This window comes from Rattus rattus, chromosome 2 (assembly GCF_011064425.1).
Source record: "Rattus rattus isolate New Zealand chromosome 2, Rrattus_CSIRO_v1, whole genome shotgun sequence".
NCBI classification, from domain to species: Eukaryota; Metazoa; Chordata; class Mammalia; order Rodentia; family Muridae; genus Rattus; species Rattus rattus.
Window position 1 is genome coordinate 196,321,720 of NC_046155.1, and position 72,089 is coordinate 196,393,808.

Below are 72,089 nucleotides of genomic sequence, written 5' to 3' on the forward strand. Positions count from 1 at the left end.
GCTTGGTAGACCAGTTGGCCACCCAGCCCTGTTCATATACCTATTTCCCCAGTGTTCAGATCAAAGGAATGCACTAATGTACCCCAGCTTTGTATGTGGGTGCTAGAGAGTCAAACTGAGGTCACCAAGTTTTCACAGCAAGTACTTTATCATTTGAGTCATCTCCTCAGTTTCAACCTTTTGAAGATCTTTGAGTCTATTCTCGAAAGCAAGGTAAAATTGCTTTAAGTAAATTAACCATACCATTCAGTCAGTTATCAATATTTTTAATTAAAATTACAAGGCACATACATTAGGAAATATTGTTGGTTAGGATTTTTATAAATTAAACTGTAAAAAAGCATTTTAAATTTAACAATTAAAGTTATTTAATTACAAAAAGACTTCAGATGTATAGACAGTTCAACAGGATTAAATTCTATAGATTCTGTTTTCTAGAAAATGCTATAGTTAAGACTTGGTTAAGGTACAGGCAGTTGCTGACAGCATGCCTCTCTGCTCTCTCTAATAATCACAAAATCCTCTGATACTCCTGAATGCAATCATTTCCTAAGAGGTTCTGAAGAGGTAGGCCTGAAGTTGGGTATGAATATCACTTTAGTTTGCTATCTCCTGATAGGGAGTATGCTATTGTAATTAGCCTGACCCCCAACTCTCTAATCTATATTCCCCTTGACTATGGGCAATTACAGTCCTAGTTACATGTCTATCATCAGTCAATGTAGAGCACAAGTGTCTCTAGGCTGCTCAGCTGCTGAGGTACTTCAGTGTTGATAACATTTCTTCTCTAAGATATTGATTGTTGACATTTTAAAGTCAAGTGTGCTTATGTGTACCAAGGTCCCAACTGTGGAAAGATAGGTTCCAAGAGCTCTTTATAAAATCTAACATTTGTTAACCCTGTTCAACACAGAGCATCGTCATCTACATGAGAACATTTGCTACTCATTTTTAACTCCTTATGATTGACATTAGTATTCTTCATTTACCCTCAGTCTGTGCTAGCAGATTTCCAGTTGTTGATTTTCATTGTGGCTTGTACATGCATCATAAATTTAGTGACTTAAACCAATGCATTTTTTTGTAGTCCTATAATAGCAGAAGTCATAAAACCAAGATGTTAGCAGGACAGAGTTCCTTCTGGAGGTTCAAAGGAGAATCTAATTCTTTGCTTGATCCAACTTCCAAAGGCCACCAAATCTTTACTCGTGGCCTCTTGGTCCATCTTCGTAGTCAGAAGCAGAGCATCTTCTGATTACTCTGTATTTATTCATTGCTTTGATTCTTCTGACTCTCCTGCTTTGTGAGTCCACTGAACCACTCACACAATACAAAAATATTCATGATTTTCCAAGAATTTTAACCTAATCACTTCTGACAACCCCCTCTTTCCATGCAGAGTAACACATCCCCTGGTACTGGAGATTTACCTGTGGGCAACTTTGGGGGTGGGAATTATTTAACACATAAATCTCATATCATCACACTTGGTCAAATACCAACAATATGGAATCTATATTACTTTCTTTTGTGCTATTATATTAAAATGGCTAACTATCTTATACAAGATTATGAAACATTAGCTAGTAGTGAAATGGCAGTCAGCTTCAAATCTGTCGGCCAAGTTCATGGAGTTTCTTTCTTCCTTAAACCATAAATTCTTAATATGGTTTTCCCAGGGACTGTTCCAGATGGCAATATCACATGGTTCTAAGGAGAAAAATAAAGTTTAGTTAGAATGGGATCAGAGAAACAGAAAGCATTACATTATCTTCTGAGAGATGCTTGTGATACTCGTGATAGTTTGGTGAGCTTAAAAACACCAAAATGACCATGCATAGACACCCTGGTATTAAATTTGGCATGAGATGGCCTTCCTTAAGTTTTCTGCTAAAGAACAAATAATACATTGTTTGGGAAAAACAATGCTGGGAACTCACCTAAAAATTGCCTCTAAACAGAAGCAATTTAGTTTTGACAAGCATTGAGTAGATTCTGTATCCCCTTACTCAAAATTTACACAGGTTGAAAAAGCAACCCTATTTAACAAAGATCTCACTTATGATTTGGCAGATATTCTCTCCATTAAGTATTGCTGTAAGGACCTTTAAACAACAATAACAACAATGGCAACAACAACAATATACAAACACATGTAACTTGAAAGATTTATTTATTTTTTGATAGTTCTGAAGCAATGGCAGACACATTGTGAGTGAGTCATGGAAAATAAAGATTATTATTAAGCTTAAGCATAAATGTAGAAGTCAAAACACAGATGCTTTATCTAATCTGGAAACCCTGCTCTGAACTCTTTCAATATGATTTCATTTCTGTGGAATGGAGAGGTTACAAACCAACCAGATGGCTCTTAATGTTTACCAAGTAATTATCCTGTTGGCTTAAAACTTATAAGGAATAAAGACTATTTCCGCAGCTACTTTTTATTTTAAATAAGTTTTGGGTAAATAATTTGAAAGTCCTGAATTTCCTTTCATGTTTATCCAATGGAAAAAGTCAGTAATTGGATTTATAGGGGGAAAAATCCTTACGATGTGTTGTGTAGCGCTTGCCTCTGAATTGTAACACTACCTTCTGGAGGGAGGATGAAGGAGCATAGCTATGACCCAGAGGCTAAGAAAACTCATATGGTCTAGGAAACCCAGAAAGATAACAAATCATAAGTCCCCTCCCCATAGTTATGAATGCCAAACATTGCTGGGAGTGAATATTGTCAAGGGGGACTTTCTAGATGTTGGCAGGGAAAACCATAGAGAGATACAGCTTCTGTGAGTTACCTCTCATACTTGGGTGGCCTTTTCAATGATATGCTTGCCTTAGAGCCATCACTCAAGAAACCAATAAACTCAGTGGTCAACCAGGCTGCCTTGTGGAAATGAAGAAGGAGGAGGAGGAGGAGGAGGAGGAGGAGGGAGGAGGAGGAGGAGGAGGAGGAGGAGGAGGAGGAGGAAGAGGAAAAGGAGGAGGAGGAGGATCAGTGGCAGTCGCCTCCATGCCATTTTTCAGAAACTGGGGCAGATATAGAAAGGCCCAAACTGTTGTGGTCTGTGACATGTGATTACGTTTCTAATTGAGTTTGGAAACTATAAATCTGATAGATTGTTTTTTAAAATAGAATATATTTGCTTTTCTAGCTATCATGACCCACTTTTTTTCTTTTTGTGCCCTCCATTTCACAGAAATGAAATCATTTTGAAAGAGTTCAGAGAGTTTATCTAGATTAGATAAAGCATCTGTGTTTTGACTTTTACATTTACGCTTCTACAGTTCAGAAATGGAGGGCTCATCTATGATCCAGACCTTGAGGCACAATGGCCACAAAAAGCAAGGCAAGGTAGTACATGCCTTTAACCTCAGGAACCAGAGGTAAGTGGATCTGAGTTGAAGGCCAGCCTGGGACAGAGCAAGTTCCAAATCCAGGCATGATGGTTTGTACATGCTTGGCCCAGAGAGTGGCATTATTAGGTAGCCTTGTTGGAGTAGATGTGTCACTGTGGGTGTGGGCCTTAAGACCCCAGTCCTAGCTTCCTGGAAGCCAGTCTTTTCCTGTTTGTCTTCAGAACAAAGTGTAGAACTCTCAGCTCTTCCTATACTAGGCCTGCCTGGGTGCTGTCATGCTTCTGCATTGATGATAATGGACTGAACCTCTGAACCTGTAAACCAATCCCAATTAAATGTTGTCCTTTATAAGAGTTACTTTGGACATGGTGTCTGTTCACAGCAGTAAAACCCTAAAATAGAAGTTGGTACCAGGGACTAGAGTATTGCTGTGATAGACCTAACCATGTTTTTGTTTAGAAGAATGCAGATTTTGGGACTTTGGATTTAAAAAGCAGTGGAATCCTTTAAGTGTGTATTAAGGGAGTATCCTAGTAGGAATATGGAAGACTCTGTTTCTAAGAGCAATTTGAAGTGTGCAGACACAAACATGGCCCAAGAGGTTTCATTGGGAAAGAATTTCAGTCTATGACATAGAGACTATTTTTGTGTTATTTTGATGAAAAATGTGGCTGCTTTTTGCCATGGTCCAAAGTGTCTGCCTGTGGCTAAGGTAAAGAGATTTAGATTAATTGCTTTGAAAAAGGAAGTCTCAAAAGAGCCTGGCATAAATTCTGTAGTGTAGTTACTAAAGTTGACTCTTGTGAAGAGTGGTTTAATGAAAAGAAAAAGATCTGAGAAAGGAAAAATATAAAATATATGGTTCAAGTATTAAAGGGATACCAGGAAGTAAAATGGCCTGGATCTTATGTTCTAAGAGTTAACAGATTAAGGGAGTAGGACTTTGGAAACAAGGATCCCATTCGGCTAAACTTAAATCTAAGCATGGTGGTATACACATTTAATCCCAGGAGACAGAATCATGCAGATCTCTGAGTTCAAGGTCAATACAGAACAAATTCCAGGATAGCCAAATTTAGGCATTGAAGGAGTTAGAAAACTGAAAGCCAATGGTCATGTAATAGTACAAGGGGCTCCAGTTTTGCAGCTTCAGTTATGTGACTCTGTTTTAGAGTCAACAATAGAAGGGATGACTGGGACAATTGATGCTGGTTAGCTGAAGCTAAGAAATAAGCAGTGATTAAGAAGAGATCAGCATCACTGAGGTGAAATCTTTTGGGAAGTGTTTTCTGAGAGCACAAAGAATCTGTGTTCCAGAGAGAGCCAAGGTTATATCTCATGCTGAATCTGGACTTGGTAATTTGTAAGAGTCACCCATTTATCACTGGTTTTGAAGGCATGAGGGAATCATGGAGAACAGCAGAGGTTTGGCACTGTGAAAGGCTATGGAAGGCCTTTGGTGACAGTGTAGCCTCAGTTGTAGTTGATGGCCCAGGACTGAAGAGGCCGTGCAAAGAAACTGAGGCTTGACACCATGACGAGAGTGTCTGAGGGGTTATTGGTGAAGCCTAGTTGCAGCAGAAGATCCTAGTATATTGGAGAAGGGATACCATGGGATGATCACCAAGAATAGCAGCAGCAGTAAAGTGGAGTCAACCAGAGCCTAAAGTGCTACAGAAGGCAGAACTGGAGATATGACACAAGCCCTTTGGAGGAGCCCAGAAGATTAAGTGCTTAGAAAAAGGAAATCTCAAAATAATAATAGTTGGAATTATTTACACTCTGCAGTCCAACTAACCCAATAATGGGCAGCTGCGAATGGGAAGCCCAAGAGTCTTGCAGTTGCTCAGTGTGGTGGTTTGAATAGGCTTGGCCCGGGGAATGGCACTATTAGGAGTTGTTGCCTTGTTGGAGTAGGTGTGTCACTGTGGGGATGGTCAATGAGGCCCTCCTCCTAACCACTTAGAAGCCAATCTCTGTCTGTCTTTGGATGAAGATGTACAACTCTCAGCTCCTCCATCCCCACATCTGCCTGGATACTGCCATGCTCCCACCTTAGTGACAATAGACTGAAACTTGAAGGTAGGTAGAGATTTTGTTCATCCTCACCAATCTATTGCTATCAGGAGGCACATATCAGGTGGGACCCTGGATGATGTGAAAACGTGATGAGATGTTCTTTCTTTGCCAGGAGACCCTTGAGTGTGTGTGCATTGTCTTTAGCTTTCAAGAACATGGGTGTTGGAAAGATTTTTGCATGAATTCTTGCTTAAAGAATTGTCAGGCCATTTGCATTGCCTAAGAACAAAGAGCTTTTAAGAGACAGTTTCAACCTCAGGTCAATCCAGTACAATTCAGAAAATATATATTTTTCATATTGAATATTTACAATGACTCAATGAATGTCACTTCTTATACAAAGGAAACCTCAAATTCACACTGGATGAGGTCCAAATGAACCACATTTGTGACTGGGTATCTCATCAACAGCTTTACTACTGAAGCATTCATTGAATAATTGCTTTTCTCAAAAAGAAATTAAAAGACTCCATACACAATAGCTAGAACATGTGCCTTGCCAAAAGCATCTTGTATCTTATCTTCATGAGAAAGAAGAGTATGTCTATGTTTTATTATTTCAAGGATATATTTTAAGCTTTAACAAAGTCTGTAGAAAATAATAAAACTAGATACCTATGATCTCATCATGTAAGTTTGCCAAATCTCACTATTTTAAAAATATTTGGTTTACATATTTTTTGTTTCTTTATTTTATAAGAAATAAAATATTAATTTGGAACTCATTGTAATTCCAAAATATGAGGGTTTATATTATACTCAGTTTAATAGCTATTCCACAATTGATCATTAAGTTGTATGTTCCAATTAATTCAGGAAACTCATAGTTTGTGGAGATCTCAGTTCTTACTATTTATGCTATTCCCTGGGACTCATTTTCTTCCTTTGCAAAGGCACTGAAACCTACCTTCCTTATTCATGAAGGGCAACAACATGTTGCCACTCCCAGAATCCCCCTGTTCTCCCATTGACTTGCTGCTGGGTTTTCAATCTTACATTTTTGCTCTTAAATGTATCCATTATTATCTGACAACTGATGAAATCTCTTAACATCATCTTCATTTTTGGAATGAAGTGTGCATGTGTTGTCCCCCGTGATTATTTTCAGTTTGCTTTGTGATATCTACTGTTATGCTTAACTGCCATTATCATAGTATAGGCTTTGTACTTTAACCCCAAAACATCTTATTTCTTTTTTTTTACTAGCATAAAATTCATATTATAATGTAACAAATAGGTAGTTTGTGTGTCTTATAGAGGAAAAGAACCCTGCACCACACTACTCACTTACTTTAGAGGTAGCCAAGATGTGTATGCAATGTTTACTATTCTAGATTATTTTTATATCCATTTGTCCATGAGGAAAATCCATTGGAATTGTTTGTATGCTACATTTAGAGATTTAAACAATGTGACTCATGTATAAGACTTCATGCTTTTGTATGAAGTCGTCTCTACTCGTCTCTGCAGACTGACCTGCACTCCATCCTTTCTGGGAGGCTGGTTTCCCAGGCTCACATCAACTTAAGCAGACTGTTTTTCTGAGTATAAGACTCCTCACAGTCCTTCAGAGATGCTTTGTCTGTTAGCTTAATCCAAACCTAGAAAGAGAGAAGCCCTCCCCCACTGAAGAACATCCCAGAATAGATTGGCTTGTGTCTATATCTATGAGGCATTTTCTTAATTTCTAGTTGATGCAGGAGGGATCAGCCCACTGTGAGTGGAACCATCCCTAGGCAGGCATAAACTATGATACTAAAGCAAACCAGAGGGAGCAAGCCAGTAAGCAGCATTTCTTTGCTGTCTCTACTTCAAGGCCTGCTGTGGCTTCCCTTGATGCTGGGCTGTAACCTGTAAGCTGAAATAAACACTGTTCTCTCTCACATTTCTTTTGGTCTGTGCTGTAGCAAGGAAGAAATAAACTAAAGCATGCATATCCTCCACGTATATGATTAAAAAGAGAAGGTCTTGGAAACCAAGTCAGAGAGGTAGAGGAAGAAGTAAACTTTCAATGGAGTGCAAGCTTTTCTGTCTTTCAGCAAATACATCTTACATGACTCATGTCCCTCCTTCAGGAATGAGGGATGCAATGGAGCTCGACCCTTTCTGTTTCATAATTTTTTCTCCATACTAGTGCTTCTCTTTGGATTCCTCTTTTCACGTTTACGTCCTACCTCCTTTCTCCAATTCTTTCCCATTTAATATATAATGTTAATGGGATGATAGTTTTTGGAACTTTTTTTGTCTCATGGGACTGTTGCTTCCTCCTAATGCACTATGAATTAGAGGAGGTTAGATACATGTGTCTGGAAGGTTCGTGGTACAGTAAATTCAGCAATGGACACAATGGATACCACTGTCACAATTTATTGCAGTCACAGAAAACAAATGTATACTCTAAAGACTTAACTAGGAATTAAAGAAAGGATTGAAGGAGCTGAAGGGGTTTGCAACCCCATAAGAACAACAATACCAACCAACCAGAGCTCCCAGGGACTAAACTGCTACCCAAAGACTACAAACACATGGACTGACCCATGGCTCTAGCTGCACATGTAGCAGAGGATGGCCTGTTGAGCACCAGTCGGAGGAGAAGCACTTGGTCCTGCCAAGGCTGGACCTTCCATTGTAGGGGAATATCAGGATGGGGAGAACGAAAAGGGGGTAGTTGGTGAGGGGAAACATCTTTCTAGAAGAAGGGGAGGGGGAGAGGACAGGGGACTGATAGAAGGGTAAACCAGGAAAGGGAATAACATTTGAAATGTAAATAAAAAAAAATGCCCAATAGAAAAAAAAGAAATGAAAGAAAGAACATGAAAAAAAAAAGACTTAACTATAGCCAGAAAAAGTGAAAGAGCACCCTGGGTATTTGGGAATGGTCTAACTTAGAAAGTGAAGCAGACAGAGTCATTTGGAGTAAGATGTTTATAGATATTCATGAGGTGGGCAGCATGTTCATCAAAGTCATGAAACTTTTCCCCTCCAGAATCATGGTAGACTGGAACTCCTTTTTAGGATATGTGTTTCCATGTTCTTCTTAAAATCTATACATTGTGTGTATGTGTGTATGTGTGTGTGTGTGTGTGTGTGTGTGTGTGTGTTTGAGTGGGAGGGGGAGAGAGAGAGACACAGAGACACAGAGAGAGACAGAGAAGTATAGTGAGAGAGAGACAGAGACAGAAACAGAGACAGAGAGACAGAGAGGTATACTGTGTGTGTTAGAGAGAGGAATACTCTCTCAGCGTATGTTTGTATGTATGTATTTATGTATGTATGTAAATTAATATAACTGGTATTATAATGAAGTCAGTCCTTGGAAGAGTAAGACCTTTCTCTGTTAGTTCCAAATGTATAGAGAAGAACTGAATGATTTATTCAAGGTATTAAACCACAAAGAGCTGAGTTTTGTTTTATTTTGTTTTTCCCTGTGTTGATCTATTAGGTTTCCCCCATCTTACTCCCTGGCAGGCATGCCTTCCCTTCCTTCCCATCCTAGATCCTTGAAGTGGTTTTTAAGGACTTAATAGCCATGGTCTCTCTGACACATCTGTAGAACTACCAAGGATAACTGGAATTTCTCTAGGTTGTAGACTTGAGGGCGTCCATCTCTTAATGCCCATTGTGTGGTTTAGAAAACATTTTTTTCTACTTTGTCATTTAATTGTCTCAGCATCATTATTACCACAGAATTGAAATTTGGTATCTAGCTTTATTTGATGGCTAGAGCTTAGGTAGATGTGTGTGAAGGGCAATTCAAAGAGTCTGGAGCTAGAAGAGTTTTCTCGTGTAAGTCATCATGGAGCACAGAGTTGGTTTTGCATGTTTTAGAGGACAATGTTGAATCCAGAGGCTGTTTGCAGAAGGGGGACAAAAAGGAAGCATGTATAGAAAATTACACTACTAAAAAAATTTAGGTTTGAATGTACAAAAACTGAGAAAGGAGGGAACTAAGGTCTGCCTACCTTCCTTGAACTTTTCTCAAAAGGAGCCCCAGTTGCTCTCCTTCTTGAATGACATGATCCTTGTGCAGGATAGGAGTGTCTCAATTCCTTCAGGCCAACAGAGAAAGATGTATTATACCTAGCAGTATCTGCTTCAGCCTCACCAACCACTGGGTTGCTCTGGGTAGCCCAGAATTGAGGAGCTGTTTAATAGAAGGAGAAATAGCTGAGGACATTGGAGGCCATCATTTTGCTTTTCAGTTTTGTTATCTTTAGGCCAGGAAACAAGAAGTCGTCTTTGCTGTCACAGCTTACCCTTTGGCTCTGTAGCCAGGGTAAAGTGCCACCACTGATGGATCTTTATGCTCAGGATCGTTACCATCAGCCCGCGGATTTTTATCACTTCCTGGAGCTGGTGCAACATAAATGCAGAGTTTGAGAATGAGTTAAAAAGTCCAGTGTGCCCATCTCTGTTGCTGCTGCTGCTGTTGTTGTTATTTATTTCCCTGTCTCCTAGGTTATCATTGACCACTGATCAGAGGGAGCTGGCACACTCACATCTATGTCTACAATGGTGATGGTGCTAGCTGCAAAGGAACCCGCTATTTTCTGTCTTCCTTCAATTCCCATTTCACTTTCTGTTATTTGATGAATTTCACTTAAACCATTGGTCTAGTCAGGTAGTTAATTTTGATTGGGACATTTTTTAATTGTTTTTCCATTTGAATTGTGGGTATTCCACCCAAAGCATCACATTGTTTCAGTTTGTTTCACATCCAAGATGACAGAGTTTAGGGTTTAGTCATGCTGAATATGTGTTGAATGAAGGGTTGAAAAATTAAAGAAAAAATTTCAACTTCTGATTTCAATCTGCAACTTGTGATGAGTATATTTGTTCTGCCTTAGGCTCTGTTGTTTTATGTAGAAATGTTCTCAAACAAGAACAAGTCTTTTAAAAAGTTTTTTTGTGTATTATTCAGGGTTCTGTAGAGTAACAGAACTTATAGAATAAATCTCTCAATGCACACAGAAAAGGGATTTATTAAAATGACTTACTTGCTGTGGTCCAGCTAATCCAACAATGGCTGCCTATATACAGAAGATCCAAGAATCCAGTAGTTGTTCAGTCCACAAAGCTAAATGTCTTAGCTGGTTTAAAGTATACACTGGAATCCTGAAGAAGTGGATTCGAATGCCAGTTAAGGAATGGACTTTTTAGTGAGTTGAGATCAATCAGGCGAAGAGGAAATGTTTCCTTTCTTCTATGCCATTATATAGGCTTCCAGTAAAATACATGGCCCAGATTAGAGATATGTATTCTTTTTTCCCTTTTTGATGGTTTAGAACTTTATTTCAATGTAACTATATGCATAGGAAACACACTCATATCAGTTAATAGGATGCAATCACGTTCAACCTATCCTATACAGTCTTGACCAGAAACTTGGTACATGGTTTACAATTAAAAATAATAATAACAAAAAACAAACTGCAATCTGCTTCATCTCTATCTATTACAAATGTATAAAAAAATCCACCATCAAATGCTGCTGAAGGCAGAAGAACCTTGAGAAATATACCTTTGGTTTGCCTCAGGAAAGTAACACATATTGCACTGTAAAGGTTTATAAAATTGGCTCAAAGCACTGTTGTGATATCACAGTACCAGTTCTGAGAGTCCAGTAACTGATGGAAACCTGTGGGACATACACACAACTGTAGAAGCCCTCGCTCGCCCTCAGCCAGCAGTACACACACTGAATCTACAGTCAGATCATTCTGAACTAAGACATCAGCTCACCTCATGTGCTCAGGCAGCCAGAAAACCTTAGATAGATCTTGATTTTTGCAAAGAAAACGGAGTTTCTTCAGTGTTTCAGTTTATGAGTAACAGGATGCTAACAGGTAGGTCATTCCTTCCATTGTTCACATTCAGAGCGAACCGATGAGGTGAGATTGGACTTTACTTTGCATTTCTACATTTGAAGTAGCCCATAACTTTAAAAGTAAATCTAAAACAGTAAAATGACCCTTCTTGGAAGACTAGAAAAAAAATACAAATGAAATCAAAACCTCATTAAATTAGTCTTTAAAAACATTGTTACCTGAAATTGAGTGGGACTTTTGAGGTCTTTCTTCCAGAAAACAAGGACTTGGTCCTCGGGCCTATATTAGGCCTGACCCTTGGTGCCATGTAAGTGTACTTAAAATCTTTTCAGTGGAAAGTATCTTAGCGATTGAAACTTCTAGTACAGTTGGGAGTTCTTCCATTTGAAAACTGATATTTGCATGGGATTGTTTGAATCTTGTTTTCTAGTCTCTCCCCCACCACTACCCTCATAGTCTGAAGGTAGATTTTTTCTCTTGATAAAGGAACACAAAAATGAACATCTTGTAAATTGATATTTAGTAATTAGTGGTAAAGATGAAATGGTAGAATTCTTTACAGCCTAATCCTAGATAGCCTTAGAGCATTGTATCTTAATTATTTTTGAACCTGTATTCTCCTTGTCTTTTCAAGATATCTTAAGTTATAATTTCTTTTTCAGAGCTGCTTTTTAGTTTGGGGCTACTTTTTTTTAATTGAGGCGTAATTCATAAAAGATTACATTGCTTTAATGAGATATGTATTCTTATCTCAAGAATCCTACTTAAATTTAAGCAAAAATCCCCCACAGGTGTGCTCTCCTATTTTGATTTTAGTTAATTCCAGATGTAGTCAAGTTGACAACTAGGAATAACAGTGTATACTTAATACAATAGTTTAATTTGTGCATATTACTACAATGGGTACCCATAGCATTTTACATTACTTGTTCCTCTGTTCAAAAGCTTTGCAAGTGCATATATATATATATATATATATATATATATATATACATATACACAATATTTACACAGTAATGTTTATATATATGTATATATATGTATATTTCTAAACACATAACACATACATAATATTTACACAATAATGTTTATGTATAGGTAGGTATCTTGAATATTCTAATTCAAGTTTATGTTATACAAAATTTAAGTCAGATAAAATATAGCTATCTCACCAAACATTTATACTTTGTTTCTATCAGTAACATGTAGAAACATTGTGCCTTTCATATTAATGCCATCAGAAATTCAGAGCTGCTTAATGCTATTCATTTCAACCTTGAAGGACAAACAAAGCTAATCAGGTGGTAACATAAATAGAGCCTATGTTATTTTATGAAAGAAATGTGCTACCAGAACTGTATGTATTAGATGTGAGCAATGTGTTCATAATATGGGTGTGATAGGGCAGTCAGAGATTGTTTTCTTGATTACTAGGCACCATTCAACTAAGACTGCAGCTTTATTTGCATACTTATCTCCAGGACAGTGACAGAATAAATGGCATGTTGACATTGTTCATAAAGCAAAATTTCAGTAATTAAGACTATTTGTGGAAAGGTCAAACTGAGTTATACAGGGCTGTTCTGAATATCTATTGTAATTAGCAGGACTACTAGTGAGGAACTTCTGCCAGAGACAGGCAGAGAGATCAGTGGAACAGAATTGAAGACCCAGAAATGAACCCACACACCTATGGTCATTTGGTTTTTGACAAAGGAGCTAAAACCATCCAATGGAAGAAAGATAGCATTTTCAACAAATGGTGCTGGTTCAACTGGAGGTCACCATGTAGAAGAATGCAAATTGATCCATTCTTATCACTTGTACATGGTGTACAAGCTTCAGTCCAAGTGGATCAGGAACCTCCACATCAAGCCAGATACACTCAAACTAATAGAAGAAAAAAGGGGAAGAGTCTCAAACTCGTGGGCACTGGGGAAAATTTCCTGAACAAAACACCAATGGCTCATGCTCTAAGATCAAGAATTGATAAATGGTACCTCATAAAACTGCAAAGCTTCTGTAAGGCAAAGGACACTGTTGTTAGGACAAACAGCAACCAACAGATTGGGAAAAGATCTTTACCAATCCTACACCTGATAGAGGGCTAATACCTGAAATATAAAAAGAACTCAAGAAGTTAGACTCCAGAGAGCCAAATAACACATTAAAAATGGGGTACAGAGCTAAACAAAGAATTCTCAACTGAGGAATATCAAATGGCTGAGAAGCACCTAAAGAAATGTTCAACATCCTTTGTCATCAGGGAAATGCAAATCAAAACAACCCTGAGATTCCACCTCACATTAGTCAGAATGACTAAGATAAAAAACTCAGGTGACAGCAGATGCTGGCGAGGATGTGGAACTTTTGCCAAATAGAGTCTTTTGGAGTCAGTTTCAATAGGTGAACTTGTCATCCATGCATTTTAAATGGTGGTGTTAAAGTCCCCAGAGCATTTTGTCCTCTTCCTTCTTTTTAAGAAAACAACATTTTGTATTATTATTTTAATCTAATTTGCTTTCTACTCACTCTATATGAGTTATATTGTAACTCATACATACGTTTCAACGTCCTTAGTTACAGTATGATAAAGTTTAGTTGGTCTGTGCTGAGTATGTGCTATTCCACCTAAACAGGAACTGCTCATATATAAATAAATGTTACAAAATATAATATAAAAATACTAAGGGGATAATGTGTATGTTGCTTTGTTGGTTAAGTGCTTGCCTTACCCAAACAAACCCAGAGTTTAATCTCCAGTACCTCTAATAGGGTATACTGCAAGCCTGAAGTTCTAGCATTTGAGAGGCAGAGGTTGGAGATCAAGGTTTTGCTACATAGGGAGTTCAAAGACAGCCTACTATCTGTTATCTTACCTCAAGAAATCAGACAAATAAATAAACAAGACCAAAAATCACTTTACACTAGGCATTGCAGGTGAAAGGGACCCAGTGCTTAATGTAATGACATGTCTGACTTGGTGGAGCTTCAAGTCTATAGCAAAGGCCTTTCCTATACCACTGACCCTCACATGTCTTAGATTATGGTATTAAATAAACTATTTTCATATGCTATAAATTCGTCTACTATAACAAAGCGTATGTTAGTACAAGACAAAGCAATGCATATATTTGCTAACAGTGTGGTCTAACAGAGGCTGTGCATTATGTACTTATGTCCAATAGTGCAACTCCTGGGTTTGACACTGCTATTCAACAAAAGGATGGTATCTAGTTCAAGAGGGACTGAGTGTCTAATTAATTTAAGTTTAAATTTAAAGAACTGCATGAGGCTAGTGGGTACCATACTATACGGAACAGCTTTCCAGCTCTAGGTTACTTCAACTCTGGCCTTTTGTGTTGCAACAAAAATCAACAGTGTGTAGACTTCAACGTAGTAACACATATGTAAATAAGGAGTATGAACCTTCCTAGTTCTTCTATATTATTACAAATGTCACAATCCCACTAAAATTGGGGACAAGACAAGGGTGCTCACTCTCCCCATATCTATTCAATATAGTACTCGAAATGCTAGCTAGAACAATAAGACAAGAAAAAGAGATCAAGGGGATACAAATTGGCAAAGAAGAAATAAAGGTATTACTATTTGCAGATGATATGGTAGTATACACAAGGAACCCCAAAAACTCTATCAGAGAACTTCTTCAGCTGATAAACAACTTCAGAAAAGTGGCCAGATATAAATTTAACTCAAATAAATCAGTACTCTTTCTTTATACAAATGATAAACAGGCTAAGAAAGAAATTAGGGAAATGATTCCCTTCACAATAGCCAAAAAATAATATAAAATTTCTTGAGGTAACTCTAGCCAAAAAAGTGAAAGATCTGTACGACAATCACTTCAAGTCTCTCAAGAAAGTAATCAAAGAAGATCTCCGAAAATGGAGAGATCTCCCATGCTCATGGATTGGCAGAATCAACATAGCAAAACTGGGTGTTCTACCAAAGGCAATCTACAGATTCAATGCAGTCCCCATCAAAATCCCAACGTAATTCTTCAATGACATGGGGAAAGCAATACTCAAATTCATCTGGAAAGGCAAAACCCACAGAAGAGCGAAAACAATTCTTAACAATAGAAGAACGGCTGGGGGAATTCACCATTCCTGATTTCAAGCTCTACTACAGAGCAATAGTGATAAAAAAAAAACAAACTGCATGGTATTGGTACAGAGACAGACATGTTGATCAATGAAATAGAATTGAAGATCCAGAAATAAAACCACTTACTTGCACGCACTTGATCTTTGATAAAGAAGCCAAAAATATATAATGGAAAAAGAAAGCATCTTTGCTAAATAGTGCTGGTCTAACTGGCTGTCTGTATGTAGAAAAATGAAAATAGACATGATTTGTCACCTTACACAAAGCTCAAGTCCAAGTGGATCAAGGACCTCAACCAGATATACCGAATCTAATAGAAGAGAAAGTGGGAAAGAGCCTTGAACTCATTGACACAAGGGGGAAAATTCCAAACAGAATCCAACGGCTCATGCTCTAAAAATTGATAGATGGGACCTCATAAACTGGAAAGCTTCTATAAGCCAAAGGACATAGTCAATAAGTCCAATTAGCAACCTACAGATTGGGAAAAAAAACTCCACATCCAATAGAGAGCTAATATACAAAATATATGAAGAACTCAAGAAGCTAACCACCACAAAACCAAATGACCCAATCAAAAAAATAGGGTATAGAACTAAACTGAGAATTCACAACAGAGGAATCTCAATGCAAATCAAGATGACCCTGAGATTCTACCTTACACTAATCAGAATGACTAAGATAAAAACCTCAGGTGACAACACATGTTGTCAAGGATGTGGAGAAAGAGGAACACTCCTCCATTGCTAGTGGGATTGCAAACTGGTACAACCACTCTGGAAATCAATTTGGAGGTTCCTCAGAAACTTGGAAAAAGATCTACATGAACACACAGCAATACCACTTTTGGGAATATACCCAAAAGTTGCCCCACTATGCCACGGGGCACATGCCCCACTATGTTCATAGCAGCCTTATTTGTGAAGCTGGAAATAACCCAGATGTTCCACGACAGAAGAATGGATACAGAGAATGTTCATTTACACAATGGAATACTACTCAGCTGTTAAGAATGAGGTCATTCTGCATTTTGCAGCAAATAAATGGAACTAGAAAATATCATCCTGAGTGAGGCAACTCTGACCCAAAGGACATTCATGGTATGTACTCACTGATAAGTGAACATTAGTCCAAAAAAAGTGCAGAATACCCAAGATACAGTCCACAGAACTCAAAAAGGCCAACAAGCTGAAGGAACCACGTGCGAACGCCTCAGTCCCACTTGGGATGGTTGCTACAAGGAGTGAGGGAAGGAAGAACGGGGAAGGGGAAGGGGAAGGGGATGGAAGTGGGGGACAGAGGGGAACATGATCTAGTATTGAGGTGGGGAAAAGGACTGAAGCCCTAAGGGCCAGCAGAAAGAATAGAAACAGGCGACCTCGGGAGGTAGAAGATTGGGAGGACCCTCCAGAGTGTACCAGAGACCTGGGAGGTGAGAAACTCTCAGGACTCAAAAGGGAGGACCCTAGATGAAATACCCTTCAGTGGGGGGAGGAAACTAGTACAGCCCTCCTCCAGCAGAAAGACAGGGCATCAAGTGAGGGAGGGGGTTGCTATCCCATAGTCAAAACTCTGATCATAATTGTTCCTGTCTGAAAGAACTGCAGGGATGGAAATGGAGAGGAGCCTGAGGAAAAAAGGTTCAATGACAGCCCAAAGGGGGATCCAGCTCAAGGGGAGGCCCCAAGGCCTGAAACCATTACTGAGGCTATGGGGCATTCACCGAAAGGGGCCTATCGTGACTGCCCTCAGAAAGACCCAACAGGCAGCTGAGTCAGATGCAGATATGTGCAGCCAACCAATGAGCAGAAGCTACTCACCCCTCTGGTTGAATTAGGGAAAAGCTGGAGGATCCTGTGGAGGTGGGCAATCTTGTAAGAAGACCAGCAGCCTCAATCAACCTGGACCCCCAAGATCTCAAGCATAGATCACCAACCAGGCAGCAAACACCAGCTGAGATGAGTCCCCAACACATACACAGCAGAGGACTGCTGCCTCTGGGTTCAGTGAGAGAAGATGCACCTAACCCTCAAGAGACTGGAGGCTCCAGGGAGTTTAGATGTTTTGTGGGGGGGGGGATGGGGTGGGGGTGGGGACATCTTTCTGGAGACGGGGCGCAGTGAAGCGTTATGGGATGTGGAACAGTCAGAAAGTGGACAGGGAGGAGAATAAAATCTAGAGTATGAAAATAAATTTTAAAATAGTTAAAAAATTGAAGTTGAAACTATATTTTATCATATAGACACACTACATTTTCCGATTTTGATAATTGGCCATAAGGTTCAGGCTGTGTTTTCACAGTCATGATCTCCATATCCTATAGAGATGTCAGGTCTTCTGGGTTTAATTTGAAGCTGCATTCACAACACTGGAGAGACATAGGATTGCTCTCAATCCCTCGCCCTCGCCCTCGCCCTCGCCCTCGCCCCCGCCCCCGCCCCCGCCCCCGCCCCCGCCCCCGCCCTCTTCTCCTCCCTGTGTGTGTGTGTAAAACTTTTTTCTTTCTTTGTTCTTTATTGTCTGTGTTAGGTATATCAAATCCGGGGTCTGCACATAATAGATAAGCACCGTCTTTGAGCTCTCGCTCTATCCTGTAGATTACTTCTTTATGTAGACAGCTTATTAAATGAGTCTCATCATTAAATGGAATTACATACCAAGTTCTTCCTTTACAGTACATTGCTGGCATTCTGTTGACGATGAGGTCTTTGCTTACCATTTATCCTTTAAATTTTAAACTTACTTTTCCTTGAATCTCTATATTTAAGGTATACTTTGTGATGGCACTGATATATATAGTACATAGAGTAACTTGGCCAAGTCGATTAATATATCCTTCTCTTCCTATACTTTGTGAGTATGTATGTTTCATTAAGATCAAATTTCTACTCCCTCTAGTGAGTTGTGGGCTTGAAGAGAGAGAGGTTGAACCCTTATTAAAGTAGGTTGAAACATTGGCCTACACTCTTGTGAGTTTGGCATATTCTGTGTCTGTCTCATTCTGTCAAACCTTTCTCTGATTTATCAATTTGCCCATTGATTAGATATCACTTTCAAACATGGCTGCTTCCTTCTACAAACTAACCTTACCTTCATTGTTAGGGATTAAATGTATGTACTAAGGGTGTGTGCATATTCCAGGCAGATCATATTGTAATCCAGGGTGTGTGTGCATCCTCGCCAGATCATCTTTGGATGTGATCCCTTGCCAGAGCAGCCATATTGTTGCATTAAAATTGCTCTACATCTGGTCACCACAAGCACATTAGATATTTAAAACTTTTTCAAGCTGTAGTTTTGAAATGTGTGACCCTGTTGAATAATAAATCCTTATTTCCTGCTTTGCCATACCCTTGTCAAGCAACATCCCAATTCTAGATTTTATTTTGTTTTTTTTTTGTTTGTTTGTTTGTTTAACATGGTCTTTATATGTGTGAGAGCGTGCGGTGTGGGACAAAAAAGGTAGCTGGAGAGACAGCCGTGGGTGCTGGGAACCGAACTCTTATATTTTTGGTTGTGAGCCTAGCCTTTAACGGCTGAGCCATCTCTCCAGCCCCAATTCTAGATTTTATGATCCTGTGAATTTGACCTTCTAAATTCTACATATATATGAGTTCATATAATAATTCTTTTTATCCATCAAACCTGACTATAACATTATGATTCCTGTGTGTGGTTTTTAATGGCAAAACATTTTTAAAATTATGGTTTAGTACTATTTCATTATATGTGTGTGCATACATGTCTGTGTATTTGAGTACCATCACCAAAAGTTAACTATCTGTTAATACATCCATACACTTGAGTGGTGCACCTAGCCTGGTCACTGGGTGTGCTGCTACATTGAAGCTGACCATAGAGATAGTTCTTTAAGATATTCTTCATTGCCTTTAGATTACACATGCCAACATGGGAGGTCACACATGCTTGTATACCACCACGTGGATGCCGAGAACATGGGTAATCTGCAAGAGCAGCAAGTACTCTGAAATACTGAATCATCATTCCAGCCTCCAATAGAACCACATTTTTGCACTCTCAAAAACACTTACACTTTTAAACCTTTATTTAACATGAACTGATTTGATCTGATTAGCAATTCTAAAATTTAAGGACACACACACAAACACAAAAACATGTGTGCACACATGTGCACTAGTGCGCGCGCGTGCGCGCGCGCGCACACACACACACACACACACACACACACACCCCAACACGGCATTTTATCTGTGACTTTTCTGCTGGGTCTCCTAGGAAGGAAAGAAGGTTGCATGGTTTTAACATTCCCTTGTGGGTGTCTGAAGTTTGGAGTTTTGTTCTGTTATCACAAATGTAGTGGTGGTCATCTCAACCAAAATAGGGACTTTATTACTTACTACTTCTAATTCCTCCTTTCTTTGGTAAATATGAAGAGGAAGCTGCTCATATGTAAATTTGTGAAAATTTAATCACAAACTAGGTTCACACCACCTGTCTTTTCCTCTTTGCTCACATATCCATATGGTCATATTTTATGTTTTATTGTTTTAGATTTTATTAGAACAAACCATGGATTCAGGTCCTATACAACAAAATGGTTAAGGACCAAATATAACAATTTCATAAAATAAAATGAAAAAGTTGCTTATAATTTTAAATATTTATAATTACCATGAATAAAATCTAATTAATAGAAAATAGTTGTGTTCTTTCACTATTTAATTGATTATTAAAATATCACAGCAAATGTGATTTATTTACATAAATTCTATATGATTTCTATATAATAATGAATAAATACTTTGAATATTATTCTTCACTTAAACTTGGGACTTGGCAGGCTTCTTAGAATTATGAACTAGGGGAACAGAGTTCGACTATAAAGGAGAAAACAGAACACAAAGAGATGTCGCAGCTTGCATGGAATTTTGTAAGAACACAAGGCAGGCTCTGAGTGGTGAAGCTCTGTGTGTGAACCTCACACAATGTCTTTCTAGGAGAGGTTCAGAATGAATCATGCAGGGATATCCTCCTCTTGTCTACACTATGTATGTAGCCTTGCAATGTACTTTTATTGTGTTTGAGGATATAAACTCTGTTTATATTTTTAAATGTGCTAGTTGAATAAATAACTGGAAATTTAGTCTGTTTTAGTCTATCAAGACCAAAATGTTTCATTTTAAATGTGTCAATTTCTCTCATACTAATTTATGCTCACACAGACATCGATTACCAGTTGATGATTGTGACTGAGGGGGAAAGAAATGATTTAGTTTTCTAATATTCAGGGAATTAAAATCAAACCTAAGAGCCTACCTGTAGCTGTACACTTCTAGTCATCACAAATCTTCCTTTGTAGTTACATCTTAATAAAAACAGCCAAACAAATCCATAGCTCACTCTCGAGGTAAGAATAATCTAACTGTAGGCAATGTACATTTTGTGTGCCTAGTTCAGAAAATAAGATTTATAAATCGGTATAGCTTTTTCATTGTCTCTTTAAAAGATGACCATGCTGGCTATTTGCAGGAGAATGGTTATCACCTTAATACCATGTAGAGGAGAGGTGGTTAGTGCATGAGCTGATTTCTGGGCAGGCTCAGTGGAGTTTCCATGCTCAACAGGTTTATCCCAGTGGTGACACCATTGAAATAGGTGTTTGGTACAGGAGTGTGCTACAGGCAGACTGGAGAAGGCTGCAATGAGAATGTCCTACATACCTGATGCTTAGGATCTTGCTGGCAGGGGACATTTCTGAAAGATGCAAACGCCCTGCCTCTTTGCCTAGCAGGGTTAGAGAAGGATGAATTATCTTTCCCCTTCCACTTCAGTTGGTCTCAGTTGATTAGTGTCCTAATTTCAGACACGTGTGCTTATTTTTAGCAACTAATACAGTGCATACGACCACAGCCTAATGCAGAAGAGTGGTGACCTGATCTCGAAAAAGGGAACTCGAGGCTAAACTCAGGTTCTTTCATTTTTCTACCTCTGGGACATTAGCCATTCACCTTTCTAAGACAAGAGTTTCATCATTCGTCAGGTATGATTATTGCAAAAATGCATATGCAAAGGTGTGAAAATGAGTTATCGTGGTACTGACTTTCTAAAATAAAGGGTACCCTTAGCTGAGTGGGGCCAAAGAGTTGCTGTCACAAGTATTTAGATATAATCAAATTTTCGCTCCTATAGAACCTAGGAAGTCTGAACATGCTCTATACATGTAATTACCCGACAAATACACCTTTGTGGTTGTGTCCTTTCTCTCCATAAATGTTCCCAAAGTTTGTCCATGACGATCAGTGAATCCATACTTTTTTTGTTATATTTCTATGTATTTCTATTTTGTTGTATGCTGTAACATGTTGTGTTTATTCATTTATTAGATTATGAACACTGCTTTTTCCCACTAGGTGGGATGTTGTAAATATCACTACTGTGAATTTTTATACATAATGTTTTATGAGTACACATGCTGCCCTTTCTCTTAAGCATCAAGGAGAGAATTGACGAAGTCATATGCTAAATCTATGCCTGGCATTTTGAGGAATTATCAAATTGTTTCTCACAGAAGCTGGGTTATTGGCACCCTCCACTGTATATGTGTGTCTTTGTGTGTGTGTGTGTGTGTGTCTGTGTGTGTGTGTGTGTTTGTCTGTGTGTGTGTGCATGCATGCATGTGTATCTGTGTGTGTGAAGTACCTGTGAGTGTGGATGTGTGCATGTACATGCACAAGTGTGCGTTAGTGTGGAGGTCAGAGGCAAACATGGGTATCTTCCTCAATAGATCTCCTTTTTAGGTTTGGAACAGGGTCTCTCACTTAACCTGAGCTCATTGGTTCACTTAGGTTGGATGACCAATGAACTCCAAGGATTCTCCTGTCTCCACTCCCCAACACTGACATTATAGGAGTGGACCATGCCTTGTTTTTGTATGTATGTTGCATTTCTAAATTCAGGTCTTCATTTACACTTTACTGATTGAGACAAACTCCCTCAACCTCCCACTTGTTTTTGATAATCTGTATGTTCTGAGATGAGAATAGCTTTGGGTCTTTTTTCCATAATTAAAGTGCTGGACTACTATATTAAGTAATTGGTTCTCCTAGGTGATCTGGGAGATTGGAATTTTCCCAACCTGCCAGGCAGCTTGGTGGAAATTAAACTCTTGTTAGCTTTATCTTTAACTCCCAGAAAACTAAGATCATTCAACCCTTAATGGGCCACTTTTACATTGGAAGAATATTACTGATTTGAAAGAAATTACCTTGTTTTAATTAACTTTTATTATTTTTATCAACATCACAGGAATATCAGAAAGATACTACATATAATTGCCATGTATTGAAAAGTGCCAATGAGGTAGCCAAATGTTATCTTAAAAATGGTAAACTGTATGCTTAATAACAGTGCTGGGAGGGAACATAAGTACACATGCCTGTTTGTGTGTACATGTGGGCATGCATGAATGCATGTGTGTGAGTATGTGCATGTATATTTGCATGTGTGTATGTGTAGATTTGTGTGTGTTTGTGTGAGTGTGTATATGTGTGTATGTGTATGAATTTGTGCATGTATATATGCATATATTTGTGTATATGCGTACACCTATGTATGTGTGTATGCATGCATTTGTGTGTGTGTATATGTGTGTATGCATCTATGTATTTGTGTATACGTGCATATGTATGAATATGTGTATATTTGTACATGTGTATGCATATATTTGTAAATGTATGTATATATGCATGTGTGTGAGTATGTGTATGTACATTTCCATGTATTCATGCATGTATTTATGTGTATGCAGGTGTGTAAGCATGTCGAAAAGCCAGCCCTAGCATGGTAGTCCATGAGGTTTATACACCAAATAAGTTTAGGACCATGAAGCAAACTGCTTACCTTAAAGGGAGCTAGTTCTTCTATACAACCACACGTCTCCACACTTGAAGTGGTAATGGTATTGCACACAATCATGCTATTAACAGCATCAATTTCTTCAAGAGCTGGGATGTCAATAAAGTTATTTTTGTCAAGTCAATCAATTTTCAGCATGACAAAAGTTTTTTTTTCGTGTCGATGACAAAAGTTTTAATTAAGAGAAAGTGATTTATATTTACAGACACACAAACCAAGGCATTGCTATAACCTACAATCAATGATTTTTAAAGCTCTCTCATGTAGGGTTAAATAAATCAGTCACCATTATTTTCCTGAATGCTATTGTGTCATTTCTTTACATTCAGAAATAAATGTTTTTTAACTTGTTGGCTGGCTATTGTTAACCCTTGTAAAACAGGTCATTTTACTGATCATAAAAACAGAAGCTCAACCTGGAAACCACATTGGGCAAGTGACAGAGACCCACCCTTCCCATGTCCACACCCCCAGCATGTGCCGTAGTGAGTTCAGTTCTCCCAGTGACTTAAGGGCTACTGGACACCTTCACTGCAGGTTCTTATTTATAAAGAAGGATGTATTTGAAAGTAAGTTGCATGCATGGGGCAGGAAGTGGTAGAAGAGCCCAACGCCTCAGAAATGATGCCATCTGTTTTTAGTTTGGAATGATTAAGCTTAGTGTGTTGCAGTGAAAGTAACCAGAGAATAGTGACTCCATACACTCACGTAAGCTGCAGCGAAGGCTGGTAGTTCATTTGGTGTGTCATCTGTCAAAGTCAGGTAATTTCCATTGGAGTGGGCGTTTTTATTAAATAAGGAGAGCAGTTTACAGACCAAGCAATCCATTAATGACATGGAACAAAAAAATATATACACAATGCATTTTTGAAAGGCAAACCATGCCACTAGCAATTTTGAGGAAGCATTAAATGTTTCTCTGTGACTGTATTACATGCTGAGGCCACAGTCATGGCTACACATCAATTGCTGGTATAGCAGAAAATTTAGTAAAGGGCCACACAAATGTGTGCGCATGTGTATGTTGTGTGTGTGTTATGTATGTACTCATAGAAATGTGTAAACTTGTGTATATTTCATGACCCTAGATCATTTTGTGTATAAACTTCATAAACTATAATTCTAGTGCTAGTTTTCTACAGTCTTACACACACACACACACACACAAACACACACACACACAAACACACACACACACACACACGCAAACACATGAACACACATAAACAAATATTCCCACACATGCACATGTGTATACTTGCTCACACATACATCTACAAACACATACACACACAGGTATATACCCCAGACACTATAGTTAAACACACAGATAATCATTTCTCTGATATTATTTTGATACCTTGCCATTTTAATAAAGGACAGTTATATGTAATAACTTTCAGATACTACTCTGATGTTCCAAGTTAATTTTAAAATATATGTGTTACTATATTTGAGCTCTTCCTGGTTAATGCTACACCTTTTAAAATTTGAGACAGAGTTTTTCACTTTACCTGTAGACCATCAGTTTTTTAATACTGGCTACTCAATGGCCCTCAAGGATCCCTTTATCTCTGCCCTCATCAGAGGTTATGAGGAACTATGGTTATAGATATGAACACTCACTATTGGGTAAATGTTGGGGATCTGAACTTACATATTCTTGCTTTCACAGTAGACAATTTACCAACTGAGTTTTCTTTTTAGCACTTATAGGCACAAACCTTTGTACACACTAGCTTATGCCTGAAGAGAATGTGTTAAAATAAGAACATATGGACATGTCGCGCCTTATGACAAGGCTACAGGTAAAACTCACTAAAACATGGGAATAATGGTAGATTACTCAGGGCTTGAAATGTCAATTTAAGAGGGAAAGAGGGAGATCATTGAATACTGTTGGACAAAGAGAAATCAGGAAAATGAAAATGTCTGGAAAACTATTCTTCATTTTAAGGCTAAACATATACAGAAATTGTACTACTTCCTTTTGTTTGTTTACATACATGTAACCATATCTAACACAGTTTTGAGAACAAAGTTCTTAACACACGTATCAGTTCTCTACCGTGAACTAGAGTTTTACTTGTACTTTCCAGTGAACACGATTTATGAGTTCTTTGGTCGTAGTCTATCATACAAGAGTAAAATATGTGAATAAATCATAATCTTTGTAGTTGTGATGTCAGTGGAAATTTAATGTGTCTTTTGGCATCTCTGAGATACTTTGGTTGGTTCTGAAGTTGAGCGTTTCTTGAAGAAAGGTTCAACAGTTTGTTGATATGGTTGACTTGAAGATAAACCATCCCAATATTACTCTGAGTATTGTTTTGGTTAGTTTTTTTATTGTAAAATCTATCTTTTTTATTTTACTTTATGTATATGAGTACACTGTAGCTGTCTTCCCACACAACAGACGAGAACATCAGATCCCATTACAGATGGTTGTGAGCCACCATGTGGTTGGAGGGAATTGACACAAGACCTCTGGAAGAGCAGTCAGTGCTTTTAACTGCTGAGCCATCTCTCCAGCCCTGTCTTTGTAAGTTTTTATTTGACAGCATAACCCAGCCTATCACCCTAGTTTTCCCTCTAGTTCCTGCTTGAAGCTCTTTCCCTGATCATCTTCAGTAATAGACTGTCATATGGAAGCAGAAGCCGAAACAAACCCTTTCTCTCCCAAAGCTGCTTCTGCACAGAGTGTTTCAAGACAGCAACATAAATACAAACTAACATGAAAATTGACACAGGAACCACAGGCTACTACTGTGATGGATCTGATCAGCTGCTTTGTGGAGAGGCCTGAGGAAGTGTTTTGAACTCTGATCTAGAAAAACTATTGAGTGCTCAGAATTCAATGCCCTAGTCTGTGGGGACTTTTGAGATAAAAGTGTTGAGAGAAATGCTCACAATGGAGGTATGATTTGTGACATTTCAGAAGGATGTTCAAAAGGTCTCAAAGATTCTTCTGGTAATTGTTATATGGTATTTTTTGGATAAAGAATCTGTGGTTTCTGGTAATTCTGGGGATGAAGGCTCAGCTTCAGAAACAAGAAACAAGAACTACAAAGGAGAAACCCTCTGTGCTTTGCTAAGACAATGGATGCTTGTCAACTAGGTCTGAAAGATCAATTGTGATTAATAAGAGGCCAGTGTTATTTATATAACATCTTCTGAAACTTGTTTCTCCAGGGTCAGCATGCAGAAGCTGTGAGCAGAGAGACTAATGCTTCATCTCAATCTATTAGCAAGAACTTGGCAGTGCATAAGAGCTTTCCACCTGGCAGTAGTCTCGAAGACACGAGAAATGCAAGTTTGATGGGGTTACAGAGACAGAGTGTTGTTGAGGCATAGACCATGTGGCAGAGTAGAAAGGCCTGAAAAGAGGCCAGGAGATGCTATTGGTAAATGTAAGTTCTCAATGGCATTGAAGAACCAGGATGTTAGAGTTGCTGGTACCATGGGGCACCTATAAAAAGAGGGTAGTGTGGTGATTTATATAAGCTTGTCCCAGGGAGTGGCTCTATTTGGAGGAATGGCTTTTTTGGAGGAAGTGTGCCACTGTGGGTGTGGGCTTTGAGATCTTTCTTCTGTCTGAGGATGCCAGTCTCCTCCTGTTTGCCTTCAGAATAAGATGTAGAACTCTCAGCTCCTCCTGCACCATGCCTGCCTGGGTGCTGCCATGCTCCTGCCTTGATGATAATGGACTGAACCTCTAAACCTGTAAGCCATCCCCAGTTAAATGTTATCCTTATAAAATTTGCTTTGTTCATTGTATCTGTTCACAGCAGTAAAACCCTAACTAAGACAACAAGGTTTAGTAGAGCTGTACTGAGTCTAAGAGATAAGCTATGTGTTCTGTGTGGTGGCATAGACAGTTACGGAGGCTGTCTAAGCCTTTTGAGACTTAAAAGGCCATGAGTAAGTCCTAGATATTGGACTATTTGCTGGAGACTTTGATTTAAACGGTTGAATTTGTGGGTTTTGCTTTGATTTTATTTATTTAGAATTTTTATCATTTTTCTTAAATAAAAAAATCTCCAAGTCTTATGTTGTTTTTTTTTTTTATAGAAATCCACAGGTAAAAGATTTTGAAGTTTTAAAAGATGCTGGGTAGAATTTTGTAAAGAGCAGGGGACTTTAAATATTTGTGCTATATTTTATTCTATGCTATTAATATAAGATGCTGAGGAAAGGTTATGGTTCAATACTGGTGTGTTTGTGAGTCAAGCTGGCAAGAGGTAGAGTGTCCCTGTTACTTTTCATTGTCAGTCTGACATAACCTAGCGTCACCTGGAAAAAGAAGGGTCTAGATCAGAATGGCCTGAAGGTAAGACTGTGGTCCACCATTTTGAGCACTAACTTATTTTGGAATGCCCAGTGCACTGTGAGCGGTGCCATCCACAGTCAGGGGGTTTTGAACTGCGTAATAAAGTTGAGCATAAGCTGAAGGGCGAGCCACTAGCAGCCTTCATCCGCAGTTTCTGCCCCAAGTTCCCACCTTGAGCCCCTACCCTGGCTTCCCTCCATGATGACGATTACTGAACGTGTAAGTTGAAATAAATAAACCCTATCTCCTCCAATTTTTTTTTTTGGTCAGAATGTTTTCTAATGGCAACAGAAAACATAAATTTATATATCCAAAATAAATGTTCACATTGTAACGCACTCAGAACACCAGCAGCACAGAACACACAATGCACTCGTTTGTTGAATCAAAATAAAGTGGGTTCAATTTTATAAATGCTGGAAAATACTAAGTGTTTTATTGAAAGTGTGGTAGAGGGAGGGGGATAGTATGTGGAACATGGTCTATTGCTTTTTGAGATTCCCCCTGGAGAGGTAGCTCTTTTACAATCCAGATTTATATTCACCAGATTTTGAGATGACGATTTCCACAACGAAGCACTTGGCAGGTCCAGTGCTTTGGGACACGTTATACTCACCTCTTAACATACACTTTTAATTCACAGCGACAGAGCATGGAATTGACAGGCTGGGTCAATGTTCTCTCAGAATCTTCTCCCTTTTATGAGACGAACAGTGAGCCTTTGTGGAAGTGTCAGTTGTAAGGATCCATCTTGCATATATAAGATGAAGAATTGCTTCTCTCCCAGCAGACATTTAGAATGGATGTGTGAGCCTTTCAAGGCACTCCGAACTGTAAGCTTACAGCGGCATGGTTAACAAGCATGGGGCAATAACATAAATTCAAGTTGCATGAAGAAAAGTAGATCTAGCTTTAGTAAGTGCTTCTTTTACAGCTACAGAACAGCAGACCATCTCTTTGTTTAAATGAAGACTTAATTTTCAGAGAGCTTTAGTGCTCATGACAGTGCTGAGTGAAAGCTATGGAGATTCTTCTCACAGTCTGTGACTTCATGCATCCATGGCTCCTCAACTACCAACGTCGTCCAGCAGAGATGATGTGTTGGGATTGGCCCACCTGCACGGACGGGCTGTTCTTAAGTTCACAGCTGATTGTTTCCACTGGGTTTTCTTCATTATGTGGTTTTAGTTGAGTATTTAATGACACATGTAAACTTTTATAGCATCAGTCAGAATATTCACACTGATTTAAATATCCTGGACCCCTGTCTATTTAGTTTCTGCTCTTTGCCTGCCATAGAATGCCATATTAATATACATTAAATGTAATGTATATTCCCACTTCACATTGCCTTCTTCTTTTCACAAAGCAGTATGAATGCAAATTTCTTTCCTGCATTTTATTCATGGCTAGATAACTAACTCATCTCTTTCCAGTGCAAGCTGATATTTAATTGTTTGCAGGGATTGGGGCTTCATTATCCACATCTGCTGAAGGATATCTTGGTTGCTTGTAAGTTTTGGCTAGTTTGAGTAATTCTGCATTAAATACCTCTGTTTCGTGTGACTTTTTGGGTAGTCATGCTATTTTGACTTTCTTAGGCAGACTGTGTTATATGCTGGATTGTGTGATTAGAAGAGACTGCTCAGTTGTCTTTCCATAACGATGGTACTGGCTTGCTTTACATTCCCTTCAGCAAGGAAGGAGAGCTCCTGTTGGTAGGACTGGCTGTTTGCCTTGCATCCTCTTAAAATATAGCTCGTGGTGCTCGCATCTCACACAGCATTGATTTCAGCAGTTACCATGACAGTGCTACAGTTGGGTCATTATCTCACTTCTGCCACAGTTTTATGTGTAACTTTCCAGAAGCTGTGAATTTTGCCTAAAAATATAATACTCCACAACAAGAAATCATTATGCTTCCTCATAGAAATCAATTCTTTATAATAGCTACTGAGGTGAGTTAACCATAGACAGATGCCATCTTTTATAGTTAGCAACATACCAGACAGCAACTCATCAAAGCAATATTAATTAAAATAAATATTGACTAAGCACTATCATATACCAAGCCTTCCTTTATATAGAAGAGGTGAGATAATGGACAAATATGTCATGACCACTCCCTTTGTCAGCTTAAAATTTGACAAAAAGACTTTAATACAACAACCACACCAATGAGCCTACAATTAAAAGTATGATTAATTGGGTATGATGGTTTGTATATCCTTGGCTCAGGTCTTGGCACGATTAGGTGTGGCCTTGTTGGAAGGTGTGTCACCGTGGGCATAGGTTTTAATACCCTCATCCTAGCCTTCTCCTTTTTGCCTTTGGAACAAGATGTAGAACTCTCAGCTCCTTTAGCCCCATGTCTTCCTGACACTGCCATGCTCCCACCTTGAAGATAATGGACTGAACCTCTGAGCCTGTAAGCCAGCCCCAACTAAATGTTGTCCTATATGAGTTGACTTGGTCATGGTATCTCTTCACAGCAGTAAAGCCCTAACTAAGACATTGGGTCAAGAAAAATATAGAAATTTAAGAATGTATATCATAAGGAGACCTCTCCTGGTTCAGCTGTATGTGATATACAGTAGAAAAAAAGGGTGGATCAGGAGAACAAGAGAAAAACTTATCCTGCTGTACTGAAATTTTAAATGTGAGTTGTGGTAAAGTGGATCTCATGATAATCTGTCCAGATTCTATCTTTAGTGTCCAGGCATCCCTGGCCCATCTGCTGATGATAGAGGCTGCTAAAGGACAGCTGTTTCTCTCAGAAGAATTGTTCTATAACTCAGGGAACTATTCTTTTGAAATTACATCTCTTCTCTCTTGAAGGAGAATCTGTCCATGGCAGATATGGACATACTAAGGCAGTCCCTACCCTTTAACGCTCATTGATCTCCTCTTGGGGCTGTCTATGGCCTGGGTTGCTACTACATTTTAAACTAGCTTTGTCTGCTGTCCAATTTTGTTTCTTGTACTTCCTTCTAACTATACTTGCTGAAATTATTTCACCATACATTTCTACCCGGAATTCTCCACCTTAGTCTCTTTCCAGATTGTTTAACTAAAGACAGTTAGTACTAAAGGCCCCTAGAAGGAAAAGAGCTAATGAAAATTCATGAGGGCTTTTTTTGACAGCTGCTCAGTTAATGAGGACTTATGAGGTGTTGGATGGACTTCCTCTGGCAGGTATGGGTATAGTTGTTTAAATGCTCACCCATGATACAGTTGGGGTAGAGTAGTAGATCATTGGAAGGCATAGGGTATGCACTGCTACATGCAAATTTAATTTAAGAGGAAGGAAAGGATTTAGTTATTAAATATTTATTCACTGAAAAGAGACATAAGCAGAGGCTCAATGTGACTATTTATTCATTTTAGTAATATTTTAACCCAAGGAACCTAATCTACTGTCAAAAGTGAAAAAGGTGGGGGTCTCCAAATAGAACTTAATCAAAGGTAAGTGCATATTAATACCTGAATTCTGAGCCCCATGAGGTCTCCTTATCAGGACCAAGCCATAACTGAGGAGCATGACCCCGAGAAAGAGCAAGAACATATGTAGGGGGGTTCAAGATTGAGTGAGGACTTTGAGGTCAGAGTTCATCTATGTTGCTAAGTCTACAGAACAAAGTCCATTTGATTACGGAGTACTCCTCATAGTCCATCCTCCTCTTCTTGCCTGTGCTTAATGACTTTGCAGAGGGTTTAATTGAAACAGACATCTTATGCTTTGGGACAAACTTATGTAAAAGCAAGTGGATGAGGATGGAAGGGATACTGTAGCATTTTATGCACCGCGTTCGCTCCCCCATTAGCTGTGAACACTCCTTGCTAACAGGTCACAATAGTATCATTCTTTCTGCTTCTCCTCTGGGAGGGATTTGATGGAGGCATTCCACTTAGGCTGAGTGTTCCAAGGTCTGTCTCTCTCCTCCACTCTCTCTTTCTGCATATTTTCTGACTGTAGGGCTTCTGTCTTTATTATTATCTGCTGCAGGAAGAAGCTTTCCTGGAGATGGCTGAGCAAGGTCTATGAGTATAGCAGAATTTCATTAGGGATATATATAATAGTAATACATACATATACATATATATATATATATATATATATATATATATATTATTCTACACTAGGTCCCTGGGCTATCTAGTCTCAGTTTCTTGGTCACCTAAGCAGTGCCAGTCATGGGTAATTTACAGGGATTGTCTATCAGACACCGGGAACAGCAATAATTTAATTTTTATCCCTTTCCTGAGGAAGGTTCTGAATTGTGTCTGCCAGGAGCTTATGAACATGTAGCTCTGTCTGTCACTTGGAACTCCCTGAAGAACTCTTTTGGTTCCAGAGTTCTTCCTGGAGAAGAGGAAGCCCTAGGCAAGAACATACTGCAATCCATCTCATTTGCCACTTTTTCCCGTCTCTGTTTCCTCAGAGGTGTAAACTAAAAATACTCACCTGTGGTGGGCAGGGAAGCTTATAACTTATCAGATTAATGAAGCAATCATAATAATAATCATCATCATCATCATCATCACCATAATCATCATCATCAAAGAAAGACCAAAAGAATTCATAAGGAGAATTCAAATAGTCATCTACAGACTAAGAAGAAAGCTTTTATGAGGAACAAGATTGCTCGGTACCTGGACCATTAAAAGTTATTCTTCAGTACTGTGTTAGTTTCTTTTGTTTAAGGCACTTCCTGTGTTGTTGGGGTTTTCTTTGGTGTTTTGTTTTGTTTTATGGAAGCCTACATCTAATGCATCATCTCAGACAGTTATCAGAGAACTCAATTTGAGACAAGTCTTAAAATATGCAAGAACCAGTTAGCTGCATGGATCTGGGTCAAAAGTATTCTGAATCATCACAATACTAAAGAGTAGTCCTAACAATAATATTAGAGCAATAGTGAGAGTGGGAGATGATTTAGTGAGGATCTTTGGCCATACATTGCTATGTAAAATACTTCTCATAGGAAAGATTTTATCTTACCAGTTTTAGAGATACCACTGTAAGACACCTTCATTAGTCATTTTTCTGCAACTGTGACTAATACCTGAGGTTCAGGAAATTATAAGGTAAAAGGTTTATTTTCACTCATAGTTTCAGAGGTTTTAGTTCTTGGACCTTTAGCGCTACAACTTTGATTTGGTAATGGCATAGGCTATAATGATAAGAGGGATAGAAAAGATCTTCTCATGTTACAGCATCCAAGAAACAAAGACAGAGGGGAGAGGACCCCAATATCCTCTTCAAATATGTGTATTCAGTGATCTAAATTTTCTCACTAGGCATCAACAACCTTACAATAGTATCACAGGCTGACAACCAAACTTTTAGTAGAAGTGTGTTCATGAGAACATTTGAAATCAAAAGCATGATAGTATTCTTCTGGCTCTCAAAGGCTCATGCTTATCTATTCTGTCTGTCTGTCTATCTATCTATCTATCTATCTATCTATCTATCTATCTATCTATCATCTACCTATCTATCATCTATCTATCTATCGATTTGTCCATCTATCTATCTACCTATCTATCCATGTATCTATCTATCTATCTATCATCTATCTATCATCTATCTATCTATCTATCTATCTATCTATCTATCTATCTATCTATCTATCTATCGATTTGTCCATCTATCTATCTACCTATCTATCCATGTATCTATCTATCTATCTATCTATCTATCTATCTATCTATCATCTATCTATCTATCTATCGATTTGTCCATCTATCTATCTACCTATCTATCCATTTATCTATCATCTATCTATTGATCTATCTATCTATCTATCTATCTATCTATCTATCTATCTATCATCTATCTATCTATCTATCATCTATCTATCTATCTATCTATCTATCATCTATCTATCATCTATCTATCTATCGATTTGTCCATCTATCTATCTACCTATCTATCCATGTATCTATCATCTATCATCTATCTATCTATCTATCTATCTATCTATCATCTATCTACACAAATCATATATGCCAATAGTATCTCACTGAATCTGAAGCTTCAGGAGCACAGCTTAAGGTGCAGTAAAGAAGCATTTCTATTAATGCTTGGTCTTCCGACTCCTCACCATACTGTCCAGTGAGATCCATACAATTGAAATAGAAAAGCTTCCATGCAGCAAAGGACACTGTCATTTAGACAGAGCAATGGCCTGCAAAATAGGAAACAAGTTTTATCAACTACACATCTGATCGAAGGCTAATTCCATAAGAAAGCAAAGGAAAACTAATAACCCAATTTAAAATGGGGTAATGATTTAAACAGAATTCTCAAAAGAGGAAATTCAAATTACCAAGAAATGCTTAAAGAAATGTTCACCATCCTTAGCCATCAGGGGAATGCAAATTAAAACTACTTTGAGATTCCATTTTACACCTGTCAGAATAGCTAAAATCAACAAAATAAGTGACAGATTATTCTGACAAGGGTGTGGAGTAAGAGAAACACTCCTCCACTTTGGGTGGGAGTGAAAACTTATACAGAAAACTTATACCGTGTTGGTGCTTCAGGAAGACAGGAATAGATCTACCTCAAGATTTAGCTATACCAATTTTGGGCATATTCCCAAAGGATGCTTCATCATACCACAGAGACACTTGCTCAACCATGTCAATCCCTACTCTATTCATAATAACAGAAATTGGAAGCAACCTAGATCTCCCTTGATAAGAAAATGGATGAAGAAAATCTGATACATTTACACAGTGGAGTTTTACTTGGCCACTAAAAAAACTATGACAATTTCAGGTAAGTAGTGGAACTAGAGAAAAAATCACCCTGAGTGAGGCGTCCCAGGTTAAGAAAAAATATGATGTTTATATGCTTATATGTGATTATTAGCTGTTAATAAGCAAACTATACTCATAGAAACACAGAGGTTAGGTTTACAGTAAGTGACTAGGAGGGACAGTAGATATTTCTAGTAAATGGAAACAGAATAGATAGTTACAGCGGGATTAGGGATGCTGGAACAGGAAAAATCAAGTGAGGATGGAGATGGGTGAGGGAGATAATATATGGAGAGACAACTAAAAGTAAGAGCCATTTTAGATGTATGTATAAACAATACAAACTTCATGAAATATATACATATATAAAGGTGATCTACATGAAATCACCAAATGATGGTAGAGACAGACTTCCTTCTCCTGTCACCAAATGAACTTCCAATACTTGGATTGGGTTATATCTAATCAAGTTGTGGCCAAAGTGATTCCCATGTCAATTCCCAAACAACCCAGACTGTAGTCAAGACAATAGGTCACTCTCCAAAATATGTCAGCAAGGCTGATTGCTGGAGACAAAATCCACACAACTCACTGAAAGTTGAGCAGGTGCCTCCGTGGACCTTCACCCCTATGCACTAGCATATTTATTTAGTACAGAAAGGTACTTCGCATGCTACCAAAAGAGATGAGTAAACACCAACCCAGCCACAAGCTCTTTGATGGTACACTGCCTGCAAGGTACACTGATACAATGGTGACAGTGCTTGGGAGAGAAACCAACCAAGATCTGAATTGACTTAAGGCATGTTCAGTGAAAGAGGTCCCATATTGGACACAGTGTGGGTGACCAAGAACTAGATACCCCAGGGACCTAGGGTAGAATCAAATAGTACTGTTCTAAAAGAAATATGGCGCAATAAAATGAGCCCTAATGACATTCTGCTAGACTCATAGTTCAGTGCTCAGTCATCTCCAGAGAAGTTCCCTCCTGCACCAGGTAAGAATAAATACAGAGACTCGCAGTCAGACAATATGTACAGTGAGAGACGTTGGAACACTCAACCCTAAATGGAATGTCTCCACCAAATCCCTCTCCAGGAATCAGGAAACTCAGCAAAAGAGAAGCAGAAAAGGTGGAATTCCAGAGGGGATCAGAACTTCCTCTAAAGTAAACAAATTCCTCTAAATCAACTTGAGCGAAGCTCATATGATCTCCCAGGGACTGAGGCAACATTTATAGAGCATGCACAGTTTTGCTCACGTTACATCCTCCAGGTTAGAGTTCTTAGGGAATTCCTGAGTGGGTCTCTGATTCCTGTGCTTTCTCTTGGGTTCTTTACACTCTGTTTGTTTGTTTTGTTTCATTGCAACCTGTAACACTTTGTTTTATCATCCCTTAGAAGCTTGTTTGTTTTCTAATGAGAGACAGAAAGCAAGTGGATCTGTTTGGGAGAAGAAGTAAAAAAGAACTTGGAGTAGAGGGAGAGAAAACTATAGTCAAGATATACTAAGTGAGGCAGAAATATATTTCAACATAAGGGGAAAAAAGAAACAAAACAACTATCTGTTGGTTTGGGGACAGATCTCTGCGTTATGAAAGTACTTAAAATCCATCACTCCACTTCTGGTCTCTCATTAGGTTATCTCAGAGTACAAAAACAGGCATATTTTTAATGTCAGTAATATGTTACATTTTCTCCATGGCAAAAATTTTGCCCATAGAAAATTCATGTGATACTAAATGGAAGGGCTATGGAGAACAGCACGGGTACTAAGCATTGCTCTCCTGCGTGCTAAACCTTTCCTCTTCAACCACTGTTCATTATCCACAGAGAAGGCAGCTTAACTACCAGCCCCCAGTACATACTTAAGATTACTAGGTTCAGAGTTTATACACTTACTTTGGTAATTAAGAGTTATTTTCTCCTTTACTAGAAATATTATTTTCATATATTGCTGAAGACTGTCGTATCAACATCTAACTTTTAATATATATTTAATTAGTATAAACTCGGAGCTTTGGCTAATGTTCAAGAAAGGGTAGCTATTTTTAGAGGCCCCAATATTTCCATCTGTTAGGATGGATCATAAGCCTGGAGCCAGACGCTTTGCTGTGAGATCTTTAGTATGACGTGTATGTCTAATTTAGAGAAAAAGACATTGATAGTTACACAAAACTGCTTTTCTGGTTAGAATGGATAGCATCTACTGTTTAATCTCTAATACTATTTTCTACAATTTTCAAGTTTCCAGTGTGACTAGAAAATGACCTAGTTTTTCTGGAGTTCATTTCTTCTAATGCTCAGATGCATTTTTGACCTGGACATTCTGGGACCATTCCATATTTAACTTCAAGGAGTCTCAAACTGTTTCATGAAATGCTCAATCAAAGCATTTTATGGCTACCTTTTCTCTACTTTTTCAACTATTAATTTGACCCCAGTCTGTTGCATAACACTGAGTCTGTTGTCACTTATTTATTGAACAGTTACTAAGTGGAGAGCAGGGTACTAGATGCTGTCACTAAAGCAGAACCTTGCTTTATTTTAAAATGATTACACTGGCCGATGGGTTTCACCACATCTATAAAATGTATTTCTATTTCTCACAGCTGTTTTATCACCCCAGGTATGGATATTTTAGTTTCTTAAGCCAGCATTCCTTCAGATCAATTTATTCTGTACTAGCTCATATCTTGAGGCATTTGGGGAAGAAAATAAGTAAGAGCTTTGAGCTTGTCCTGAAAATTCATCACCTCATTTGAGAAAGAAAAACTCATAAGTACATATATCGCCCAGCTCTGTTCTTTGAGATTGTGGATATGATTCCCCTAAAAACGTCTTGTAAACTGACATTGAAGATGCTTTATTTCTCTGAAGAGCCTTCTAGTGCAGCATGGCTGAGGCAGTTGGCCACTTCCATGAAATATATCTGTCTCTAAGCCACCTTGAAATTCAGGCACTGGAAACTTCCACGAGTCACTGAGGTCATTCTATTTGCATAGGATTATAGCCTTACTTTGAGAAGCTAATACCTTCTTCCCTTTCCACACATACAATGCATTTCCTTGGGAAAGGACAACAGGAGGAGTAAATGTAAATATTGTGTGACTCTCGTGTGGATTCCAATGAACTTGCAACACCAATGTGAGATAGCACAGAGATGTCCTGTGTACCTCCTCAATGGCAACTGCCTTCAATGCCATCTCTACATGTCTATGGATGAATCAAAACCCATGGTGTGATTATTCTGGGCCAAAGGTGATTTTTCATAGACAAATTTTGCTCACTATTAAGGAAATGGACAATTTGGCAGTGCCTCAGCTTGGCAAATATTGCTAATAGTTCCCAAAACATCAGAAGGTAAGAGGGCTCTAGGAGACGGAATAGAATACTGAGGATGGAAAACACTGGAGGAGTTGGTGATGTGATTGTGTGTTGGTGCTGACTACATTGACTTTATTGACTAGTAGACATAATCAAGAATGGTGCTCTAGCCCGTGTAGGGCATTTCAAGGTGGTCTTAAAACACAGCAGGTTTTCTTTTGTGTAGTTCTCTCCAGTAACTCATTTTATGTGTCTCTTGTATATTTTTTGCCATCATATTATATCCTTTAAATACACAGTAAACCATACTTGAAATAAACAAAACAAAAGTAAATCAAACCATTTGTGATAGAATACATGATTCTAGCATTAAACAAAAAGGAAAGAAACCCCAAGAATAAATATAAGTCCTCCTCTTCTTATTACTTTGTTCCTGAGGATAATGTTCATATCACCTGCATATTCTAAACCTGCTGCCATTCTCTTCATGGTGCAGTAGAAATTGAAGTAGGCCTTCCATTCAGCCCATACTTAGCATCTTACTTTAAACCAGCATTTATTTCCATAGGCTCCCATGTGGAGTGACTCAATACAGCTTCTCTAAGCCTGACAACTTCATGCCTTCAGATTTGATTAGTAAAACCACTTTCCCCAAAGCCCAATTTCTTTTAATACTAAAATGCCTGTCTTTAAGTGTTTCTAAAATCTTTCACCCTGATGTTAGAAAAGAATCTTTGTCAGCATGCAGACAAAATGCCCTAAGATGATGCCTCAGTGATTAGAACTGGAGGCACACAGCATCTAATTAATATTTTATGTCTCCACATCTTTAAAAGAGAATGTAAGGTGAGCCACTCACGTAGGCTTGTGCAAACTTTTGATATCCTGTCAAGATGCTGTAAGCGACAAAGTTCAAGTTTGAGACAGGCACAGTTGAGTTAGAAAATACCTACAAAAGAGAGCGCTCATGTTTTAGTTATGTTTATGGTTCTGTGATGAGCCACATTTACATCCTGGAGTACACATGGCCTGTGGGAACATAATCATCTGTAGTTTGGTAGCCAACTTTGCCTTCCCTGGTCCATGCATCTCTGGGTAATAAAGGGAATGCATGTGGTTTGATGGCAGAGAAGCAGCAGCCACCTCCAACCCCCAATGCAAAGCCTATTGTACTGCTTCCATAGACGCATTTGCTGTGTTTATATGGGGAAGAGATATAACTCCAGCATCATAAATGCCCCTACTCTATTAGTTAATCATACATATGTAATACTGTTTAATTTCTCCTAAATAACTATGATAGAGCCATGATTCCTCCACCAATCTGTGAAGGAGACATTTGAAGAAACCAAGAATAAAGAATATAGCTAACTCTTTCAGATATGTGTAACCATGACATGGTGGAGTTGACATTTACAAATGAATCTCTCTAGGAAAGTCTGTTAATTTGCTGTTATTTTGCTCCCACACTGATGGGTCTACAGTTCATTATGCAAACACTCTTGCCTTGATCTCCACTGATCTGAATGTAGATTGAATCCTTACTTGCTGTAACCATATCACATGGCATTACTCAGTGGGTGGATACTACATAATAGATGGGAAGTCTTAGTAAGCTCCTTTCCAATGTTCATGTTCACAAACCTGCCTTTGATATAGCCATTTCTAGTTTCACAGCACCTACCTTTCTTGAAGAGCCTTTAAAATACATTCAAGATCATTTGTAAAAGAAACAATTAGCAATGGAGTGGTGATTTGCAGGTAACCTCTGTTATTACAATAATAAGTGCCTTAAAGCAGAAGCACATTGGGGTACAAGTCATAGAGAGAAATCAGTGGTCTAAGATCCTGTGAAACATTATTACTAAAATTATCTGCTCACCTGCCAGGCTTTTTGGATTGTCTTTGAGTCTGTTACTCTTTATATGCTCAGATGTGGAAGATACAGGGCAGAATATGGGATCATGGTTATATAGTTCTCAAGGTAGAAGAACGCAAACTGATTTATACTTATCTCCTTGTGCAAAGCTCAATTCCAAGTTGACCAAGTGTCTCCATACAAAACCAGATACACTGAAACTAATACAAGAGAAAGTGGGAAAGAACCTTGAACACATGGGCACAGGGGAAATTTTTCTGAACAGAATACCAATGGGCTAAGTTGTAAGATCAACAATCAACAAATGGGATCTCATAAAATTGAAAAGCTTCTGTAAGGCAAAGAACACTGTCATTAGGACAAAACGACAATCAACAGATTCAGAGATCTTACCAGTCCTGTATCTGACAGAGGGCTAATATCTAATACATACAAAGAAGTTAGAATCCAGAGAATCAAATAACCCTATTAAAACTGGAGTACAAAGCTAAACAAAGAATTCTTAACTGAGGAATATCAAATTTCTGAGAAGCACATAAAGAAATGTTCAACATCCTCAGACATCAGGGAGATGCAAATCAAAACAACCCTGAGATTCCACCTCATACCAATCAGAATGGCTAAGAGCAAAATGTCAGGTGACAACAGATGCTGGTGAGGATGTGGAGAAAGAGAAACACTCCTCCGTTGTTGGTGGGATTGCAAGCTGGTACAACTACTTTGGAAATCAGTCTGGCAGTTCCTCAGAATATTGGACCTGACGACCCAGCTATACTATTCCTGGGCATATACCAAAAAATGCTCCAACATATAACAAAGACACATGCTCCACTATGTTCACAGCATCCTTATTTATAATAGCCAAAAGCTAGAAGCAACCCAGTTGTTCCTCAACATAGGAATGGATACAGAAAATTAGGTACAATGACACAATGGAATACTCAGCTATTAAAAACAATGACTTCATGAAATTAGCAAGCAAATTGCTGGAACTAGAAAATATCATCCTGAGTGAGGTAACCCAGTCACAAAATAACACACATAGTATATACTTACTGATAAGTGAATATTAGCCCAAAAGCTTGGATTACCCAAGATACAAGTCACAGAGCACATGAAGCTCAAGAAGAAGAAAGACCAAAGTGTGGGTGCTACTTAGAAGGGGGAACAAAATACTCATGTAATGTAGAGGGTGGGAGGGACTTGGGGAGAGGAAAACGGGGGCAGGATCAGGTATGGGGGAAGATGAAGGAGATGTACAGAGGATCAGGAAATTGAATAGAGGTATGTAGCAATGGGAGATGGGGAACTGGGGATAGCCACCAGAAAGTTCCAGACGCCAGGAAAGCAAGAGACTCCGAGGACCCAATGGGGATGATCCAACAAAGGGGAGAGAAAACCTATAGAAACCATATCCAGAAGGTAAGCACGGCCCCCGATTGAGGGGTGGTGCCACCCATCCATCTCCAAAGTTTTAACCCAGAATTGCTCCTGTCTAAAGGAAATACAGGGACAAAGAGTGGAACAGAGACTGAAGGAAAGACCATCCAGAGACTTCCCCACATGGGGATCTATTCCATATGCAGTCACCAAATGAGACATTATTGCTGATGCCAAGAAATGTTTCCTGATGGGAATCTGAAATAGCTGTGTCCTGAGATCCTCTGCCAGGCCCTGACCAATACAAATGCAGATGCTTCCAGTCAACCATTGGTCTGATCACAGGGACCCCAATGCAGGAGTTAGGGGAAGAACTGAAGGAGCAGAAGGGGTTTACAATCCCATAGGAAGAATAGCAATATTAACCAACCAGAAATGCCAGAGCTCCCAGGGATGAAACCATCAACTAAAGAGTCCACATGGAGGGACCCACGGCTCCAGCTGCACATGTAGCAGAGGTTGACCTTATCTGGCATCAGTGGGTGGGGAGGCCCTTAGTCTTGTACAGGCTCAATGCCCCATTGTAGGGGAATGCTAGGGCAGTGAGGCAGAAGTGGATGAGTGGGGGAGCAGCCTCATAGAACCAGGGGGAGAGGGATGTGATAGCGGGTTTGCAGAGGGGAAACCAGGAAATGGGATAACATTTGAAGTGTAAATAAATAAAATATCCAATAAAAAAGAAATTTAAAAAAGATATAAAGTTTAAGACCAAACCTACTAATGCTTCAAAGTGTCTTGCCCTGGTCACATACCAAAGGAGAGTCAAGAGAACAGTTCATTGCTATAGTTAAAAACAAAAGGTGATTTGGACTCTGAAGACTGAAGAGCATATGGTAGCCTAGTCAGGATTGAGACTACAGAAAGAAGGTGTTGGTATTGTAATACTTAGACCATGAATTAACAAGTCTGCCCAATCACAGTTTAGTATCTGTCCATATAATAATTGCAGGAAAGTCAATGTATCTTATTCTGCAAAGGGGACATACTGGGTTCTCCTCTGACTATTCTGGATTAACTTTGGTGTGTCCTTGATGGCTGCCTTAATTATTTTCTAATCATCTGGGTTATCTCATCATCCTTCATTCTGTTGTTTGAATCTGACATGTGCTTCATAGGGCCATGATTTGAACACTTGGTTTCCAGGCTATGAGGTCATTTTGAAGAATAAGGGACATTGTAAGAAGTGGAGACTGACGGTGTGCTCAAGCTTCTAGGGAAGCGTCTTTTAGGGTCAGAACCTTGGTTCAAGTCTGATCTCTCTGCTTCCTGGTCAGTTGCCATGTGAACTGCCTACCTGGTTCTGTGACCTGAGATAACAAGTCTCCCGAATAGGACGAACTCTAATCATCTGAAAACAGGAACCAAGATAAACTCTTGTCTTCTTAAATTGACACATTAGACGTTGTGTCACAGAGATGCGAGAAGAATGAATGCACTCACATCTACCTGCCTGGAATGCCGTGAACACTCTCAAGTCTACCTGCCTGGAATGCCGTGAACACTCTCAAGTCTACCCTCCCTTAGCTAAGCCGTCTCTACGTTCTAGATCCACACCACCAATAGCATTTCTTCCTCATTTCTGCCCCACAGACTCCTTAGGGCCATGCTGATCCTTACTTTCGAAAAACAAACTCCTTCCACTCTCTGCTCCCTTTCTCTTTAAAAATGATTCCACACGTACTTTTGTAATAGCAACCTTTTCTCTAGACACCTGACTCCAAAACACAGTTTTCATCCTTAGCTCATCTTTCAAGCCCATGTATCGATTTTCTTTAACTCCTATTTTTTTCCCGATTTTTACTTCACCCCATTTTCTTATTTCTTATTATGTAGCCTCTTACCTCTTTCCTACTCTTTACAGAGACTATGCTTTCACGTTTAATTCATATGCATCAATTTACAGCAGCACATTCTAATATTAATTTGCAGCCTAATTTTTTGAGGGAAGCTTCTTGCTATCTATATGATGTAATCAAACTCACATTTACGTATGCTGAATGAGAAACTGAACAGAGCCTCATCTCTACCCACAGCCAATTCCCATGTCATCATTGTAATGGACTGTTTTTATTTTTTCTTTATGCATCTCTGGTCACCGAATTACCTCATTCTGGCACCCCCAACTACTTCCCTCTGTGCCCTCTGTGTAACCTTACATTGTTTTCTGAGATCATAGGCCAGTTAATTTCAATTGTCAACTGGACACAACCTGGAATAACCTTGGAAGAGATTCTCAAGAAAGAGTTGGTTGCATTGGTTTGGTTTGTAGGCATATCTGAGATTACCTTTACTAATGGATATAGAAAGACAGTCCATTGTGGGTAGTGTCATTCCCTAAGCTGGGGTGTATTAACAATAGAAGAGTGGGGAAACCAAGTGGAACACAAGCAATTGAACAAACAAGTGTGTATGCATAACATATAAACAAAATTAACAAAATACCTGAAGAATGCCAAATATCTACTCTTATGTGTCTTCATAAGAGAAGCCTGCTCAGACATGGGTTTAAATCAATAAAAAAATGTTAGTTGGCTGGTGACTACACTAGGTGTTTGGGACCTCAGTGTAGCTCTGAAACTTTTTCAGAGTGAGCTTAAAAGCACAACTATCTAGGTTTTAACATACTTCAGTTAAAAAGAACAGTTAGGGGGTTGGGGATTTAGATCAGTGGTAGAGCTTTTGCCTAGGGAAGCGCAAGGCCCTGGGTTGGTCCCAGCTCCGGAAAAAAAAGAACTAAAAAAAAAAAAAAAAAAAAAAAAAGAACAGTTAGCCAGAAACAGAACTATCAGAGCTCTAAAATAGCAAGTTTAGTACAATTAGAGTCTTTCCAAAAACTATGGGCTTTGATGGATGAGGTTTTCTTTTCATTTTTGGAAGTTGGAAGGTGATGGCATCTAGTGCTTGCATCATGAAGCCAGCTGTGTTAAGGTGTGGGGTCTTGTTATACCCACTACCCTGTGCAGTGTCTAAAGCAGCTCTGCAGAACCAAACCTGTTGGTTTTTAAACTGGCTCTGCTTTAGCTGCGTATGTTTAACTCTTGGGTCTCCACTGTCCCAACTGAGATGATTGCACAGGCCTAAGAGTGTTGTGAGGAGTACATAGATTAATAAACCTAAGTCCCCGGAATAGCCCCTGGTTCATGGTAAACACTATGTGGGTTTGCTAGCCCTATTATCTATTATTTCTCAAATCTTATTTAGGTAGTCATATTGTTTTGGTATCTGAGGTGTAGCCTCCCTGTCACTTCTAGTAGACAAAAATCTCACAGCAAGCTTCCTGGTCCTCGGACTCTTACAATCTTTCTGCCCCCCCCTTTTGTGATATCCTCTGATCCTTAGAGTTCCATTGATTACTGGATATTGCAAGAACAGTTGTGGTTTTTTTTAATAGTCTTCATTGCAAAGAGAAGCACTTTGATGGAGAGTAAGAGCTATACTTATCTGTGGCTATAAAGATAAATATTTTAGAATGCAGTCATGATTTGTGCTGATTAATAAAGTGATGGTAACAGATTCTTCTCTAAAATCTATAACCTCTCTGGCCATGGCTATTTGGCTAGATTTTCATTACCAGGTATGATTTTCCTCTGGTTGAGCAGGCCTTTAGTCAAATTAAATGGTTGCTTGCATCAATATAGGAGTGTCCTTATTGTACCTTTAGGAATATCTTGCCATGTTGGTCACTCTTGTAGTTAACAGGGTTTATACGTTGGTAGGACTATTGGTCACTTTCTTCCCTTGGCATACTGCATAGTACCTTCTAGTACTATGAACCAAGACATTAAGTAGGGATGTTTCATGTCAGATCCAGCTAGATTCCTCTGAATCCTGTGTTAAAACGGCATAGTGTTTTCAGCAGTACAAACTTATCTTCAAATTCTGGGAAACAACCAACGACAACAACAATAGCCTATTTGATTTGGGAGTATCTTAGATTCTTGTAGGCTTACATTTTTCTCTAAACTTACTTTATTTAGGGTTCTTAAATGCTTCAACCTTCCTTTTAACCCACTGACCACAGGTAGGGTAGAAAGATGGTTAATAGGACAAGGGGATTTTGGACCTGTTAAGAAATAGTTCTTTGGGAGGCAATTCCAATCTTTGTTGTCATGATATCAGTAGTCCAGTCTAATAGCAAACAACAAACACAAAGCAGTAGTGGCAGCACAATCTAGCAGAAACTACAAAGCTCTGTCAAATTGTCATGGGTCCATGGAAGCAGCCAAAATCTGCTGGAATACCGGGTAACAAAACTTTATTTCTATGAAGTGAAAATCAATACAGAAGCAAGACCAGCAAAGCATTGCATAGTCAGCGAAAGTCAGTGAAAAATCAGCGAAGGCCGGAGAAGATCAGTGAAGACCAGCATAATATTGCATGGTATCACAATGTAAGAACAAGCTTTCACTGAGAGTGTGGTTTCATTTATACTCTTTCCAAATATCGCATGCCCTCTCAAGAGTCTGCTCCAGCAAAATATCACATTCCCTCTCATGTATCTGCTTTAGAAAACATCCTCTCATGTTTCTGCTTCATATCCTCTCTCATCATTTGACACAACTGAATATAGAAAGAAATCAGAAATTTCTACTTCAGATTCTCTTGACTAACAACTTGAAAGAGGGTTTCTCATGTCTGTAGTGGGAATTGACATTAGACGATTTACAGCTTTTGTGAGGAAGCATTGTTAGCCTAAAAGGCATAATTTCATTTAACTATATATGTATCTATATATGTGCACATGTATATATATATATATATATATATACATATATATTTTATATACATAATTATATACATGATATATAATTTTAGGTAAATTAAAAATAGTATGATTCCTTATGATTTTAACTTTCTATTTATAAGGTTAGATTTTTTGATAGTAAATTGGTTATTTATTTCTAAATAAATGTCCCTGTCCCCATTAGAAAACAAATCTCTATTATCTCAGATAGGTTATACAAATCAGGTTATTTGTGAGTTGTTCAGATCAGAGGTTGCAGTCAGGAAGCCAGATGGAGACAAAATATCAAAGGACCCGGTAGAATGGAGGGAGAAGTTTGGGCAGAAGATGCACTACCTCATTGTTCCACAAGGTGCCCGAATGTCCTCACAATACAGCACCTGTTTTTTTCACAGTGTATAGAAGACCATTGTGAAAGCCACAATAGTCTTTGTCCCAGAATTTCAAAGAGTCTGTTACAATAATTAGTGACCCAAGACCATAGGCTTTTGGCAAGATTAGTATGCTATAATGCAAATAGGTGGTTGAGCAAACCACTCACTTTTACACCTGAGGAGACAGACAGGATGCAGAGCTGAAGAGAACAGTTGAGTGTTCTCATGATCTTCTTCCAGGAAACTCTCAATTAGATCAACCTCTTGCATGCCTAAAGCTAGCCCCAGAGGTATCATTCTGGGTACAGAGTCAGTATGCATGGACCTTCAGGAGACACTCATCAAAACCATAGCAGCAGACATTTAGGATATTTCTAGGTTGTTTTATTTTATATTGAAATATTATGGTGTATAAATCTCTATAGGTAGTGTTAATTATACCCCCAGGTAAATATTAATTTTTTCCTTAAAATGTCTTTGATACAAAAACCTAATTATTCATAATGATTTTTATAATTTCAGATCTTCATATGACCCTAATTATTATCATTTATAAACAAAAATTTACAAAGAGAACTTTGTTTTCATTTTGATTTTTTAATTACTAATAACTATAAATGTTTCCCTATAATTAGTAGAAATACAATTTCTTCTGATTTTATTATCAATTTACATACACCACTGATACTTTATTCAGTAGATTTGAATGTTTTAAGCTCTTTCATATTTGGAAGAAAACATTTTTTTAGAACGTTGGATAAGTTAATATTTGCTATATGAGCATTTTCATAAAAGCATGTGATTTTTATTGGCACTTATAATTTTTCTTCAAATGTTTTAATTCTAATTTTTGGTAGTTATTTTGTTTTTTCCTATTTTGTCTTTTTTTTTCTTTATTAACTTGTGTATTTCTTATCTATATTTTGATTGTTATTCCCCTTCCCGGTTGCCGGGGCAACATCCCCCTAACCCTTCCCCCTCCCATTCTATGTGGGTGTTCCCCTCCCCACCCTCCCCATATTACCACACTCCCCCCAACAATTAAATTCACTGGGGGTTCAGTCTTGGCAGGACCAAGGGCTTCCACTTCCACTGGTGCCCTTACTAGGCTATTCATTGCTACCTATGCAGTTGGAGCTCAGGGTCAGTCCATGTATAGTCTTTGGGTAGTGGCTTAGTCCCTGGAAGCTCTGGTTGCTTGGCATTGTTGTTCATATGGGGTCTCGAGCCCCTTCAAGCTCTTCCAGTCCTTTGATTCCCTCAACGGGGGTCCTATTCTCAGTTCAGTGGTTTGCTGATGGCATTCGCCTATGTATTTGCTGTATTCTGGCTGTGCCTCTCAGGAGAGATCTACATCTGGTTCCTGTCAGCCTGCACTTCTTTGCTTCATCCATCTTATCTAGTTTGGTGGCTGTATATGTATAGGCCACATGTGGGGCAGGCTCTGAATGGGTGTTCCTTCTGCCTCTGTTCTAAACTTTGCCTCCCTATTCCCTGCCAAGGGTATTCTTGTTCCCCTTTTACAGAAGGAGTGAACCATTCACATTTTGGTCATCCTTATTGAGTTTCATGTGTTCTGTGCATCTAGGGTAATTCAAGCATTTGGGCTAATATCCACTTAACAATGAATGCATACCATGTGTGTTTTTCTGTGATTGGGTTACCTCATTCAGGATGATATTTTCCAGTTCCATCCATTTGCCTATGAATCTCATAAAGTCATTGTTTTTGATAGCTGAGTAATATTCCATTGTGTAGATGTACCACATTTTCTGTATCCATTCCTCTGTTGAAGGGCATCTGGGTTCTTTCCAGCTTCTGGCTATTATAAATAAGGCTGCTATGAACATAGTGGAGCATGTGTCTTGGTTATATGATGGGGCATCTTTTGGGTATATTCCCAAGAGAGGTATAGCTGGGTCCTCAGGTAGTTCAATGTCCAATATTCTGAGGAACATCCAGACTGATTTCCAGAATGGTTGTACTAGTCTGCAATCCCACCAATAATGGAGGAGTGTTCCTCTTTCTCCACATCCTCGCCGGCATTTGCTGTCACCTGAGTTTTTGATCTTAGCCATTCTCACTGGTATGAGGTGAAATCTCAGGGTTGTTTTGATTTGCATTTCCCTTATGACTAAAGATGTTGAACATTTCTTTAGGTGCTTCTCAGCCATTAGGTATTCCTCAGCTGTCAATTCTCTGTTTAGCTCTGAACCCCATTTTTTATAGGGTTATTTGTCTCCCTGTGGTCTAACTTCTTGAGTTCTTTGTATATTTTAAATATAAGCCCTCTATCTGTTGTAGGATTGGTAAAGATCTTTTCCCAATCTGTTGGTTGCCCTTTTGTCTTAACAACAGTGTCCTTTGCCTTACAGAAGCTTTGCACTTTTATGAGATCTGATTTGTCAATTCTGGATCTTAGAGCATAAGCCATTGGTGTTTTGTTCAGGAAATTTTCTTCAGTGCCCGTGTGTTCGAGATGCTTCCCGACCTTTTCTTCTATTAGTTTGAGTGTATCTGGTTTGATGTGGAGGTCCTTGATCCACTTGTACTTAAGCTTTGTACAGGGTGATAAGCATGGATCGATCTGCATTCTTCTACATGCTGACCTCCAGTTGAACCAACACCATGTGCTGAAAATGCTATTTTTTTTCCATTGGATGGTTTTGGCTTCTTTGTCAAAAGTCAAGTAACCATAGATGTGTGGTTTCATTTCTGGGTCTTCAATTCTATTCTACTGCTCTATCTGTCTGTCTCTGTACCAATACCATACAGTTTTTATCACTATTGCTCTGTAATACTGCCTGAGGTCAGGGATAGTGATTCCCCAAGAAGTCCTTTTATTGCTGAGATTAGTTTTAGCTATCCTTGGTTTTTTGTTATTCCAGATGAATTTGCAAATTGTTCTAACTCTATGAAGATTTGGATTGGTATTTTGATGGGGATTGTATTGAATCTGTAGATCACTTTTGGTAAAATGGCCATTTTTACTCTATTAATCCCGCCAATCCATGAGCATGGGAGATCTTTCCATCTTCTGAGGTCTTCTTCAATTTCTTTCTTCAGAGTCTTGAAGTTCCTATCATACAGATCCTTTTCTTGCTTGGTTAAAGTCACACCGAGGTATTTTATATTATTTGGGACTATTATGAAGGGTGTCGTTTCCCTAATTTCTTTCTCTGCTTATTTCTCTTTTGTGTAGAGGAAGGCTACTGATTTATTTGAGTTAATTTTATACCCAGCCACTTTGCTGAAGGTGTTTATCAGGTTTAGTAGTTCTCTGGTTGAACTTTTGGGATTGCTTAAATAAACTATCATATCATCTGCAAATAGTGATATTTAAACTTTTTCTTTTCCAATCTGTATCCCTTTGATCTCCTTTCGTTGTCTGATTGCTCTGGCTAGAACTTCAAGAAATATATTGAATAAGTAGAGAGAGAGTGAACAAACTTGTCTACTCCCTGATTTTAGTGGGATTACTTCAAGTTTCTCTCCATTAAGTTTAATGTTAGCAACTGGTTTGCTGTATATGGCTTTTACTATGTTTAGGTATGGGCCTTGAATTCCTATTCTTTCCAGGACTTTTATCATGAAGAGGTGTTGAATTTTGTCAAATGCTTTCTCAGCGTCTAATGAAATGATCATGTGGTTTTGTTCTTTCAGTTTGTTTATATAATGGATCACGTTGATGGTTTTCTGTATATTAAACTATCCCTGCATGCCTGGGATGAAGCCTACTTGATCATGGTGGATGATTGTTTTGATGTGCTCTTGGATTCGGTTTGCCAGAATTTTATTGAGTATTTTTACGTCGATATTCATAAGGGAAATAGGTCTGAAGTTCTCTTTCTTTGTTGGGTCTTTGTGTGGTTTAGGTATAAGAGTAATTGTGGCTTCATAGAAAGAATTCGGTAGCGCTCCATCTGTTTCAATTTTGTGGAATAGTTTGGATAGTATTGGTATGAGGTCTTCTATGAAGGGTTGATAGAATTCTGCACTGAACCCATCTGGACCTGGGCTCTTTTTGGTTGGGAGACCTTTAATGACTGCTTCTATTTCGTTAGGAGTTATGGGGTTGTTTAAATGGTTTATTTGTTCCTGATTTAACTTCGGTACCTGGTATCTGTCTAGGAAATTGTCCATTTCCTGCAGATTTTAAAGTTTTGTTGAATATAGCCTTTTGTAGTAGGAGCTGATGATTTTTTTTGAATTTCCTCTTATTCTTTAGTTATGTCTTCCTTTTCATTTCTGATTTTGTTAATTTGGACAGACTCTCTGTGTCCTCTCGTTAGTCTGGCTAAGGGTTTATCTATCTTGTTGATTTTCTCTAAGAACCAACTTTTGGTTCTGTTGATTCTTTCTATGGTCCTTTTTGTTTCTACTTGGTTGATTTCAGATCTGAGTTTGATTATTTCCTGCCTTCTACTCCTCCTGGGTGTGTTTGATTCTTTTTGTTCTAGAGCTTTTAGGTGTGCTGTCAAGCTGCTGATATATGCTCTCTCCTGTTTCTTTCTGCAGGCACTCAGAGCTATGAGTTTTCTTCTTAGCACAGCTTTCATTGTGTCCCATAAGTTTGGGTATGTTGTACCTTCATTTTCATTAAATTCTAAGAAGTCTTTAATTTCTTTCTTCATTTCTTCCTTGACCAGGTTATCATTGAGTAGAGCACTGTTCAACTTCCATGTATAGGTGGGCGTTCTTCCCTTGTTGTTATTGAAAACCAGCTTTAGACCGTGGTGGTCTGATAGGATGCGTGGGATCATTTCTATCTTTCTGTATCTGTTGAGGCCAATTATATGGTCAGTTTTGGAGAAAGTACCATGAGGTGGTGAGAAGAAGGTATATCCTTTTGTTTTAGGATAGACTGTTCTATAAATATCTGTTAAGTCCATTTGGTTCATGATTTCTCTTAGTCTGTCTATGTCTCTGTTTAATTTCTGTTTCCATGATCTGTCCATTGATGAGAGTGGGGTGTTGAAATCTCCTACTATTATTGTGTGAGGTGCAATGTGTGCTTTGAGCTTAATAAGGTTTCTTTTTTTTATGTAGGTGCCCTTGAATTTGGAGCATAGATATTTAGGGTTGAGAGTTCATCTTGGTGGATTTTTCCTTTGATGAATATGAAATGTCCTTCCTTATCTTTTTTGATGACTTTTAGTTGAAAATCGATTTTATTCCATATTAGAATGGCTACTCCAGCTTCCTTCTTCAGATCATTTGCTTGGAAAGTTGTTTTCTAGTCTTTCACTCTGATGTAGTGTCTGTCTTTGTCTCTGAGGTGTGTTTCCTGTAGGCAGCAGAATGCAGGGTCCTCGTTGCATATCCAGTGGGTTAATCTATGTCTTTTTATTGGGGAGTTGAGACCATTGATGTTGAGAGATATTAAGGAATAGTGATTATTGCTTCCTGTTACATTCATATTTGGATGTGAGATTATGTTTGTGTGCTTTTCTTCTCTTTGTTTTATTGCCAAGACGATTAGTTTCTTTGTTGTTTTAGGGTGTAGCTTGCCTCCTTATGTTGGGCTTTACCATTTATTATCCTTTGTAGGGCTGGATTTGTAGAAAGATATTGTGTAAATTTGGTTTTGTCATGGAATACCTTGGTTTCTCCATCTATTTTAATTGAGAGTTTTGCTGCATACAGTAACCTGGGCTGGCATTTGTGTTCTCTTAGGGTCTGTATGACATCTCTCCAGGATCTTCTGGCTTTCATAGTCTCTGGTGAGAAGTCTGGTGTGATTCTGAAAGGTCTGCCTTTATATGTTACTTGACCTCTTTCCCTTATTGCTTTTGATATTCTTTCTTTATTTTGTGCATTTAGTGTTTTGACTATTATGTGACAGGAGGATTTTCTTTTCTCGTCCAGTCTATTTGGAATTCCGTAGGCTTCTTGTAATTTTATGGGCATCTCTTTCTTTAGGTTAGGGAAATTTTCTTCTGTGATTTTGTTGAAGATATTTACTGGTCCTTTGAGCTGAGAGTCTTCACTCTCTTCTATACCTATTATCCTTAGGTTTGATCTTCTCATTGAGTCCTGGATTTTCTGTATGATTTGGACCAGTAGCTTTTTCTGTTTTACATTTTCTTTGACTGTTGTGTCGATGATTTCTAGGGAATCTTCTGCTCCTGAGATTCTCTCTTCTATCTCTTGTATTCTGTTGGTGATGCTTGTATCTATGGCTCCTTGTCTCTTCTTCTGGTTTTCTATATCCAGGGTTGTTTCCCATTGTGCTTTCTTTATTGCTTCTATTTCCATTTTTAATTCCTTCACCTGTTTGATTGTGTTTTCTTGTAATTCTTTCAAGGATTTTTACATTTCCTCTCTATAGGCTTCTGCTTGTTTGTTTATGTTTTCCTGCATTTCTCTAAGGGAGTTCTTTATGTCTTTCTTGAAGTCCTCCAGCATCATGATCAAATGTGATTTTAAATGTAGATCTTGCTTTTCTGGTGTGTTTGGATATTCAGTGTTTGCTTTGGTGGGAGAATTAGGCTCTGATGATGCCATGTATTCTTGGTTTCTGTTGCTTGGGTTCCTGCACTTCACTCTCACCATCAAGTTGTCTCGGGTGTTACCTTTTTCTGCTATTTCTGACAGTGGCTAGACCGTCCTATAAGCCTGTGTGTCAGGAGTGCTGTAGACCTGTTTTCCTCTTTTCTTTGAGCCAGTTATGGGAACAGCGTGTTCTGCTTTCGGGCGTGTAGTTTTTCCTGTCTACTGGGCTTCAGCTGTTCCTGTGGGCCTGTGTCCTGAGTCTACCAGGCAGGTCGCTTGGAGCAGAAAAGTTGGTCTTACCTGTGGTCTCATGGCTCAAGTTGCTCATGGGGTACTCCTTTTGAGTTCTCTCTGAGGGCGGCAACCAGGAGGGCCTGCACTGCCTTTTCCTGGGGGCCCTGTGCACTGGCATCCCAGATGGCATCAGGTGTTTTCCTCTGGTGTCAGAAATGTGGGCAGATTGTAGTCTCTTCTGGCTTCCCAGGCCTGTCTGCCCCTCTGAATGTTTAGCTCTCCCTCCTATGGGATTTGGGTGCAGAGAACGGTTGACTGGTTCGCTTCAGGTCCAGGTGATGTCTGGACTGCCAGGGATCTGCTGTCTGAGTGCCCCTATCTTCCGGTTCCCAGAGACCGTTCCTATTTTGTCTTTTGATACACATATATTTATAATTTTTCTCACTAGCTTGGCTATATTTATCATGTTTTCTAAGTTGTGACTTAACCATGTAAATAAAATTGATTTTAGTCTATAATGTGAATTAGAGATTAAAATACCATATTCTTCTAAAATGTGTTTGCAGTAGACAAAAAGATGTTTATGTTCCTTTGATCAGAAACATGTTGAACTGGGAGCACTGTGACCTCCCACAGTACTAATTCTAGCTATAGAAATTTAAGCTAGAGAAAGAGCTTGCAGGATGACTAGGAAGCTATGCCACATACTCTAGCTTCCTATTTATAAATGTTAGAGGGGATTAATAAGCAGTAATATTAAGTAACAATTAAATAAATGCATAGCAACATTTGCAGCTACTGGTGACAGTTTTGAAAGAGAGCCAGCCAAGATGCAAATTTAAGTAGAAATAGCAAACCACACACTCTATCCCCCTGAGATGGCACTCAATTTACATTTTACTTGAAGAATGATGTTTAGTTTTTATCATAAATATGAAAGATTTATCATGTTAAAATGAGGTGATGAGTTTTCAATATGAGATTGGAGTATTAAAGGGAAGTCAGCTTTCTCCCTTGGACATAAATTTATGATGAGTTATTTTGAGCTTTTCTCTTGAAGGCTTGAGTGTGGATAGCTAGGGTTAGTAACTACCATTAATGAGCAAGCATGAGTGTCTCCTAATGACAGAATATTTATTGACTAATTAGTATTTATAATGAGAAGAAGCCAATGGTAATTGAAGAAGTAATTTCTTGATGCTCTTTCAAGCAATGAGGCAGCTGAATCTGTATTTTGGAAGCTTATCTAAACTGCCAAAAAAAATCTGATCGCATTACAAAATAGGAGGATTAATCATAAGCTTTAAAGTTGTTACAATCAAATTAACAAATTTACTTTATAAGTTGGATTGTTTTGTGGCAACATACATTTTTCTCTAAGCTACTTCTTTCTATTATTTCAATAACTGGACTCCTTGTATATGTTGCATCACGTATATTCTGCAAAATTAATGATGTTTTCTATCAAATAAAAATTTCAGTCATGTCTACTTGGACAAAGACCTATTAATATTAAGTGAAAGAAATATTAATGAGTTAGATATTAAGAACTCTTATAGAAACATATGTTTCTATGTTTCTACATATATGAAAAGAAAGCATACCAGTTGAATTATATTTAGTTTTTAATAACCATGGCTGTAGTCAGAACACAGTCCATGCATTGTTAATCTGTCTTGGAATTATAAAACTTTTGTAAAAGTATTACTGTGCTTTAATTTTTCTTTTACTCCAAGAATTATATAGATGATCTCCATAGTACTGATACTAACTTTTGATATATGTAACAATAATAACAATATTATCAAGCTACGCATGTGATTTGGTTAAGTTATAGGGGAAATATGGATACATGTACACAAAGACACACACAGACACATGGATATATGTGTATGCATATTCATGCATGTACACACATCCAAACATGATATACCATACACATATACATATACAGAAAGATAATTACATCCCCAATCACATACCACAGGTACAAAGACACTCCACCCCACCCCCAATGGCCTCAGGCTATGTAAAGGTCCAGGATACATTTCACTCCCAGAGTATCTCTAGGAATCAAGCTATGCTCTCTGCATTCAAGTCTCAGCCCCAGTGGCATAAGGGATTTGGAGTGATTGATATTTCTCTTTTCCTTTGAAGGAATAGAATCTTTTCACCAAATCTTTAAATTAAATTTATGATCTTCCTTATGGTGGGCTTAACTGAATCAGCTTCTTTGAAATATTTATAAGACAAGGAAGGTGAACAACGATGTTGACTTATTTAGGCCTGAGGGACAATGGTGCCTCTGTTGATGGCCTGGAGTTGACTTTTCTTCAAGCTGCATTCTGAAGAGATGAGTGAAATCAGGGCATTCCTACTAAGAGAAACAGAAATACATAGCAAGTTGGAAAATCATCACAACCTCACAGAGAAAGTATAAGTTTATGTTTAGTTTTAATAGTCAACTGGACATATCCCAAAGCACTTAGTTATAGGGTCTCAATGAAGGAATGCCTTAACCAGGTTGGCCTGTGATCATGTCTCTGGGACATTTGTCTTGTTTATGTTCATTGATGTGGCAAGATCCAACCTAAAAATTGATGGCAACACTTACTGGGATTAAGTCCTAAATTGTGTAAGAATAGAGAAAGTGTCCAGAGCCATAAGTACATAAGCATTTTTATATGTTCTAGATTTGTGGGTGGGATTTGACTAGCTATTATAGGTTCTGGCCACCATATTTCCCTGTAATAAGAGACTATAGTCTGGAATTATGAGATAAATTCTGTCTGTCTTAAATCACTTTTGTGAGAGTACTGTATCACAGAAACAGAAATGAACCCAAATAACTTGAAAAAAAAAAACAAACAACACTAAGTTCAATAATTGTTTGAGAGAGTAGGAAAATGGTACATAAATTAGGCCTGGATAAAATTTGGTTTACCTGTTATATACCCCAAATTTGAAACATTTAATGATTCATTGACCAATGTGTATTCCATAAGGTAAAATTGGATAGGTTTTTATATAAAAATAAACAGTTGTATATTAATTACAAGATTAGCATGTCTTAATGTTTCCACTTCAGGAAAAAACAGACAGATAAACAAACACATAAATTGAGTAATTTTGGCAGTGTAGAGGCAAACTATATGGGGTGATGGGGTATCTGCATCTTCCCAAAAGTGGCAACATTTCAAATACTCTAGTATTTTGTACAAAGAGACACTCCAGTGCATTCTTCCCCTTGTAAAATGAAAGTAGTCGTTCTTCCTGCAGCAGAATTAAAGTCTATTTAATTTGTAAATTGGGTGAGTAATCACATTCTTTCTCTACCAAGTCTTATAAACCTTCCTTCGTGGTGATATTATTTCAGTTATTGGTTAGGACACAGAAAGTTAAAACTCAATAGATGAGCAACTTTATAAAATTTCCAAAATGCAGTGGCTAATTCTTCATGTAGATTATTACGATCATTACCTGATCAGTCAATATGAGCCCCTCTATTAATTGGCAGAAAATGTACAAAATCCAAACTTCTAAGAAAATGTAACAAATCCAGGTGAGAAAGCCCTTAGAAGTTTTAGAAAAAACAATGCTTCATTTTTATTGAGGTAGTAAGATTATATTTCATTTCCATCAATATCATCTCATTGAAGAGTTCTTTTCCTAAAAAATTCATTCATTCATGTATTTTAGGTATATGAGTGCTCTGTCTTCATGCATATCAGAAGAAGGCATCAAATTCCATAACAGATAATTGTGAGCAACCAAGTCAACTCAGGACTCTGAAAGACCAGTGAAGCTCCACCAATAGTTCTTAAGATCATAAGCCAAGTGCCTAGCTATTAATGTACAGGGAGAAACGTCATGTCTAGAACTATTTGATGTAATGTATTTTTAATTCTGAAAGGCTATTTCTCTTCCTACCATGGCTGAAAGATGTTTCTGGTAAGGAGGAGTTTTCCTTCCTCAACAGAGAACAATTTGATACCTGAATCTTTTCCTTATGAACTGCAGTGTGCACAAGCATACTTTATCTGTTCCTGTGGTTTGTGTTTTCTTTAATCAAGCCTCACTTGGTAAAAGAAAATAATTTCTACTCAGAGCTGATGAAAATCTTATTCTATAGTCATATTTCAATCTTTTTAAAATTGAAATGTTGAGTTGTCTAGTAGATACTTTTCATCCTGACACATATGATAATCTAACCAAAGCCTTTAAAAAAAAGTCAGGCAAGGTTTATGTGGAATAATCTGGAGAGGAGGATTTATTTCATTTATTTTATTTAGAAAGATTTTAGTTTTTAACTCCCCCCCAATGTGAGTGCATGAGTGTGTGTACTGAAGTAAGTACAAAGAATTGAAGGCCCTTACTAAAAAAACAATGCTTTTAACAACTGAGCAAATTCTTTAGCATAATTCTTAGGAACCACCTGCATGGTCAGATTTTTTTATGTGAGAGTGTGGGGGTACACATGTATGTGCAAGAGATAACTGGACATGTCCTTGTACCACTCTTCAAATGTTATCAGGGCTGGGAAGGCAGATAATATGCTATTCTAGCAAAGCAAGTATGACAGGGCTTGACTTTAATCTTTAAAACTCATGCTGAAAAAAAAAAAACCCATAAGAACAACAATGCCAACCAACCAGAGTTTCCAGGGACTAAAGCACTACCCAAAGACTGTACGTGGACTGACCCAGGGCTCCAACTGCATATTGTTGGATCACCAGTGGAAGGGGAAGCCCTTGCTCCTACCAAGGTTGGACACCAAGTGCAGGGGAATGTTAGAGGTGGTGGTGGTAAGGGGAAGTAAATGGGCAGGGGGAACACCCATATGGGGGAGGGGGAGGGTATGGGGACTTATGGAAAGGAAATTAGGGAAGGGAATAACATTTGAAATGTAAATAGAGAAATGTATCTTTTAAAAAAAGTCATGGTGGTCCAAACTGTACCTAGATCAGAAGGGACCTGGTCAAACAGCTCCCTGCACCCAAATCCCAAGGGAGGGAGAGCTAGATGTTCAGAGGGGCAAACATTCCTGGGAAGACAGAGGGGACTACTCTCTGCCCACATTTCTGACTCTAGAGGAAAACGCCTAGCGCCATCTGCCCCCCCACCTCCCGTGCACAGAGACCCGACCTGAGAGAAGACAGGGCGGGCCCTTTTGATTGCTGCCTTCACAAAGAGCTGAAACCCAGCCCCTGGGGGCGACTTCAGGCCAGAGACCAGAGGTAAGACCAACTTTTCTGCTCCAAGTGACCTACCTGGTGGACTCAGGAACAGGAACAGCTGAACACCAGTAGACAGGAAAGACTACACACCTGAAAGCAGAATACTCTGTTCCCATAACTGGCTGAAAGAAAACAGGCAAACAGGTCTACAGCACTCCTGACACACAGGCCTATAGGACGGTCTAGCCACTGTCAGAAATAGCAGAAAAAGGTAACACCAGAGACAACCTGATGGTGAGAGTGAAGTGCAGGAACCCAAGCAACAGAAACCAAGAATACATGGCATCATCAGAGCCTAATTCTCCCACCAAAGCAAACACTGAATATCCAAACACACCAGAAAAGCAAGATCTACATTTAAAATCACATTTGATCATGATGCTGGAGGACTTCAAGAAAGACATAAAGAACTCCCTTATAGAAATGCAGGAAAACACAAATAAATAAGTAGAAGCCTATAGAAAGGAAACACAAAAATTCCTGAAAGAATTCCAGGAAAACACAATCAAACAGGTGAAGGAATTAAAAATGGAAATAGAAGCAATAAAGAAAGCACAAAGGGAGACAACCCTTGATATAGAAAAACAAAGGAAGAGACAAGGAGCCATAGATATAAGCATCACCAACAGAATACAAGAGATAGAAGAGAGAATCTCAGGAGCAGAAGATTCCATACAAATCATTGACACTACTGTCAAAGATAATGTAAAACAGAAAAAGCTACTGGCCCAAAACATACAGGAAATCCAGGACACAATGAGAAGATCAAATCTAAAGATAATAGGTATAGAAGAGAGTGAAGACTTCACAACTCAAGGGACCAGTAAATTTCTTCAACAAAATCATAGAAGAAAACTTCCTTAACCTAAAGAAAGAGATGACCATAAACATAAAAAAAGCCTACAGAACTCCAAATAGATTGGACCAGAAAAGAAACTCCTCCCGTCACATAATGGTCAAAATACCAAATGCACAAAACAAAGAAAGAATATTAAAAGCAGTAAGGGAAAAAGGTCAAGTAACAAAAAGGCAGATCTATCAGAATTACACCAGACTTCTCACCAGAGACTATGAAAGCCAGAAGATCCTGGACAGATGTCATACAGACCCTAAGAGAACACAAATGCCAGCCCAGATTACTGTATGCTGCAAAACTCTCAATTAACATAGATGGAGAAACCAAGATATACCATGACAAAACCAAATTTACACAATATCTTCCTACAAATCCAGCCCTACAAATGATAATAAATGGTAAAGCCCAACACAAGGAGACAAGTTACACCCTAGAAAAAGTAAGAAACTAAACGTTCTGCAACTAAACAGAGAAAGACAAGCACACAAACATAATCTCACCTCCAAATACGAATGTAACAGGAAGCAACAATCACTATTCCTTAATATCTCTCAACATCAATGGACTCAATTCCCCCAATAAAAAGACACAGATTAGCAAACTGGATAAGCAATGAGGACCCAGCATTTTGCTGCCTACAGGAAACCCACATCAGAAACAAAGACAGACACTACCTCAGAGTAAAAGGCTGGAAAACAACTTTCCTGACCCTGCCCGCAGGGGCTCCATAATTTACAGGAACCCAGGGGGATCCAAACCTGTGAAGGAATGAGCAAGAAAGAGGAGCAAGACCAAGCAGTGTTCTTGTCAAGGTCTGTTTATTGTAAGAAGCACACAGCATTTACAGCTTTGAGGCAGGAATTGAAGCTGGGTAGGGGGTTTTGGGAATGTCCGATTTGAAAGGTTCCCACCTGAGGTCATGGGGAAGTAAAAGATAAGCCATTAAATCACAAGATGTTCTATTTAGATAGTGGCAGTTAGCCTCAATTCTGGGAACATTTTCTTTCTCGGGAAAGGTTAAAGGTCAAGCCTTTCTGAGGAACTGGCTTGTGGTAGGTTTCTATCTTATCTATCCCTGTCCAGATTGGTCCCAGACACTTTCTAAGCAAATGGTCGGAAAAATCGGACTGGAGTAGCCATTCTACTATCGAATAAAATAGGTTTTCAACCAAAAGTCATCAAAAAAGATAAGGAAGGACACTTTATATTCATCAAAGGAAGAATCCACCAAGATGAACTCTCAATCCTAAATATCTATGCTCCAAATTCAAGGGCACCTACATACATAAAAGAAACATTACCAAAGCTCAAAGCACACATTGCACCTCACACAATAATAGTAGGAGATTTCAACACCCTACTCTCATCAATGGACAGATCATGGAAACAGAAATTAAACAGGGACATAGACAGACTAAGAAAAGTCATGAACCAAATGGACTTAACAGATATCTATAGAACATTCTATCCTAAAACAAAAGGATATACCTTCTTATCACCACCTCATGGTACTTTCTCCAAAACTGACCATATGATTGGACATAAAACAGGCCTCAACAGATACAGAAGGATAGAAATAATCCCATGCATCCTGTCAGACCACCACCGGCTAAACCTGGTCTTCAGTAACAATAAGGAAAGACTACCCACATATACATGGAAGTTGAATAATGCTCTACTCAGTGATATACAAAGAATCAACAGAACCAAAAGCTGGTCCTTTGAGAAAATCAACAAGATAGATAAACCCTTAGCCAGACTAACAAGAGGACACACAGAGTGTGTCCAAATTAACAAAATCAGAAATGAAAAGGGAGACATAACAACAGAGCAAGAGGAAATTCAAAAAATCATCAGATCCTACTACAAAAGGCTATATTCAACAATACTTGAAAATCTGGGAGGAATTTGACAATTTCCTAGACAGATACCAGGTACCGAAGTTAAATCAGGAACAGATAAACCATTTAAACAACCCCATAACTCCTAAAGAAATAGAAGCAGTTACTGAAAGTCTCACAACCAAAAAGATATCAGGTTGAGATCGGTTCAGTGCAGAATTCTATCAGACCTTCATAGAAGACCTCATACCAATACTATCCAAACTATTCCACAAAATTGAAACAGTGGGAGCGCTACCGAATTCCTTCTATGAAGCCACAATTACTCTTATACTTAAACCACACAAAGACCCAACAAAGAAAGAGAACTTCAGACCAATTTCCTTTGTGAATATCGATGGAAAAATACTCAATAAAATTCTTGCAAACCAAATCTAAGAGCACATCAAAACAATCATCCATCATGATCAAGTAGGCTTTATCCTAGGAATGCAGGGATGGTTTAATATACAGAAAACCATCAAAGTAATCCCTATATAAACAAACTGAAAGATAAAAACCACATGACCATTTCATCAGAGGCTGAGAAAGCATTTGACAAAATTGAACACCCCTTCATGATAAAAGTCCTGGAAAGAACAGGAATTCAAGGCCCATACCTAAACATAGTAAAAGCCATATAGAGCACACCAGTAGATAATATTAAACTAAATGGAGAGAAACTTGAAGCAATCCCACTAAAATCAGGGTCTACAGAAGGCTGCCCACACTCTCCCTACTTACTCAATATAATTCTCGAAGTCCTAGCCAGAGCAATCAAACAACAATAAGTTGATCAAAGGGACACGGATTGGAAAGGAAAAAATCAAAATATCACTATTTGCAGAAGTTATGATAGTATATTTAAGTGATCCCAAAAGTTCCACCAGAGAACTACTAAACCTGATAAACACCTTCAGAAAAGTGGCTGGGTATAAAATTAACTCAAATAAATCAGTAGCCTTCTTCTGCACAAAAGAGAAACAAGCTGAGAAAGAAATTAGGGAAACGACACCCTTCACAATAGTCCCAAGTAATATAAAATACCTCTGGAAGAAAAGGATCTGTATGATGAGAACTTCAAGTCTCAGAAGAAAGAAATAGAATAAGATCTCAGAAGATGGAAAGATCTCCCATGCTCATGGATTGGCAGGATTAATATAGTAAAAATGGCCATTTTACCAAAAGCGATCTACAGATTCAATGCAATCCCCATCAAAATACCAATCCAATTCTTCAGAGAGTTAGACAGAACAATTTGCAAATTCATCTGGAATAACAAAAAACCCAAGAGAGCTAAAACTAATCTCAACAATAAAAGGACTTCTGGGGGAATCACTATCCCTGAACTCAAGCAGTATTACAGAGCAATAGTGATAAAAACTGTATGGTATCGATACAGAAACAGGCAGATAGACCAGTGGAATAGAATTGAAGACCCAAAAATGAACTCACACACCAATGGTTAATTGATTTTTGACAAAGGAGCAAAAACCATCCAATGGAAAAAAGACAGCATTTTCAGCAAATGGTGCTGGTACAACTGGAGGTCAGCATGTAGAAGAATGCAGACTGATATATTCTTACCACCCTGTACAAAGCTTAAGTCCAAGTGGATCAAGGACCTCCACATCAAACAAGACACACTCAAACTAATAGAAGAAAAAGTGGGGAAGAATCTCAAACACATGGGTACTGGAGAAAATTTCCTGAACAAAACACCAATGGCTTATGCTCTAAGACCAAGAATTGACAAATGGGATCACATAAAACTACAAAGCTTCTGTAAGGCAAAGGACACTGTTGTTAGGACAAAATGGCAACCAACCGATTGGGAAAAGATCTTTACCAATCCTACAACTGATAGAGGGCTCATATCCAAAATATATAAAGAACTCACGAAGTTAGATTACAGGGAGACAAATAACCCTATAAAAATGGGGTTCAGAGCTAAACAAGGAACTCACAGCTGAGGAATACTTAATGGCTGAGAAACACCTAAAGAAATGTTCAATATCTTTAGTCATAAGGGAAAATGCAAATCAAAACAACCCTGAGATTCCACCTCACACCAGTCAGAATGGCTAAGATCAAAAACTGAGGTAACAGCAGATGCTGGCGAGGATGTGGAGAAAGAGGAATACTCCTCCATTGTTGGTGGGATTGCAGACTGGTACAACCATTCTGGAAATCAGTCTGGAGGTTCCTTAGAATATTGGACATTGCACTACCTGAGGACCCAGCTATACCCCTCTTGGGCATAAACCCAAAGATGCCCCAACATATAAAAAAGACACGTGCTCCATTACGTTCATAGCAGCCTTATTTATAATAGCCAGAAGCTGGAAAGAACCCAGAGGCCCTTCAACAGAGGAATGGATACAGAGAATGTGGTACATCTACACAATGGAATATTACTCAGCTATCAAAAACAATGACTTTATGAAATTCATAGGCAAGTGGTTGGAACTGGAAAATATCATCCTAAGTGAGGTAACCCAATCACAGAAAAACACACATGGTATGCACTCATTGATAAGTGGCTATTAGCCCAAATGCTGGAATTACCTTAGATGCACAGAACACATTAAACTCAAGAAGGATGACCAATATGCAAATGCTTCTCTCCTAAAAGGAGGATAAGAAAACCCTTGGGAGGGAAAAGGGGGGCAAAGTTTAGAACAGAGGCCGAAGGAACACCCATTCAGAGCCTGCCCCACTTGTGGCCCATACATATACAGCCACAAAAGTAGATAAGATGGATGAAGCAAAGAAGTGCAACTGGATGTAGATCTCTCCTGAGAGACACAGTCAGAATACAGGAAATACATAGGCAAACACCAGCAGCAAACCACTGAACTGAGAATGGAACCCTCGTTGAAGGATTCAGAGAAAGGACTGAAAGAGCTTGAAGGGGCTTGAGACCCCATATGAACAACAATGCCAACCAACCAGAGCTTCCAGGGACTAAGCCACTACCCAGACTATACATGGACTGACCCTGGGCTCCAACCTCATAGGTAGCTATGAATAACCTAGTAAGAGCACCAGTGGAAGGGGAAGCCCTTGGTCCTGCCAAGACTGAAGCCCTAGTGAATGGGATTGTTGGGAGGAGTGCAGTAATGGGAGGAGGATGGGGAGGAGAACACCCATATAGAAGGGGAGGGGGAGGGGTTAGGGGGATGTTGGCCTGGAAACTGGGAAAGGGAATTACAATTGAAATGTAAATAAGAAATACCCAATTTAATAAAGATGGATTAAAAAAATAATAAAGACAGACATATTTGTTAAAAAGAGATTTAAGTAATATGCAGCATGTATAGCAAATATGTTTAATAAAAAACTTTTATGCCTTTTCAATAATAAAACCTTTTTTAAAGGAGAAGAAAAAAGTCATATGTGGCAATACACACTTCTAATCCCAGCACCAATGAGGCAGAGAGAATTGGAAATGTGTAACATTCTGGTCAGCCAGGAAGACATATTCTACTTGTCAAGCTTCAAACTAAACAGAGACCCTATCTCACAAAACAAAACAAAACAAAACAAAAAACAAAATAAACAAGTAAAACCATGGATTGAACCTTGAAGTTGTCCTGTGGCTTGTACATGGCACTATTACATGAAATGGTACATATCTACACACACACACACACAAACAAACACACACACACACACACACACACACACACACACACACACTGAACCATTTCTCTTTTCAACTTAAGAGCTGAAGGAAAATCTTCCACCCTTATTCAAAGAGAACAACCTACCTTCTTGAAATGGATCCTTACAGCAAGTGTCCAAATAACTCCATGGAAGCTGCAGCACAGTTTGTTTGGGCTCTTTCTAGATGGGATACCTGCTAGATGGTCAGATATGAGCCGCTGCCCACCTTCTGCTCCTTCTAGAACTGGTTTGCTAAATGTAAACCAGGTCCATTGCAGGGCTTCTGAGGATAAAGGGCGTTCTAACTCTACCAAAATGTTTTCTTCTAGAACTTTGTTTTCATCCTTTAAAAAGACTCTTAAAATACCTGCAATTTGTAGCAAGGGCAAAATGTCACGTACTCCAGTTCCATTAAGCTGTCAAACCAGTCAGCTTTTGTGAAGTAGTTAACCTTTGCATGAGAAAGAATGTGGAAACTAACATATCCTTAGGGTGTTACCCTTTCTTTTCCTGAGGGTATTGTTTTTAAGTACTTCAGAACTTTCCATTTACAGAAGATATATTGATTGGAGATCATCATAATCCAATGCCCCATTTTCTAGGGCAATATTTGATCACACTGAAAGAGGTTGGAAAACTGAGCTGTGACACATGCTCATTGCACATCTTTGGGGAAAAAGATCTAAAATGTTTAAACTTCCATATTCTCTTTTCCCTTCTGTCTCCTCTCGGTTCCCTTTCCCTTCCTCTTACTTTTTGTCCTGTTGCATTTTCTCTTCCTGTCCATCTGTCCTCATCTGTCTCTCTTTCTCATACATCTTAAAGACCCAAGATTTCTCCAGACAGACATAAGAAGATAAGGGTAGTGGTTCTTCTCCTTCCCTTTCCTCCTCTTTCTTTCCCTTCCTTCTTTTTCTCTCCTTAATGCTAGAGATTAGACCATAATCTTTTCTGCCCTCACACAGCTACACATTTCACCCCTACTATACAACTGTACCTTTAGGTCCTCTTGCATTTAAAACAATATGATTATTAACGTCAATAATTGTGGTGGTTTGAATGAAAATGGCCCCCCTTAGGTTCATTAGGGAGTGAAACTGTTAGGAAGTATGGTTTTGTTGAAGTAGATGTGGCCTTGTTGAAGGAAATGGGTCACTAAGAGGTGGGCTTTGATATCTCAAGTACTCAAGTCAGTTCCAATGTCACTCTCTCTTCCTGCTGCCTGAGGATCAAGATACAGAATTCTAAGCTATTTCTTCACCACTATGTCTGCCTGGATACCTTCATGCTTCCCACCATGACCATAATGGACTAAACCTCTCAACTGTAAACTAGCCCCCAATCAATGCTTTACTTTATAAGTGTTCCCATGGTCATGGTATCTCTTCACTTGATTAGAAACCCTATCTAGGGCAATTGCATATGGATTAAAGGAAATATCTTTAAGAAGTTCTGGAAGCTAGATGAGCATCATCAAATATAAGAGATGATGACATACCTTGAAATTCATTTCAGAACTATGAAGAAGGAATTCCTTTCATTTAATTTCTGGGTTCAAAACATTCTTAATATCACTAAATGTAAGCCTTTGTCCTAATACTTTTGATCTGTTTCTTTTTCTGGAGCACTAATTTTAAGAAGTTCCTCAAAGGCAATGAAATGTTGCCTTTCATTTTGATGGTGGCAGGGGGTAGCCATTGCTCTGACAAGGAATCTATTATAACAAATGGGGTAAAGCAATGGCAAAGGAGGCCAACTTTACATTGTTTTATTTGTTCTTAGTTATAATCCTTTTCTGTCCCATCCTCCATTTTCTCTCTCCAACTGTCTTGAATAGTCTCTCATATAGATGTTCATCAATTCTTACTAAATACATGTATACTTAGTCATACTTGAATACATAGAAGGTTTTGAAAGGAGACAACTTTGGCCTTCTCAAAGCAAACTTATAGTGAGGAAGTTCAGGGAGCATTTTGGATTTTAAAAATCAGAAAATCTATTTTAGAAATGTGAGCCCTAGAAATCATACCAAAATTTTGTAGAATCTACAATTTTTAAAAAAGATTTACTTATTTTATGTATGGGAGTACATTATCACTCTCTTCAGATACACCAGAAGAGTGCATTTGATCCCATTATAGACAATTTTGAGTCACTAAGTGGTTGCTGGAAATTGAACTCAGGACCTCTGAAGAGCAGTCAGTGCTCTTAACCACTGAGCCATTTCTCCATCCCTCTAAAATTTTATCTATTTATTTTCACAGATAATTTCATACATGAACACTGCATCTACTTTCTTCCTCTTCCAATCTTTCCCCTATCCCCTCCCAAATCCATTATCTCTTTTAAAGTATTATTAATTACTAAATGTGTATACATATACATGCACATAGGTATGTACAATCTACTGAGTACGTTGAATGTCGATTGTTTGTTCACATGTTAATACTGTCCTGTTGGTACTGGACAATTTATGTAGGAGCCCCCTGGAGGAGAATGATTCTCTCTATAGCTATAGCTCTTCATCTATGGGAAGGACACAGGAAATTCCCCCTGTCCACGTTGGCATAATAAACACTGTTGTCATTATATTGGTCTTCTGATAACCATACATTGAAATTTTTTGGATTTTTTTTCCTGTCATGTGAGGTAAGCATCTTGAACTTTTGAATCTTACAGTATTTCTTCCCTTCTTCCAGGATTTTTCCCTAAGACTTATGTGGAGAGATTGCATTACTGACACATCAATTGGCATTGAGTATCTCATGGTAACTTATTCTGTGCAGTTTGAGCAGGTGTGAACCTTTGAAATAGTCTTCATTTGTGGCATATATAACCTTCTCAGATAAAAGGTAAGAGCTACATTTACCTGTGGATATAAAGATCAGTAGTCAGAGTAGAGTGAGAAATGAGAAATTAAATCAGCAGGCACTTCTCCCATGTCCTTGGTCTCTCTAACCATAATAGTTTCTCTCAAGTGTTGTACTTCAACCCCACCCGTATCCTAACCACATTTGCATCAGAGCAACTTTATACTCAAATAGGTTTTGGAGACCTCTATGTTGATAGTACAATTTGAAAATCTCAAAACTGATGAATTGAAGATACAAAAATAATGATAACCAAATATATAACACCCTTACCAACAAAGATAAGAGACTTTTCATAAAGTCCCACCTATCTCAAGAGTTATAAGCAATCAGGGGTGCTGAGAGATAAATAACCAATCTTCTTCAGGAATAGGCCTCCTGATAGGTTACCCAATTTCAAATGGTCAGCTTTGTATACATATATATTTACATGTACATATACATACAAGAAGCATTAAATGACCCTAGTAGTTTATGGGCATGTCTGCTTCTCTCTCTCTCTCTCTCTCTCTCTCTCTCTCTCTCTCTCTCTCTCTCTCTGTGTGTGTGTGTGTATGTGTGTGTGTGTATGTGTGTGTGTGTGTGTGTGTATGAATTATAGAAGTCATGAACTTGAGAAGGAAAGAGAGATGAGAGGAGGAGTTAGAAGGTGTCCAGGGAGGGATGGGGATGATGTAACTATGTAGGCATGTATAAACTTCTAAAAAAAAAAGCACTCATGTATGAACTTCTTAAAAACACGAATTTAGACTACTGAGAAAAGCAGAAGTATAATGCTACTTGAGAAATATGTGACCATGAAAGGTCATATTTTGGGCCTCATATATGTTGGACCTTATAGAATTTATTTTATTAGTATTTTATAGTATTCTGAAACTATAGTCTGCTAAAACAAGTTTCTGGACCACAGTTTATAAAGTCATTCTGACAGACCTTCACAGAATTATAAAACATCTCACAGTATCATCCTGTTTAATGAAACCATTATGCCTGGTACAGAAGCACCAAGTTTCTGAGAGTTTAAACACTCCACTATTGGAAAAGACAAGCATTTTGCTTATAGGATGGCTTCTCTTTATGCACATTTTTCCTGGGAAATAAAAGATTTAAAATTTAGAAACACCAGGGAACACATTTTAGTTCGTTTTGAATGTTAGAATAAGTATGAGAGTGCTTTAGAAAAAGGCTCTCTATTTTGACAGGTAAGAGTATATCAGAGAGAAAATAGTGAAAATGAAAATCTTGTACAAAAGCCAATTGAGTGCATGAGTTTACACATCATAAAAGGCATGCCTATAAAGATTTCCTGAGGTGCATTATCTCTAAGGCTTATCTTGATAATAATTCAAAATTGCTTTTCATTTTTTGAGCTTTGTCATTCAGAGTAAGAATGGATCCCAAAAAGATGGTTTAGGTCTTAGAATTTGGCATATCATCAGCACATTCACACAGTGTTAATCTTCAGTGACATCAGGTGCCCCTAAATGGCTGTTGTTCCAGGTGCCTACCCCCAAGACAGAAGAACTGTCTAGTATCAAAACAGTTCAACTGAGCCAAGACACATCTTAACAAATGGACATGGAATTGCTTTGAAAACATTTTAAACTTGAGCCCTTGAAATCAAGACAAATGGTGTGAAGAATTACATTTTAAGATTAGAAAACCCCTTGCCTAGTTTTTCTTTACAAAGTAATTGAAGTATTGAGAAATTAAAAAATATCATTCAATGCATTCAACAATTTCTTTATATCAAAGTTAGGGCCACAGCTTAAGTTTTCATTCTTCTTGATCCCAAAATGTTCATGCAATATCCACTATATAAACAAACTCAAAGGGGAAAAAACACATGATCATCTCATTAGATGCAAAGAAAGCATTTGACAAAATTCAATACCCCTTCATGTTAAAAGATCAGGAATTTTGAAAGATCAGGTATTCAAGACCCACACCTAAACATAGTAAAAGCAATATACAGAAAATTAGTAAAACATAGTAAAAGCAATATACAGTAGCTAACATTAAGCTAAGTGGAGAGAAACTTGAAGCAATCCCACTAAAGTCAAGCACTAGACAAGGCGGCCCACTCTCTCCCTACTTATTCAATATAGTACTTAAAGTCCTACCCAGAGCAATCAGACAACAAAAGGAGGTCAAAGGGATACAAATTGGAAAGGAAGAAGTCAAAATATCACTATTTGTAGAACATATGATAGTATGTTTAAGTGACCCCAAAAATTCTACCAGAGAACTCCAAAACCTGATAAACAACTTCAGCAAAGTGTCGGGGTATAAAATTAACTCAAACAAATCAGTAGCCTTCCCCCACTGAAAGGATAAAAAGGCTGAGAACGAAATTAGGGAAATGACATCCTTCACAATAGTCACAAACAATATAAAATACCTTGGTGTGACTCTAACTAAGCAAGTGAAAGATCTGTATGAAGGAGTTTTCAAGAACATAGGAAGAACAACAATATCAACCAACCAGACCTTCCTCCAGAGTTCCCAGAGACTAAACCATCAACCAAAGTGAACACATAGAGGGATCCATGGCTCCAGCCACATATATAGCAGAGGATGGCCTTATCAGGCATCAATGAGAGAGACCCTTGGCCCTGTGAAGGCTCAATACCCCAGTGTAGGGGAATGCCAAGGTGAGGAGATGGGATGGAGTGAGTGGATGGGTGGGGGGAACACTCTCATAGAGGCAGGGGAAGGGGGGAAGGGATATGGGGATTCTAGAGGGGAAATCTGGAAAGGGGACAACATTTGAAATGTAAGTAAAGAAAATATTCAATTAAAAAAGCAAAAAAGAAAGATTAACCAAATTTTATTTTATGAGTAGCTTACATTTTATAAGTAAAACACCTAAGAATGTTGATAATGTATAAAGGCATGTATCTACCATAAGTGTATCATATAGAAGAATAGGATTAGTACATACTTTATTGTGGTCCATCAATTCATTTTTCTTTGCAATAAATAATAGAATTTCTGAAAATAAAAAAGAACTTATTAAAACACAGTATATATATATGTATATATATATATATTGTAAAATGTACATAGTAGCATATCAATAAATCTGGTATGGGAATATAAATTTGAAGCACACCAACGGAAGTCTTTACTCAGAGGACAGTGGCAATTAGAAAAAAACAGGAGGGGCAAAATCAAGGCAATCCCCAGGAAGGACCACAGACCCTATGCCATTGTATCAGCAATAGGAACAGAGGAGGAGCTCAACTCCTGCTGATCTCAAGTCTCCGAGATTCCTGGTGTCTGAGCTCACTCAACCTTAACAGTTCTTCTGTCTTGTGGCATGGACCACTTACCCTACAAACTTCTAAATTATCCTTACAACCATAGATTAGTGTACTTTTCATCCCTTATCACAAAGAGTTATTTTTGGTATGGATAGAAGTTAATACTGGAACCTACAGCAGGTTAAAATCAGAGAATAATTGGAGTATTTGTGACCCAAACTGGCATCTATTTTATCCCTCTTCCCATGAAAGACAGGGCAAAAAGATTGTAAGATCTAGAAGACATGGAGGAGTGCTTGATATAGTTCTCTGATATATACAAGACTGGGCCACTGTAACTATGGAGTCACAAGTGCTGTGGTTGCTAGCACAAGACCATCAATACTGCAATGAACATGGAGGATGGAATACAAGGCCCCATGCCTAACTGAGGGGCTATTAGCCTTTGATGGCTGCTTGAACCATGGGAGTAAGCACTCTATAGAGATATGGTTCCTGGTATGTTGCCTGTGCTCCACTGATTGGCTATACACAGGTGCATAAAAAGTCAGCACTAGTCAAAGTGATTTATATAAAAATAAATAAATGATAAGGAAAGAGGCCATGAAGTTAGTCTCAGGGGAGGAGGAACTCTAGAAAGGCAAGAATATGAGTCAGGAATAGATAAGAGCAAAATACGTTGAATACTTGTATTAAAATTCTCAAAGCATAGATTAAAAATTTTATAAGGCTACATTATTATAATTTGAAGTAGAATCATATGGATAATAAATCTAGTTATGTATACATCATCATAAATCATCAGAATAAATTTGAGATATCTATTGTATATCAATCATTCAAGTATCCATCTATGGGGAATCTCTTACTTATAAATGAAGTACTGATACTTTTGACTCTGTTTTGTGTTTTGAAATTAATCAGTATGCTGAAGGTGACAGATTATTGAAAATGTCATGTGCAGAGCTAGTCCAATATTACCTCTCACATTTACTTCCAATGTGCCCCAAATTCCCAGGTTCTCTCTTGGACTCTAATTCTAGAACATTGTGAATCACTCTTGGTACAGGATACTTTTCTAATTCATCACTGTCGTTATCAAAATCAAGTCTTATTTCTGAGTTCCATGTGATAATTGTATCATTCCCCAGAATCACATTTTATTGCTAAGTTCCATGTAATAACCCTATCACTGCCAGTGGCTCATGATTGGTTCATGATTTCTTTGCAGAGAAGTGTTTATAACTTCTCTGAAGTTCTTAATGGTGTATGTTACATGTTTTCAAAACTGAACATTCATGGAGTCATGACATAGTGATAATATGCTTTGTTGGGCGCCACTCCCGAAGGCTCAAGTTCAGTAAGATTAGAAAGAGATAGGAGACCATGACTCTCTAATTAGAGCTCCAGGATGATGTCAATGATGT